The sequence below is a fragment of the Beta vulgaris genome, chromosome 5 (assembly GCF_026745355.1).
Source record: "Beta vulgaris subsp. vulgaris cultivar EL10 chromosome 5, EL10.2, whole genome shotgun sequence".
Taxonomy (NCBI): Eukaryota; Viridiplantae; Streptophyta; class Magnoliopsida; order Caryophyllales; family Amaranthaceae; genus Beta; species Beta vulgaris.
This window is the reverse complement of record NC_079206.1, coordinates 15759603-15820550: the sequence shown is the minus strand read 5'-3', so window position 1 is coordinate 15820550 and position 60948 is coordinate 15759603. Positions and strand designations below refer to the sequence as shown.

Genomic DNA, 60948 nt, shown 5'->3' with positions numbered 1-60948 from the left:
TTCCAGGTCACACCATGGATAAATGCTGGAAAATTCATGGATATCCTCCTAGATTCAATAATGGAAGACAAGGACAAGGAAGAGGAAAGAAGATTGCAGCTGTGGTTTATGGAGATGATTGTGATGATCTTGACTATTATGATGATGATACTGCACAACTCACTAAAGAACAGTATCAGCACTTCATGTCCTTAGTCAAGCAAAGCAAGGAGGAAAATCATACTGTTGGCAACACCTCCAGTCCTGCTTCTGTTGCTAATGTGGCAGGTACTTGTCTCATTACTTGTTTAAACTCCAAGTGGATTATAGATAGTGGAGCAACTGACCATATATGCTCAAATTTGGATTTATTTGAATCTTATTTTCCATTTGATAAAGAACCTAACACCATCACTGTTGCTGATGGTAAAAGTGTTGAGGTGAAACATATAGGCACTGTGAAATTGGAGAATGGTGTGTTCTTGAACAAAGTATTACATGTTCCAGGTTTACAATTCAATTTAATATCTACACATAGGCTGTGTGCAGATATGAATTGTGACATTATCTTCTCACATGATAAGTGTATACTTCAGGGACATTTACAGAAAGATTCTCTGGTTCTTGGTAAGTTGGATGCTGGCTTGTATGCAGTTGAAGCTAGTGCAAGTTCCAGTCAACCTTCTGTCAACTTAGCTATCCAAGAAGAAGCCAAGCTTTGGCATCTAAGACTTGGTCATTTGCCATTTAACAAGCTACATCATGTGAATTCTAAATTCTCTGTTAATAACTGTTGTCAAGACAGCATATGTGTAGTATGTCCTAAAGCTAAGCAACCAAGGAAATCATTTCCTACTAGTACTAGTACTAGTTCTGTGTGCTTTGAGTTGCTTCATATGGATGTATGGGGACCTTATAAGGTTAGAACCTATGATGATTGTACATACTTTCTCACTGTTGTTGATGACATGTCCAGGCATACTTGGACTTTTCTTATGAAGAATAAAACTGATACAGTTGAGATCTTGGAGTACTTGATAGCTATGATTCATACACAGTTCAATGCTATTGTAAAATGTGTAAGAACAGACAATGCCAAAGAGCTGTGTGAGGGCAGAATTCTTTCTCTGTATCACACTCATGGGATATTACATCAAAGGAGCTGCACTGATACACCACAGCAGAATGGTGTAGTTGAAAGGAAACATAGGCATCTCCTTGAGACTGCCAGGGCTCTTTTCATTCAATCTCAGGTTCCATCTAAGTACTGGGGAGAATGTCTACTTACTGCTACTCACTTGATCAACAGGATGCCATTGAGTTGCATTGCTTTCTTGTCTCCTTATGAAAAGTTGTATGGTAAGAAACCTAATTTAACACACTTAAGAGTGTTTGGATGTCTTGGGTTTGCTTCTACTATCAAGGCACATAGGAGTAAATTTGAGTCTAGAGCTGTTCCATGTGTCTTTATTGGTTATCCAGTAGGACAAAAGGCTTACAAGTTACTTAATCTAGAAACTAACAAAGTGTTCATTTCTAGAGATGTAACTTTTCATGAAAAACACATCCCATTCCATTTGTCTAAATCTTCCCACAGTTCATCTTCTCCTATCTTTCTTCCCTCAAACACATCTCTAAACCTACCTGAACCTATTGATTTGCCAGATATCTTTGACTCTCTAATTGACACACATTCTGAACCTTCTTCTCCTCCTCACTCTTACATCTCTGAACCCTTATCTGAAGTATCTTCTCCTTCTCTCCCTGAAACACAAACACCTTCCACACCTTCCACACCTTCTTCTTTTATCCCTACAATTCCTTCATATCCTGTTGACAGAAGGTCCACCAGAATTCATCATCAACCAACATGGATGAATGATTATGTTTGTACTGTTACTAACATACCTTCACACTGGTGCAACATAGTAAGATATGAAGACTTCCCATCCTCTTCCAAAGCTTTCATCTCTCACATTTCTACCATTTCAGAACCAGTCAGCTACCTTGAAGCATCCCAACATCCAGAATGGGTGAGTGCAATGCAGAAGGAATTGGAGGCTTTGGCTTCTAATCACACTTGGTTAGTGACTGAGTTACCTAAAGGGAAGAAGGCCATTGGCTGTAAGTGGGTCTTTAAAGTCAAGCTGAAGAAGGATGGAAGTTTGGAAAGGTATAAAGCTCGACTTGTGGCTAAAGGATTCACTCAAAGGTATGGTCTAGATTATGCTGAGACCTTCTCACCTGTTGTGAAAATGGCAACCATAAGATGCATTCTGGCACTTTCAGCAAGTTATCAGTGGGAGATACATCAGCTTGATATCAATAATGCATTCTTACATGGCACTTTGGAAGAGGAAGTGTACATGAGAATGCCTGAGGGTGTTCCTAACCCTGACAACAAGGTGTGTAAGCTGGTAAAGTCACTGTATGGCCTAAAACAAGCCAGTAGATAGTGGTTTGCTAGACTCAATTCAGAGCTGGAGAAACAAGGTTTTGTACAGAGTAAAAATGATTACTCTCTCTTCATAAACAGATCCCTTGATGGGATGTGTATTGCAGCTGTGTATGTGGATGATATCATCCTCACAGGGCCTAATGTTACTCTCATTGTTTCACTCAAGCAACATTTACATCAGGTCTTCAGCATCAAGGATCTAGGTGCTTTAAGTTTCTTCCTTGGGATTGAAGTTTCAAGATTGTCTTCTGGAATTATTCTAAGTCAGAAGAAATTCACCAAAGAGTTGTTATCAGATTGCTCTTTAGACCTCTCCAAGACAGCCAAAACACCATTACCACTGAACTTGAAGTTATTAGCAGAAGATGGTGATTTTTATTCAGATCCTTCTCAGTACAGGTGTTTAGTGGGCAAGCTCAATTTCTTGACTCACACTAGACCTGACTTATCCTTTGCAGTACAAACCCTGAGCCAGTTTCTTAATGCACCTAAAACTCATCACTTTCAGGCTTTGCATCATCTTTTAAGATATGTTGCAAGTACTGCTGGTCAGGGCATTATGCTTCAAGCTTCTTCTCAGCTCACTCTACAAGGATATTCAGATTCAGATTGGGCTGCCTGCCCTAATACCAGAAAATCAGTTACTGGGTATGTGGTGCTTTTAGGCAATAGTCCTATTTCCTGGAAATCTAAAAAGCAATCCACAGTATCTAAATCCTCCTCAGAGGCAGAGTACAGAGCTATGGCTGCAGCAGCTTCAGAGCTCACTTGGCTGGTCAGGTTACTCACTGAATTGGGTATTACCAATCTAACTCCAGTGAAGCTGAGTTGTGACAATAAATCAGCTATTCACTTGGGCAAAAATCCTGTTCAGCATGAAAGGACCAAGCATATTGAAATTGACATCCATTTCACTCGAGACAAAGTCTTGGAAGGTCTGCTTGAACTTGCTTATATTCCTACTGGTGATCAGTTAGCAGATTTGCTTACTAAGACTCTGCCTTCTCCTCAACTGTCTAAACTCATGAGCAAGCTAGGAATGGTTTCTCCACCCACTCCTACCTTGAGGGGGGGTATTGAAGTTACTAAGAAAGAAAACTAGATCAGCTTCTAGAAGCTACAGCTGTTGGCATGTGTAACTGATTTCCCTGGATTTCAGGAAGTTAGTTATTAGCTCAGATATTTTGTGATGTAATGATTAGTGGGTCTTTCCTACGTGCAAACTTTATTACTTTGTATATATTGATTTCTGCTGTAGCTCAGTCATTAAGACATTCATTACACAATAATGAGAAGCTGAAATTCTTCCTCTTTCTATTCATTTCTCTCTAAGAAATTTAATCTGTTCATATGAGAATTGTAACAGGTAGTCCACCAGCAATCAGTCAATTACCCCCCAAAAACCCCAAATAAGATGGAAAAAAAAAGCACGTGGGCGTATCAGGTGGGTAGGGCAGATACATCAAACTTCCCCCCAACACCTTAGGAGCCGTTCAACTCCCTTCCTTTTTGTCCTTCTTCTCCCTCTCGCAAAAATAAAAATTTCCCACTCCTCGTAAATCGTGTAATTAATTAACCCAAACATTTACACCACAACAAAACCAAAAATATCAGCATAATAAAACCCCTCTTTTCTCATTAGTCTCACACACTGCCTCAAGAGTTCCGCCCCTCTCTCTCTCTCTCTCTCTCCTCGCATCCTTGCATTCAACTGTCTCTTCAGAAAAACCAATTTCAATGGCGACTATGAATCTATCGGCGCAAATGTCGATGTTGAAATCCGACGGTATTAAGGTCATTTCTGATCGCCGGTTATCGTCGGCCAGAAGTTTCAATGAGGTTTTCTTTAATGGAGGTAGTTTTAACAGTAATGCTAGGATTTGGAGTAGTAAGAGTAACAAACGATGCTTTTTCAAGGACGTTTTCGTTGTAAGATCTGTTAAGATCACTGAGCCTGTTTCTACCGTTGATTCTACTAATGGCTCTTTATCCCCTGTTAGCATCTATCTCTCTTTCTTCTCTGCTTTTCGAATTTTTTGATGTTTTTAATTTGTTTGTATTCATGAATGTTGAATTATAATATGTTCAATAGGGTCCTTTTGAGCTGCAGTCAAGTGATTACCTTATGAATCGATCAAAAACCATTTCGAATGCTTGGAGAAAAACTAAAATAGTTTGTACAATTGGTCCTTCTACAAGCACTCGTGAAATGATATGGAAACTAGCAGAAGAAGGAATGAATGTGGCACGCTTAAATATGTCGCATGGTGATCATGCATCACATCAGAAAACCATTGATTTGGTTAAAGAATACAATGCTCAGTTTGATGACAAGGTTATCTCTATAATGTTGGATACTAAGGTATTTCTATCTTCATCAGACTCTTTTTCCAGAATTTCCTTGTAGTTCTGTTGCTCTTGTTTTTTCTTCCATGATTGCTGCTCTTGTGAACTTCTTATAGGCTCGAAATTTTGTCATTGGATATGTTTATGGATTTGCTAAACTCTTATTTGGCCATGCAAGAATCTTTCTTGAAATCTACTACCATAAATTACCTTGCATATGAAGCAATATGTCCCTGTATCAAAATCATTGGTAACAAAAGAATATATTGGCTATCACATTCCTGAAAGGTTCATAGTGAAGGTTCAATTTTTGGGTTGTCCTTTCATTGCGTAGAGACACCATGTGTTATTCTTGCCTTGCCTTCGTCATTTCTTGGGATGGGATAATTTCTGAAGAGATCCATAGTGGATGTTTAGCCCTGATGTTCATAAATTGAGATTTAGTCTTTCCACATGGACTTTTAGCTAGAGTTCTTTTGTTTTTCTCCTCGAATTTCTTTTTGTGTAAACATGCTTAAAGTCTCAAAAGGTACGGGACTTTCTTTTGTCAATCTTAGCCTCAAATTCAATGGTTGCTAGTCTGGACGAACAAAGTCATGTTGCAATGCTGTGAAACCTGGTTGATAATCTGAACAATAAGGGAAGTACAGATGTGCTTTAGTATTGTGTTTTTCCTGATGATTTAAAAAATGAGGGAACTAGTAGTACAGAGAAAATCTGGTATCGTGTTCTTTTTGCAACAAAGCTCATATTTTCATAATATTATATTAACTTGAAAGCTTGAGGAAAACCAACCTCTGCGGCTTGCCTACAAACGTTGCCTTGCTATATGAGTATGATCACATTTTGTAATTCATCACAACCTCTCTGTCATTTTTTCTCTTGCTATGATTTGTATTATGTGTGACTTAAGAGTGTAATTGGCGCTGTTACATTTGTTTTCATGTAGGGCCCTGAGGTCAGAAGTGGAGATGTACCTCGACCTATCTTACTAGAAGAGGGTCAAGAGTTTAGTTTTACGATCCAAAGAGGAGTAAGCACACAGGATACTGTCAGTGTCAATTATGATGACTTTGTAAATGATGTAGAGATTGGAGATATACTTCTGGTTGATGGTTAGTCTACTAATTTTAATCTATTTTCTCTTAATTTTTGGTCGATGATGAATTCATGATACTCTGTTTTTGGGTGCTCAAGAAAAGCTACAAACAATCTACTATGGACTGGGTAAATACGTACTTGTTCCTGATGTTTGTTGGTATGGATTGACATAGCACGGTAGATTTGATTCATGATGATTAAGATAGATGAACTGGAACTACAAAAATAAAAGGATAGATCAAGCATTCGAGTGGCTTGAATACTCACAAGAGCTTACTGAAACGAAAGGAAACACTCAATAATTTTGATAGTGCTCCCTTTCTCTCTAGTCTCTATCCCCTTTTTTTATAGAGTCTGATTCTCTTTTTTTCTCTCACCTCCAACTAACTCTCTTGTCTTCCTTCTCAAGCTTCCAATAACTGAATTACAATGCAACTTCCTATAATGCCCCTCCCCTTAGGCTAGTTCATTTAATTCATTTCTATCATCTACTCCCTCCGTTTCTTTTTAATGTACACACTTTCCTTTTTAGTCCGTTTCTTGTTAAACACATTGTTGCTTTTTCTATTTTTGGTAACATATCTCATCTACTTTCTCCTCTTTTTCCACCCATATCATTTACTTTTTAATATTTTAACCCATTCTTTTGTTTATCTCTCTCACTTTTCAGCTTCCCTCTCATACTTTTGTATTTCCTCCTTGGTTCTCCCCAAAAGTGAAGTGAGTAAATTAAAAAGAAATGGAGGGAGTATGTTGTAGATTCATATGCACTCAAGAAGGTAGGTGCAACTTTTAGATGGATAGAGTCCTTTTAAACTTGTAGTAAAAAATCAATAATGATAATAAATTCCGGGGAGCTTATGGTGACTCAAGAATGGACCTAGGTAACATGACAGATTCATATCAACAATTCTAGATTTCAAAGCATGTGGCATATTTGGCGTGTCAACAGAGGCATGTTATAATTTTCTAGATGGGTCTAATAGTTAATGATGTTGTTGTGGAATTTTTGGGTTGAGTTCCATGTCTAGACTAGGTAGACGCTGTATTTTCAGTCTGGAATCAGATTTCGAAATACTGACTTGCAAAATATTAGTATCAGATATCTCTTGTATAGACAAGCTTTAATAATTGTGTTACATATTTGAGTCAGTACGTTAGCTCAAGGAAGTCGCATGTGTCTCAGATCTTCACAACCTAACTTGACCCTTGAACTTGAGAGCATGGTCTTTAAAACTTGGATGCGGTCAGGATCAAAGTAATGTTGGGGAACCACTTTTATGCATAATGCGGATGGTTATATCTTGGTCGTGGTAAGCTCAAAAACCTTAACAATGTGGTTGGTGGCTGATGCTTTGATGCGGCCGAGATTTTACTTGTACTTGAGAGTTTAGATTAATTCTGCAGTGTAAGAAATGGTCAGAGAATGAATGGCACCTTGTGTGCAACTTGTTAAACTAAGTAGTGAGTTTCCTAAAATTTCTAGTCTAGTATATATTTCTTCAGTACTGTAATGAGTTAGTTTAATTCTTTAAAGGCCTGAATCAGGTGCTCATTAAAACTTCTTCTATTATGTTAAGGTGGAATGATGTCATTTGCTGTGAAATCCAAGACGAAAGACACCGTGAAATGTGAGGTAATAGATGGTGGGGAGCTTAAATCTAGGAGACATTTGAATGTGCGTGGCAAAAGCGCAAATCTCCCATCAATAACGGGTTGGTTCTTTGTTCTCATATTATTCTTTTCGAAGTTTCTTTGGCTGCTTTGTCTTTGCATCAACTCCTTTTTTTTTTTTTTTTTTTTGATAAGAAGACTTCACATCATCAAGTTTATGTCTAACATCCTTTGCTTGCTGTGTACTTTTTGCAGACAAAGACTGGGAGGACATCAAGTTTGGGGTTGACAACCAAGTTGATTTTTATGCTGTTTCTTTTGTGAAAGATGCTAAAGTGGTCCACGAGTTGAAAAATTATCTCAAAAGTAAAAACGACGTTGTATCTGTCTCTTTTTAATGTGAACTCTGCTACCCTCAACTCGGTTGTTGTTGACACTTTATCTGTTATATAGGTTGCGATGCAGATATTCATGTTATAGTGAAAATTGAAAGTGCAGATTCCATACCAAACCTTCAGTCTATAATTTCGGCATCAGATGGGGTAGGTCATTTTCCAGTTATCATGCTATGCTGAACCTTGCTTCTCTAATCATACAATCGTCCTTGTTAGTTGTTACTGGTTATATGGTAACTAATTAATTATTAGGCGTGTCCTCAACTTGCTGAAGAAAGAAATACTCTTTGGGATATTGTTGAATAGAATTCTGATTTCTGGTGTTACCATAGCTACCGCCTAGCAAATGTGGGATCAAGACTAGTATTTCACTAAAGATTGGTCTTTTATGCTCTGCTGCTATATCTCAGTGATGATTGTTTGACAAGTCTAATTATCATGTTGCTAAAACCAATGCTGTGGAAGAAAATGGGATCTTGGTGATTAAAAAGTTGTATTTCATAAAGATAGCTCTTTGTGATGTTTTCTGGTGCTATACTGCTTGTTTCAGTGACTGTTATTTGGCTGTTGCAACTTCTGTATTGCTAAAACTAATGCTGTATAAGAAAACTTTCTCTACTAGATAGATGTTAGGTTAGCAATTTACTCACTTGAGCAGTTGAGCCCCACTGTATCGGGGGGGAGGGTAAGGAGGTGCTAGAGTTTTGAACTTAGGTCATTAGTTTTTGAACACACTGGCTAATTGTTTTAGTTAAAGCATTAGTTATAGACGGCAATCATAACTGTGCATGGTACGTTAATGCCACTACTTTACTAGCCAGTTGCCCTGGGTTTCAAGCCTTTAACCCTATCTTAGTTGAAACCTTTTGAGTTTCTTCTGTGACTTTGTGTGGCTTGTAATGGTTTTGATGTTTTAATAATTTATGATGATCGACAGGCAATGGTTGCTCGTGGGGATCTTGGCGCTGAGCTTCCTATCGAGGATGTGCCTATATTGCAGGTATATGTGTTTGTGTAATGTAAAAATGACTCAGCAAGTAATGGGACACATGTCATTTTCAGGCAACAGTCTATTAGAAGTACAATTGTCAGAGTCTATACAACACTGAATGTTTAACTGAGTGGTTCTATATTTTTGTTTACAAATTCTTGTTAGTTTGAATACCTTTAATGTTCTTTTTCATGACTGTGTGAGGGTGTGTGCGCTTTTTTGTGTGTGTGTGTGGGGGGGGGGGGGGGGGGTACCTCACTGGGTGGGTTAAGCGAGCCAGCTGGGAAAGTGAAATTTGTGACTTTTTAGGAGTTTTTCTCAATGCTGCAAATGTGTGTGGCATTCGCTGGCATTGGGATCTTGAAATTTTGGAATTGCAGCTGCTCAACCGGGAAGGCCTTGAGTGAGCAGGGGTAGACTGAAAGATGGACACTTAATTAAGCAGGATATGTTCCACAGCTTAACCTATCAGGAGGCTCTGAACTTCTGAAGGATTTTCTTGTCAGTCTCTGACTCTTTTTTGGGTCTCTCAGCCAGTGCGCGAGTTCATCTAGCTTCGCGTTCTAGTTTATTAAATCTATGTCCAGTTGGACGAGCAGCAGTTGTGCACTATTCTTTGCCCTCATTAGGTTTTGGAGTGAAAACGTTCTACTGGACTTTAACAAATTATAAATAACGAATGGCAGCAATGTTAACGAAGTTAAAAAAATGCCAGCAACATTACCACTGAACTTCGTTATGGAACAGTACAATTCAACTATAGGAGAGAAGCATATCAATTTGAATGTGATCCTTGTCAATGACGAAGTGTTAAATGATTTTTTTGTCATTTCCCTCTATGGGGATTTACTGATTATTACATTTTCTTTCTTAGACTTTTATTTACCTTTAGTTTGTTCCATTTGCTTCTTGTTTTAGTTTCAATATTATTTTTTCCAGCTAGATATCTAAGCAACACTGCTTCACATTTTCTTCCCTTACTAGTTTTTGGAATGCAAAAGTGTTGCTTAATTTGAAGATAAAAATATAAATTTTAGCAACCTCATCTTTGATAATAGTTTTCAACTACAAAAGAGAAGCATTGGGAGTTGGAATTCTCACATATCCTTAACAAAGTGCTAAATAATTTTTTTTATACTTCATCCATTCCTCATCGATGTTCCTAGTTTGAGTTTGCACATTTGCCAATGCACATCTCTAACTATGAATATATGTAAGGAAAAAGTGATAGGTTTCAGTTCCAACTAAGGATTAACACTCAGCAGTTCCAACTTTGGGGTATATTTTATGAAAATGGTCTCACTTGAATGATTATCTGTCCAACAAGCTCAATTTTTTTAAACGGTTCTCCTTCTTCCTCATTTTCTCTCCTCCCTCCCCTGCCACCCCTCCATCTCCCATGCCATCATTCTTCCTCCCCTAATCCTGCCACCCACTCCTCCTCCTCTTCCCTCTTCCTTGCCACCCCGTCTTGACCCTAACCACCACCCAACTGTCAATGAGACCAAAATCAATCTAATTTTCACATTTTGTCATCGTTCTCAAACCACACCAATAAAAGACAACACGAAAAAAGAAAAAGAAAAAAACAAACGTTGCAAAACATGTAGATGCAGTCTAAACTTTCATCAAACTAATAAAAAACAAAAAACTAACATTCATTACATGAGATAATTAACAACAAAATCCAGGCGGATGAGTAGCTAATAAGTCTAGCATCTTCACCGTGAACAATGTCAATTCTGATTAAAAATCTCCAGCAAGAAGATTGGACACATAACCCTCTTTGTACTATTATCAAACAAACATACCTGTAATAGACTGATACAAGGGGGATGGGCATCTTAGGTATGCTAGTTAATGGTAGCTTGAGGAACAAACTAGAAGGTCAGTAGGAAAGAAACTCTATATATAGAATAGTTTGGAGAGAGTGAGATTATGGAAAAATATTGTTAAGAGTTTTAGTTTGTTCTTCGGAGAGATTTAAACCTCTCGAATGCTTGAAATTATCTTTTATTTCACTGTCCAACTTCAATTATCAATCCAAAGTCTATGTTAATTTCCAACCATCTCTCTTAACCGGCCATGGCTATGTCAGTTCATTACAATACCATCACTAGCCTAAACATTTCCTCTTTACCTTTTTTCATCACGGTGGAGAGGGTGTTTACCAACTAGTTATCTTAGCCAATTTTGACAAAATTCACTCTAAAATCTGAGCTCCCCATCAAATAATTTCTTCTTTTAGTTGAAACGCACTTCATATATATAAGGAAATTTTCACAAAAAAATGTCATCAAAATCATGAAAACCAGCCCTAACACAGAAATTCAGGGGAGGGGGGCAGAGGAAGGGTTGCAGGGGAGGAAGGAAAGAGAAAGAAGAGGCAGCTCGCCTAAAGAAGGAATGAGAAGATATGAGGGAGTTTGTTGGGGACTTGGGGTGGTGGGAGTTTTGCGTTTGGTGGTGCGTTTAGTGGAAGAAAATGAGAGGATAGAGAAAATGAGAGGTGGGAAAAAAAAGAATTCGTTATACCTGTTATTTATAGGTCAATGACGTGCTGGGACCAAAATTGTAAAAACTGATACATAGTTGGGACTACTCATAAATATTCCTTAGTTGAGACTCAAAATGGCGGAATGCCCATAATTGAGGCTGTTCGTATCATTTTTTCCTATATGTAATTATGTGTTTGTAAAAATTGTAAAATATGATATTATCAAAGTACTAATTGAGACAAAGTAAACAAGACCCTACTATGTTTTTTCTTATATATTGATAAAATTTTGGAAGATTCAATGTCATTCCAAATAGTGCAAAGATTCCAACTAGGAACATCAATAAGGAATGGAGGGAGTATTGATTAGTGGGAGTTACTTTTCCATTTTCTTTGTAGAATGTTTACCTTTTTAAGAATTTTATACTACTCTATTGGTCCACCCTCAGGAGCACTTTCGTTATGTCTGTATGATTGCTTATTAAATTATACACTTCTTACTTGCAGGAGGAAATTATCAAGAGGTGTCACAGCATGCAGAAACCTGTTATAGTGGCAACTAATATGCTTGAGAGCATGATTGATCATCCAACACCTACAAGGGCAGAGGTTTCTGATATTGCGATTGCTGTTAGAGAAGGTTCTGATGCAATTATGCTTTCAGGAGAAACTGCTCATGGAAAGTAAGTCAATTTGGTAAAGATGCCCAGTCCAACTCTGATCTTTATATAATGACAGTTCCCTTCAGTTTCTCTCTTTTTATCCCATCACTTTTGCCGTTTAGTCTTATCAGTCGTATGTTTATTATTTGTTTGAGAGTATATCACTCATGTGTTCTAATTTTGCTCAAATTTCCCTTTGACTCAAGATACCCATTAAAAGCTGTTAAGGTAATGCATTCTGTGGCGCTGAGGATGGAATCAAGTCTGAAACCAGCAAATGATAGTCCTCCTGTACCATCTAGCGTATACAAGGTATGTGGTGGTTGTCTTTCTTGGGTGTCTATTCAGCTATCTAGGCTGTCCATGAAGAGTTCTTGCAAGTGATTACACTTCCTTTTGATGCACTGTTTATGGCTATTATATGATTGTTTGAATTATTGATGCACTATTTTTGTTGTTAGAAATAAGTAGTGCACTTTTATTTAAATACCAAAGCATTGCATAACCTTGAAAGTTAGTCAATAGGGAACTGAGGGAGTATTGTACAAAACTCTGCGATACCTGAAGGAGCCAATTTTGTTATTTTACGATGGCATGATTCAGACTATGAATTTTCTATATGCTTGGAATTGTGAACTCTTCAGTTTCCTTGTAGTTACTCTCTTAGGGTCTGTTTGATTCAACTTATCTTGTCTGATCTTATATTATCTGATTTTTTTTCTGAAATGAGTGAAGATAAGTTAAACAGAACATCTTATTTTATCTTATCTAATCTAATCTTATCTGATCTTATCTTATAAGATCTCAAATAAGATAAACTTAATTGAACAAAACAGGGCCTTAGTCTTCTCTTCTTTAATTGCTGGAGTGCTTCTGCTGTATTTGACCTGGCCAGGTTGTAGATACTGATGTTCATTCACTTTTGTGCAGAGCCACATGGGTGTGATGTTTGCTTTCCATGCAACTACTATGGCCAACACTCTTGGCACTCCAGTCATTGTATTCACAAAAACTGGATCAATGGCTGTTCTCTTAAGCCATTTTCGTCCGTCTTCAACAATTTTTGCCTTCACAAATGAGTAAGTGTTTAAGGTTCAGAAATCCAGCTAGACCATGCATATTGAATGATATCCTAAAACATATATTCAAATTGGATATACAATTGTCTAGAACTCTAGGTTACATGAAAGGTACTCAGGATATTTAATTTTGGATGTGCTAGAAGATAGATACGCCTGTGAGAATCTGTATTCAGAGAAATTAGATAGACCTCCGCTATGCTGATTTTATTTGGTACATACAGGCAATTACCCTTACTCAGGAAAAAGGGAAAATTAAATTACAGGGAGTTTCAACCTCACTCCCCGGATAACTGCTATATCTATAGGGATATGTTTTTATCCAAGCTATAAGCTTGACTTCTTGAAGGTTGGGATACGTAAATGTTGTCTTGCAGACCTCGTGTTTTGAAGGTTGTTGATGAAAAGAAACTCAATGATGGTTCCACTTTCAAGTTTGTATGGGGAGAGGTGCTACTAAAATCATGGGCTGTCACAAATTTGAATTGTGGTTATTATTTGATCCAAGTAATAATACACGTGCTAAAGCAAATAGAAACCATGTCCAGCAATGGAGTAGTCTGAGAAGTAAAATCGATGCAGTAGTATTCCAGAAAATTGTACAAGATGTAATGTAACGCTCCCATCCAGTGTAATCCATTCAACAGTTGGCTGGGTTCTTTCAGGTGATGATAGCATATATGATCACTTCCAAAGTTTAGTGTTATGGGGTTTGAAGCTATTTGTCTCACTGGGAAGTATTGAAACCTCTGTGTATCAAAAATCTAGTCACGGAATAAACTAAATTTAGAAATGTACAAGTCATTCATACAGAAAGTCATGGGCTTAGCATGACTTTTTTCAACAGGAAAAATTTTCTAGGTTTTCCTTGTTACAAAGACATCTGTTCTAAAACCTTTTGTAGATAGGATTGAGTGGCAGAGGGAGGCTTCAATTCCAGAATTTGTGCTCTTCACACCATTATTTAGATCATTGTGTTCCCCTCAAAAAAAAAAAATTTAGATCATTGTGCCAATACTCACATACATAAGCACACATGCAAAGAGTTTGTCCCTTCTCTACTTTGAGTTTTGTCCCTTTCGACAACCACTCTCCTATTCACTTACTTATGCGAGGTTATCATTTATTGCACCAATCATGTTTTGATACTGTAATAGACACGCATGCACACGTACACACACCGATGCTCACACACACACGCATGCACACCCATAGACTAACACACGCTCCTTCCATCTGGATATTATAGTTTCATTAGCCCATCCAACCATAATCGATGATTCTATAAGATTCACCAAAATGGCTCCATAGTACTTGTGTCATTAGTTTTCTCTTTGTCACTCAAATTAAGTGGGCGTGCTCAATAGTTGTTTCATTTATATCCCCTTATCACTTAGTTTAAGTCCGGGTGCTTAAGTAATCCTATCATAATCGACTACAGTTAAGGAAAGTGACTAGTTTCCAGACATCATAAAATAGCAAATGTGACTGCTATCTCCAGGTGGAAGGAGTATATACTTAACTATTTAATATTCTCATGAGAAGGATTTGACCAAATCTATGACTTGATTAGTGTGCTGCATTCGGATGATCTGATGTCCTCTTTTTCATATCATTCTCCATTACAACATAATTTGGCAGGTTTAAAGTACTATATCTATTGACCTGCCATAACGAATTACTGTTGTTACTTGCCAGGCAAAGGTTAAAGCAGAGGTTGAGTATATATCATGGGGTGATGCCCATATATATGGACTTTTCCGATGATTCGGAGGAAACATTCTCTCGAGCTTTACAGACATTAATGGTGAGTTCTTTCTTTCTATAGCTCACATGTTCTTTATTTCTGATGATAATATTTATTTCTGATGATAATATTTATTTCTGATGATAATATTTATTTCATGTGCTGTAGAGCAAGAAACTATTAAAAGAAGGGCAACATGTTACTCTGGTCCAAAGTGGAGCACAATCGATCTGGCGTGACGAATCCAGTCATCACATACAAGTCCGTAAAGTCCAAGCCTAATTGTTCAAAAGACATTTTTCCTTACCTGTTGCTGTAATTTTGGAGGTACTGGATTCTAAGCAGAGTGAAGTCCTATATCTAATGATAGCAATGTAGTTGTTTTAGCTACTGTAGTTTATGTATCCTGCAATTCTTTTTTTTTCTATTTTTTTCTTCATACTTAGGTATCAAAGGAACTTGTACATTGCTAAATTTTTTTAGCTTTAATTAATTGCTTAGTTTTGAATGTCAAGGTATCACTCTATTACACGAGCCTAATTTGGTACTATAAGTTTCTTTTTAGCTTTCCCATGATCATAAATCTTTTTTTGTCTTTAACAATGATGCTTGGCAATTTAAGAAAGTCCCTTCAACTCAGTGATGGTTGAAGCAGGATCCAGTCGATGTTGACTTTGTTATCCTTGTAACTAGTTGTGCATTAATATTGTTGATGATCTCAATTCTGAAATTTACAATGCATATCTTATGGATAGGTTGGTAGCACAATTGATTAGGTTTGTCCAGTATATATGCATTTTGATATACCTTGTTGTCTGTTTGTACTTGCTTTGGCTGATACCTTGCTGTCTTGCTTTGCTAGTTTTACTGAATTGTAATGAGTATTTTCTAATGCAACTTGGTATACTATCTTAATTGCTTTATTTGAATTCCTTTGTATATATGTATTATTGATTACTTGTTTTCTCTTTTATCACATCACTTGCTGATGCAGTTCTCTCCCCTCTCATTCTTGGGGTAACATGGAGTTTTATGTCCCCCAACCTTTTCCGTCTTCTAGTGATCGGATGGGTGATGGGGTGGAGTGTGTAATAGATAGTAGATATGTTTGCATATGAAGTGGACCAACTATTAAAGAAAAAGTCCAATAGGAAATGGACCAACTATTAGCATAATTAAAGTACACAGCTTATTCCTTAAAATTGGAGCCAACACATGAGCATTTAGTTAGAAGGGCAAAAAAGCAGCAATTCCCTTGAACTTGTTGCTCAAGCCCGGCTCTTTAGGGAATACAGTGGATATCAATGTTATCTTTCAATCATTCTATGATAAGAGTGACAAGTTCTAACAGTTCTTGTTACTCCCTTCGAATAATCTTCCTCTCCCCCACCCCTTCAAAAAGGTCTTCATGGCGAATGTACTCTACCCCTTTACCTTTTTATTCAAGTGAAGCATGAAGGCCTTGAAAATGGAGACATTATCACTGACGTCAGACATCATATTCGACTTGGCTGTTGTCTTCGTCAGATTTTCCTTCCAGCTTGATGCATTTGTACGATCTTGCGCATAATAGATAAACAACAAAATCTATTGTTGTGAGAGCTGCTAAGAGGAAGAAAAACCTGTCTAAATGACCCTTGTTGAGATTTCCTGGTATCCACCCTGGCATATGATCCTCTGTTGAGATTTTCATAACTATGGAGACAATTAAGCTGCTCACATAGTTTCCTAGTGAGATAGATGTCATACAAAGTGCACTTCCGAAACTCTTAAGTCCATCGGGTGCTTGGGCGTTGAAAAACTCTAACTGACCGACATACATGAAAACTTCAGATGCACCAATGAAAACGTACTGAGGAATTTGCCAGAAAATGCTTAGTGTGCTTGGGTTTGGCGCCCTGCAATGAGGGCAATCTTTTATGGCATATTTGAGTCTATAGCACTCCACAATCCCAGCTGAGACCATGGCCAATACTGCTATAATCAGACCAATACCCATTCTATGCAGCTCAGTTAACCCTCCTGACTCTGTCTTCCTCACTCTGCTCATTATAGGATCAAGAACCTTTCTGTAGATGAAAACAAAAGCTACAACGCTGAGAATGTCAAAGCTGGACATGCTTGCAGCTGGAATTCTGAAGTTTGAGATAGTAGTTTTCATAGCAGCACCCTGCTCAACGAAGAGTGACGCCATTTGAGTAAACACTACCGAGTAGATTATGGTGCACAGCCATATAGGTAGTAGCCTTAAAATGCACTTCACTTCCTCGACCTGTCTTATGGGGCAAAGACGCCATGGGTTATGTAGACTTTGCTCCTGGTTGTAGAAATCCCCAGATTTAATATATGCTGCTTTGTCCAAGAATCTGCATAAAATTATGAACTCAGGTTAGCCTTCATGGGTTTTCTGTAGATCTAATTATTGAATTTTAGCTGTCGAAAGACCAACTATAGAGCTGCGACAGTTTTAGGGGGTGAGGTTTAACTGGTGTAACTTCAAAAAAACTATGTGATGATACTTGAAGTTAATCTACCTTCTTGTTTTCACTTTTGGAGAGCAATTCGGGATATTTTTGGTTTTATTCTCGTAAGAAAATTGTAAGATCTGTACTGCAGTACTGGTATAGCTGTTATACTTACTTGAATCCTTCAGTATGGAGTAACTTTCTGTTTCCATCAGTGGAACACTCCTTTTGATCTGCTTCGTATAGTCTCTCTCCATCTGGCATTTCAGTTTTCCATTTCCTGATTGCAGCAACAAGAACTTGGCATAACCTTGAGAGGGGGTTGCCTGTTGCCTTGAAATGGCGATATTTTGGTGTTCTTACAAGAAATAGAACGAGTGCCAGAAACGCAGAGGCAGCTGATGCCCAGAATCCCAGAGCCCACATCCCCTCATCTTCAAAGTACCCTAGTAAAGTGTTGGAGAAGAGTGAGCCTAGATTCATCGCTAGATAGAAGTAGCTAAAAAAAGCCACTTTTGAGTGTGACTCGCTCTCGTACTCTTCATCAAACTGGTCAGCACCAAATGTTGCTATGTTAGGTTGATACCCTCCATATCCCAAGGCGACAAGGTAGATAGAGAAATAAAACATTCCGATCTCCGTGCTTGAATGTCTTCCACATTGAGTTGTCCTGTCTCCACAGCCTTTTGGTCTGAGCAAGAAGAGATATGTTGATAGAGATACTGAGGCCAAACCCTGTCATCCAAAGTCATCATCATGGTAAGTTCACACGGAAGTTGGATAAAGCCTTAATCAAATGATAATTGAAGTACTTTTAGCTTGTGCGGACATTTTATGCATGTAAACCAGTAGCAAAAGTCAAGAACAATTCGGTTCTAGCCTATGTTACTTGGACTTGTCCACTCGAGAAACTCATATCGGGTACTACTCCAAGTGTTTGACTCATGATTTTGGCCCTAGGCAAACCATCCAAGTATCTATACTCATGTTGGAGTGTCGAGGATCCGATATGAGTACTTGAGGTAAGAATCCGAGTAATATAATATTATTAGTTGAGCAGATTATGGTTTCATATGACATAGGAACTTAAGATGTTCTTTAGTGATAAAATCATGGAGTACTTATCGTGATGAGTATACTTACTATGACAAATGTTATCTGAAAAATGGCACATGTTTTGAACCTTCCCCAGTATGCATCACTGAGGAAGGCACCAACAAGGGAGAATATGTAGACGGTTCCAGTCCATTTGCTGACAGTGTTTGCGGCATCAGCATTGTTCTCTCCCAGCACTCTTGTCAAGAATAGTACCAAGTTAACTCCAACTCCGAAAAACGCCAAGGTAGCCAACCCTTGATTTACTGTTTTGATTGATCACAAGAAAATGAAACATATTAGAAGACATGATTCATCATTACTTAAAAATTCCTAGGAGGATTACTGGTTCATCATACAAGACAGTTTCAGATTCGCTGAAAGTCATTATTATTCGCTTGCTTAGAAGAAAAGACTTGTTGAGTTCTAGTCCATATTTGATTTGTATTTGGTTACTTAGTCTCAATAGTCGCCATCGGTTAGTTATTACTTATTACTACCTTTGTTGTGTTAAAAGGAGGCCACTGTTATTGGCACTACTAGTTGAAGAGGCTGTCAAACCACATATGATATGCTTGATTGACATCGTCACCTAATCAATTCATTTACTGGATGAGATTAATTTATACAGTGATATGTCTGCTTTTATGTTATTCATGAAAAAGATTTAATGACGAAAGTCGAGTCAGACACTTGGATATAGCTGTGTCCTACACAAGTATTTGATGTTAAACAAAGCATTATAACTTGGATGTGCTTTTATGTCATTTAATCGAGGTTTATTGGGGTTGAAGTTTGGTCAATTTATCCGGCCAGACTTTTAGTTGGACAGACTGTGCATCTCTCTTTCATATCAATCCATATATCTTAATCAACACGCACAAAAGGTCCCTTTTGCTTACGTGCATTGGTCTATTTGTTATTTGTATATAATTCTATGTCATGTTGCTATATGCTCATTTATCATTGAGTTATAGCATTTATTTATGAATACAGGTTCCTGTCACTGATGTGCATATTCCATCTAGCCATTTTTATGTGGTTGATGAGACACAATTTGTACGACTAATGCCAGAGGAAAGCTTATCTTCCCTTTTCATCACTATAGCCACCCAGTACCTCAAAACTTATTCCCCCCTTATCCTTCTAATTCCATTCTTTCTATTTCTCTAGCTGTATAAAGCCTGTAGTTTGATGTCTGCTAAATGCCAATGTTACTTTTGTTCTTATGGATCGTTTGATTCAAGATATGGAATGGAAAGGGAATGAACACAAATAGACGAGGGGAGTGGTAACAATATTTGTTACCTTTATAGAGTGTTTGCTTCAAGCCAATGAGTGGAAATGGAAAGTAACCATTATTGCCACAAAGTAATGGATTTTGTTACTTGAATGGGAAGGGGAAGGTAACATAAGTACTGGTAAGGAATTGATGAGGGGTTAAACCAAACAAGAAGAAAGGAAATTGATAATTGAATCCGTTTCTTGGAGCACAAAAATAGTGAACCAAACGACCCCTTAGATTATTTAGATATTTGTGTCCCTTAAAGGAAATCTTGTGCACTCTAAATCACATAGAACACCCTATTAACTTGTAAATGTTTTACGTATTAATGTTGCTTTTGGTATTATTTAGACAATAATCTATTTCTTTTTACTCTATGGTGTACAAATCGCATCGAAAAAGTTGACAGGGTTTCATTAACAGCAGTTGCAGACACTAATTCCAATCAATCTACTACTAAAAATGGCCAAGTATCAGTTTGTTTTGATAATGATGTTTGTGATTATGGTTCAGGAAAGAATGTGATTTGTGAGATGATGATTAAGAAATATGAACTTACTCAGTAATGAGGTAGTTAATATATTGTTCTCTACACCCATGTTTTGTCAGTCTTAGCATGTGTACGAAAATATAACTTGGCAAACTCTAAGCCCAGAAAGGCTCCTACCTAATAGTATTAGTATTATGATGTGACAAATGCAGAATTGAATATTCTGGAAGGATTTTGATACCACCTCAAGCATCAATTGATGAAGATAGCTCAATAATTATTGGCTTTTTTTTTATGCATATAACTTCTTGTTAAGTAGGTAAATATTTTGGGATGCAACCCAAAAATGACAAATGGAACGAAATTGCACAGGACAAGAAACCACTTAGTATGTTTTGAGGGCAACCTGTTTGTTATCAATCAAAACAATTTACTAAAGAAAAACAGTCGTTTTAACAAGTACTATATAGTATATGGAAATTGAATGTAGACGTAACAATTATTTTTGTTTTCTTGGATACAGAGCTGAAGGATAAAATGTAAATAGATATGGTCTTAAGTTTTGAGTTTATTGCTTATTTGCTTTTAATGAAAAAAAAAAACGGGAATAAGGAGGAGCAAAATCACAATATATAGGAGATCAAGTTGGTCAAAATTGATTGAGGAAGATGATTGTTGAAATATCGTTGTTAATATATAGTATGATGATTATGGACTTATTGGTCATGAAAAGATATCAGAAATTTAATAGCAGATTCGTGCGGTGGCTTTCATATAAGAGATTATGTTGTTTGGGAGCAATTATTCAATAGATCAAAAAGGGTATAGGTCACGATTTATTATACACTTAGTGTAATTTAAAGAAACATTCCATCCACATGTTACAGATTTATAATTTATATTTATTAGTATAAATTTATCATTTTCGTGTATTTTTAAAGATTGCGTAAAAAATTTCTTATGGGACGGAAAAGTAGTATAATTTCCATTCGAAAAAGATTTTACAAGGAAAATGTTATCATTAAACTAATGATCATACAAATAAAGATACTTTCTCTTTTCTACTTTCAATACTACAGTTGTTTTAGAAAAGAAATTTAGAAAAAGGCATAACATCTTTACATCTTAATCCATTTACAATAAAATCATATGTGTCTTGCAATATTACTTGGATTATCAACTTATATAAACTCAGCTGTATCTCAAACCCACCCCACTGAAAAGAGTCACATTAACTATCCCATTTGATTCTAACATTTAGATGAAGAGAAATATGAAATCGAAGTATATCATAATTATAGCTCTTCAAGTTTCACGTTTGATACCTTGGAGAAAAAGGGAGAAAAAAGTTTTTGTAAAACTGATGATTATTTTGTAAATTGTACAGAGGAAGGAATTAAAAATCAAACAGATGGAGAAAAGAAAATCATAAGCCAACGCTCATATCAACAAGTATAGTTACAAGACGAGTGATCTTTATGGCATAATTGTACGTTATTATGTCATTTATATATATATGTATACGTATAAGTTAAAGGTTGATGATAATATGTGGCAGATGCAGAGCTGATCATGGGACAAAAGCCCCTCCAAAAACAGTATTTTCGTGCGTTATACGTCTTTGCTTACATCTGCATGCGTTTTCACTCACATCCACAATTCCACATTATCACATCTCGTCTGTAAACCACTGGGTTCTCAGTTTGTCATCTATCCATGGATGTTAACTACATAGGACGTATGCGATCTCACCTTGTCTTGCCTGACCCTTTTTTATAGGACGTATGAATATCACTAAAGAAATTTAGTGGTTCCAAATTTCGAGTGATAAACTTTTTTTCCTATATTTTCAATTTTGAAATCATTCGCAACCATTTATTTATTCATGATCATATTTGATGACACCATCAATTCACTACGATATTTTATATTGTACCATTACATCTTATCCCTCCACCTCCAAAATATTCACAGGACTATATATTACATAATATAATAATTTTAATATGAATCTTTCATTTTTCTCAAAAATTTTGGTCGCTATTCTAGTCTAAAATACATGATAGTTAATATTATGTTGCGGAATTTTACTAAATACTAAATGATGTATTTTGAAAAAATATACTTTTTAAACTTTTTTGTATTAGTGGTTAAACATGAGTATTGAAAACCTTGAAAAAGAAATTAGTAGAATAAAATAATATAAGAGGGAGTACTTGTTTTTGGGCAAGAGCTTTGAGCTTATGTGAGACGAATTTGCTATAACATGCATATATATATTTTTTTCCATTCATATTCAGGCCAAAATATGAGTATAGGAAATGTACTCAAATAAGTGTGAGAGGATATCACCCAATACTTGATGTCAACTTTGCGTCATGTTACAAGAAACCAGATTTTCCGAGTATAGTAGATTTCTTTTTTGATGCTGCCAAATATTTTAAAGGTTTCATTTAATGAATTATGAAAAGTACTTGGAACTTCTTTATATTCCTGCATATGAACTGGCAAATAAACTGAATTCAGACGCTTATACTTCTTGCTTTTTCCTACCATCTTTGTCGTTGTTTGGCCATGATTGGTTCTTTATTTCCTTGGATTGTATATATGCCATAAATTTTATTCCATTTTCAACAAAAAAAAAAACCGCAAGCAAAATGCTTTTTTTTTAGAGCAACGGAAATGCTGCTTGCTTGACAATAGAGATAAAGTTTATCACATCTTATCAATTTCCTAAACTTCACTAACGGCGGAATTTTAGTAAAGGAAATCATTATTTCACGAGTTCCATATGCCCTTCACATGTTTTATGATTAAACTAGTTTTGAGACCTGGGTTACACCCCCAGATAATTATATCTTTAATGATGATATCAAGTTAGGCTTTGAATATGTGCTTGTGATCACGAGGTCGAATCTTATACGCACGTGATGCATGTGAAAACAAACAAAAGGTTAATTGCATGATAATATATACGAAAAATTGTTCATGAAGTTCATTGTATATTTTTCTTTTGTTTTTTGAAAACCGATAGATCAAGGATAATGTAAATATTTTGTTAATTGAGGGTATAATGGTAAAAGATGATGATTTTATATTTTATTACTTAAGAATATAAAAAGATTTATCATTTTTGGTATCCCCTTCTCTTCTCTTATAATAACAGAGATAGTATAGATTTTAGGGTATATAAATTAAATTGAAATAACGGCAAAATGGATTCGACGGAAGGTGTATAAAGCATATGAAAGCTCCCTCAATCCCAAGGTTATAAAACCAAACAAAGTCACCATTACCCAAAAAAATTGCTGTATTATTTGTTGTCATTAAGTGGTGGGAGTAAGTATCTGTTAGATATGTTTCGTGACATATAAAAGGTAAAGCTACGACAAGATTCAAGTCACTATTTAAGCCCAAATTAATTTGTATTATAAGGACAATTTTATACAAAATGGTGTACTTTTATTGAGATGATTGAATGTAGTGAAGTAGAAACATAAAGGAGTGGAATTTGATGTAAAAAGATACTCCACTTGTATGATATTTTTGTTGTGAGAAATAGTACACGTATACAAATTCTAGACTCCTACTGGAAGATTTGGACCCCAATTATTTAGGGGGAGAAAGTGATGACCACCTTTTATGACATAGTAATGTACTACCTGATACTGATCTTTATAGATCTTAGTACGTCATAGACTAAGACAAAAACCTTGGAGAATCGAAATAGAAAGGAGGACAGTAATTACTAATTAATTATCTAATTTCATGTATTAGAAGGCTAGATCCTCACAAGCCCTATAAACTCACTATATATATATTTTTAATCACAACGCGAGCTAATAAGCGATTTATACTATTGAGTTTTGTCTCCTCTTATCTAGAGTAAATTGAATTCTTTTTTGTTTGATGAATAGGAGTATAAAATTTCACTATGTACTTTTAAGGAGAAATAGTCGTGGTCCTCGTGAATACAACCTATTAATAATTGTATGTTATTGTATAATTGATAACGAGAATTTTTAATTAATAATTTTAGATGACAAAATTGTGACATTATTATTATTATTATTATTATTATTATTATTATTAGTATTATTATTATTATTATTATTATTATTATTATTATAATTATTATTATTATTATTATTATTATTATTATTATAATTATAATTATATTCCAAAATCCGAATAAAATAAGGGTTTATAAGAGTATGTGGAAGCCTAGCCATCACGTGACTAAATATTAAATCTTTGTCTGAATTCTTATGTTAGACTGTTTGATGGTCGTATGATTATATTTTTGAATTTGTCTTAATATATATTTTTGAGACATTTGTAATTTTTCTAACAAATAGATAAAATATTTATAGTCAAAGTTATGTATTGATCTAATTCGTTAAGTTTGATAGTCTAACACAAGACTTGCGAGTAGCATTTTCTTTACTCTCTACTACCCAGCAGAAAAGAAAAAGGAAAAAACGCCAGACGTTGTTACGAAGCATTAGCAATAAAAACTGCAAACTGTAAGAGAAGTAATATTTGATGAATACTTATGTAAGTACTTTATATAATTAAAGTACTTAATTGTGTGAATAAACAAAGACATAATACTATTAAAGCTTACCAAGGATAATGTTACTCGCGAACCATTTCCCAGTATCTTGGCGACTGGCAGGGTGGCCACGGTTGTCCACTGTTCCATCCATTGTGTAATCATCATCTTGTTTTTTCGTCATATCTCTCTGATTAACACAAAAAAAAAAATAAAAAAAATCAAACACTAAATAAACTATTACCATGAAATCAATGATTAAAAATATAATAACTGAAAGCAAAATCTTCGACACTTTTTGAGTCATGTTACGCACCATCAATCCGTTATGGACTGCTACCATATTTTTATGTAGTCACACTAAAGAGTCTCATGCACAACTCTCTTTGCATGATCACCAAAATGATCTCCCAAAAATATGAAGGGGAAATATCATAGGTTTCATGAATGACTGAAAAAAACATGCTTTGATCAATGAACCTTAACTAATCTAAGAAGCACAAAGATCTTTTAAATTAAATCAAAGATTTCCTCGTTTCTAATATATTTTTGATTCCAAAACTCTAAGACATTTTTGTACTGATAAAGCCAAAAATGGCTGAAACATTTAGTTTGCCTGTGTCCAAAATGTTTTTTTTTTGTTTGCAAAAGCATTTCTTTTTGTGGTACATGAAATATAATGACAAAGCTGAAGTTTAAAACTAATTTAATTTTTTATCAAAGTATATATTTTCCTAGTAACACATACAATATTCTAGTTCTTTTTTTATAAATTTAACCGTTACACCATAATTTATAGTGTAACAATCCACAAACCACCACTTTTTTTTTAAAAAAACTCAAATGACATGAAATAAATGACAAAATGACGTGACATTCATGTCATTATTTGTATAATCCATGTCATTCTTCTTGAAGTCTATATATTATGCATGTTAGACAATAAGTTATGGCGTAACATGTTACACCCATCACCTAAGTGTCTTTTTATCTTTCATGCATGTTCACCCTCAACTCTCAAGTTTAACGGGCTGTATCTTGTAGAGGTTTCCATTGTAGGAAAGTGGTGCATGTATGAATAATTCAAAGAGAGAAAAGTTAAGAGAGAAAGAGAGAGCTAGTTAACAACGACAAGAACTAAACTGACCTTCTTGATCACTCCACCTATAGCCATTGATGAAAGAAAGAAGGGGGAGATTTCAAAAATTCGGAGAAAAAATGAGACAATTAGGTAAATTGATGAAAGAGGAAGATGATAGTTGAGGAGACAAGAAGAGGTTGGGGGGAAAGAGCCATATATATAGAGGAATTCAACGGTAGAGATTTTAGCTTTAAGGAAAGTAAGAATGGAAGACCCACATGTCCAAAATCACCCCCCATCTTACATTCCATTATGTAATTATAAATTCACAAAATCAAAATTTAATAACTTTGTCTTTAACTTCCCTCAAACAAAGAAGGCTAGCTACCTAGAAGAGGTAGAAAAGACAATTCTTTACTATTTTTAACAAGATTATTATTTTTTTTATTATCATTATTGTTTTCCATGCCAATTTATTTATATTATTTGGAGCAAAGAGCCAAAAACTAGTGGTCTTCTTATATCCACATGCATTTGCTTCTCAATGAGTAAAAAGAATTCTTTCAGCAAATGAGAGAAAAGGAGAAGAAAAATGACATATTAATAGATTTATTAGTTCATGATATGGATTGATTTGAGACATATCCTTACATGGGTTCTGTAAGATTGTTATAAATTTTTTGGTCCACCAGTACTAAAAATAGACTGCACTGAGAATGACAATTATGTAATATGTTCCAGGTCACCTGCTGCCACAAGTTTTAGTTCATGTCTTGAGTCCATGGGAATTTTGGAGTGGACTACTACTAGTAGTGTAGTCATTTCATAGCAATAGTTACAGGTTTTGTTAGTCATTGAACCATTTTTTTTTTTCTTACTTCTTTCTTTTACATACTTCTATTTTTCAAAATGTAAGAATAAATGAGTTTTACACCTTAGACATCGAAGTTGTAATATTATCAAAGGTAAAGTTGGTTACATCATCATATGACAACAAAAACGGTGACCTAATTTGCCACACGCTTGACTGTATGATACATGCATATGATCCAAGGTCGGAAAGAAGTAAAATGTGAATAATAAGCATCTTGATTATTCAAGCAATATCTCATGCTTTCAACAAGATGTATATTCATTTGAGAGGTTAAAGGATGCGGCTCTTTTATGGAGAATGGAAGAATTCCTATATCTTAATCTAACTAAGAACGAAATCACAGAAGATAATTTCATCTATAACATCTATGTTAGCTTTTTACATGAATGCATTCAACTAAAAAAAAACTTACTTTCTAGATGATCAAATTGGTGCTTCTTGTTGCACTGGGAGTCGTTGCACTAGGCGCTAAAGCATGGGTGTAGGATTAATTAGTAATCTTAAGAAGATCGGGCCAATTCGTTTAGAGGATAGATTTTATTTGAGGGGATAAGGATGAGAAATTACCAAAAAAATCATGGGAGGCACATATAAGGGCGGAGGGATAAGGGTTTGGGACGAAAAGACGTATATGCCCTTAATAAAGAGAGAGGAGGGGAGAGAGGTGGGGGTTTGTAAGGCATTTTTTTGCATCCAACATACGTCAAACATAATCATATCTTCATTAATCAATTCTCTATCCTTATCCCACTACTTAGGCTCCATTTTTTTGGAATAGGAGGAACTGAACAGAGTTGAAATGGGAGAAAGCTGAACACGAGAGTGTCTGAGCCGAACTGAATTCAACTATACTGAACTAGGAGAAAGTTGAACATGAGAAAATATCTTAACTGAACTAAAAACAAGTCCAAAAGAATAGGGGTTCTGGAAACCAAAAGTCAAAATACACGGTGTCTGGACGGAGAACAATTCTAAACACTATGCAGTTTAGAACTGATCTATATACGCCAGTCTCTGGAAAACCAAGTTTGTATGTTGAGCAATAACTACAAGCAATCTGATTACCTGTGAGAAGCAGATGCTATCATATAGGTGCAAACAACTCAGATAAGGCATATAATGATGAAATATGAAAACTTAAACTCTCTAAGGATACATGAGACGTTATACAAGGATTAAGGTTATGCAAATCTAAGGAAGATGACACGTCATGCAAGGTCAAGGTCATGCAAGACTAGGATATATGAAAAGCAATGCAAGGTCAGGATTTCGCAAGGCTAGGGGATTTGGATAGGCGGAATGATAGAATGATCATTAATAGATATAATGATTTTTGAAAACTGTTTTCAGTAAGTAATCGAGGTCTGCAGATTACAACTTTTCGAGAGTTTGATTCAATCTGGAGGAACCACCACATATATAGGATGCCCCCACTTTGGGCGGACTTGTTTTGAACTAGGCATATGCAACCTTGATTAAAATGTAGTTGATTCGTCTTGAACGTTCTCTTTGGGAATTGATACAAGCAAAGTTAAATATCACCAGAGACCCATGGAATTGTCGGAGATTCTTCAAGGAAAAGGAGAGCTTGGAGTGGAAATTAAAAAGTTTGAATTTGTGACTTAAATAAATGTAGGTAGGAAAAGGCTTTGATGAAACTAGGTTCATACTCGAGTCTATGTCGGGATCTAGAAAGAATATGCTCCTAAATTCTAAAAGTTAAATCATTAGACCTTGACTAATTTTATTTTGTTGAAGCGGTTAGACCTCGAGATGAGGATACCTATGTATCCTTGCGAAACCATACTATTCCTAATTTCGGGTTTGATTGCTATTTTTGTGCCCTAACTTTTGCCTAGGCTGCCCTTTCGGATTTTCAACCTAACGGCTTGGACATACCTTGAAAAAGGAGTTAGGGTTGATGAAAGGGTTGAAAGGTTTAAGGCTTAAGGCTTAGATGGTTTGGTAAATATAGGATCATGGATGTGGATTATATAGGCTAAGGTTTTGATGGATTGAAAGATTTGAATGAGGGGTAGAAGTTGTGTGCAAGCTCCCTAGCTCGATTTCTCTTTTCTTTGCCTTTGGCTTTTATTTTTCATTTATTTTTTGCACTTTACTCTTTTTTGTCTTGTGCGTTTTCTTTTTCTTTTGCTTTTTTCATTTTTTCCACATTGAATTTCTTTCACTTTTTTTTTTAAATTTTGCCTGACATCGATTTATTATTTTTTATGTAGTAAGGCTTGCCACAAGTTATTGTTTAGCGTATTAGAAGGCTTTGAAGGTTATTTGTGGAGCTGTGATTTGAAAGATTATCTGGCTAAAGGAGATCATGGTTTAATAATTTTTATTTTTGATTGTTTTGGTTGCATGGAGATGGCTTATGGAATGATGATGGAGAAGTGAGAGAAATAACTCTTAATCCAGAGTATGTCCATTTCTCATTTTTTATTTTCAGATTTTTTCTATTAATCAAAGTCATTTAAGGCCTGTTTGGGAACCATTAATTCATTTGAAATGATGAAATTGTCCCAATTCACTTGTTCGGGTACTCAATGGAATTGGATCTGGAATTGAGTCAATTTCAATACTATTCCAAACCAAGTTAAAAACACATAGTATAAATTCCACCCCTCCCTTTGTCATTTCAATTTCTCTCTCATTTAAGTTCCCCATTATTCCCTCCCCTCCCTCCGCCAACAACCCACCCTACGCCTAAATTGAAATTAAAATCCCATGTTTCCTAAATGAGCTTGAGGAATTGGATTTGGAATTCAATTCCCATGTTTTCCAAACGAGTTTGAGGAATTGGAATTCAAATGCATGATTTCAATTTCTAGAATTGAAATACTAAAATTAAAATAAAATACGGGTTTCCAAATGCTATCTTAGGTGATTTAGTTTCATCGCCGAATTAGAAGCATAAATAATCTGATGGAAGGCCAATGAAAATGAATCTGCAATTTGTTTATTAACTCGGAATAAAATAAAACACGGTTTATTAAAAACAAAGTCCTAAATGACATAATAGACTCGACATGAAAGAGCTAGTGGAGAGACTCTCCGACTCAACCTAGAAAACTAGCGCTATATGACTAAGCCCCCTGTACTGTTGAGACGATGCCCAAGGGGTTGCTGTTATTGTTGATTTTTGCTCCAGGCGGAATCGAAAGTCTACCACTGTCAACCATATTCTATACAACATTATTTAAGGTCCAACACTATGATGTCATATGCCCCTTTCCTTGATGGTACTTAGCTTGCAGTAGTCATTAAGATTCAACTCCCTTGATCTATTCTCAGGAGCAGGGTCTGGAGTAGAGCCGATTGGCTGAAGTGCTCCTTTTGCATGAAGTCTAGCGAAGGATTCTTCTTAAGACATGCCTAAAGGAGTGAATGTTCTATGAGGCTTTTGATAACCTCTCTTTTTAGTAGCTAGGGCATTGACCTCATTGCTTTTGGAGTTGGAAGGATTGTTGTTACAATTCTCGAAAGAGTTGTTGCAATAACCCTTATTCTTTGGGGCTTGTACCTGTTCTTCAATCAGCATGCCTACCTTATAGAGTTTCATGAAAGACTCTATAGGTTGGAATTTGATGTGTTCTTCGTACTTAGGCTGCAGGTTACGTATCACCAATCGGACTTGGTTCTCTTCACTTGGTCTGTTAGTCATTTCTGCGACCTTTTCCCTCCATCTTTTAAGGAAGGTGATAAAGTCTTCGTTGGAGTTTTGTTTAGTTAACTCCTGAGTATTATATATGTATTATTTGTGGAACACTTTTTTTGGTATAGTCCCAATCATTCAACTTGGTTTTGTTCAATGATCTGAACCACTTATATGAGTGTGCATCCAAGATCAAGGAAAAAATAGCAAACAGGTCCTTGCTCATGCCCTTGAGACCCATACAGATGGACAAAGCTCTCATATGATTACCTGGGTCTTCGACCCCCTTGAATTTTGGGGGGTCACCTAATGCTATCTTTTTAGGGAGCTTCTTCCTCAGTTCAGGTTTAATGGTGTTATAACCATGAGCCTAACTCTCGAGTGCATGAATTGACTGGATCAATTGCTCAAGCTTTTCGAACCTTAAATTATTCTTGGACTTGATTGGAGGGGGTGGTAGTGGAGTATCACCCTGTTCATTTTCTTCAATTACTATGTTCTCTCTTAGTGTCTTGATCTTTTTGTTTTGTTCCTTGAGATGAGAGTTCCTCAGTTGAAGCTGAGCCATGATGGCATTGAGCTGTTCATTAGTGTCTCCCATTTCAGATGATGATTCAGAAGTTTTAGAGGATTTGTCTAAAAAACTGCGGAAGCATTTGACGAGTCTGGGAGTAGGTCGACCTTGTTGCCTCTCTTTTGGACGTTCCCAAGTTATAATCTCACGGCCAGTCCTAAACAGAAATCGAATGGACCTCGTAAATTTTACGATATGATGTTTTCGAATTGAGAAAAAGAAATGGGAATGGGAAATGGAAGAATGGGCAATGAAAGTGGAAATGGGAAATGATTAGAAGTGGGTATGGGTATGGTTTTCAATATAAGTGGTATTATGATGATGATTAATAAACGTATTAGAAAAAGGTAGAATAGAAGAGGGTGCAGGATTGATTTTGAAAGATATTTTTTTGAAATTAATTAAATATGACAGGGAGTTAGAATATGGTAGAGTAGATATGATAGGGAAGATTAGTTGGGTAGCAGAAAGAAGTAGACATGCATGATAATTCTAACTCTACCATGACCACTTTTCTAGGTGCACTTTTTTAGGATAGACTCGACCTTACATGAAAAGGCTGATTTCTGAATTAGGTGAGACCCATACAATGACCATGCTCTTACGCGAATGCAGAAGGACATAACATAAGATCGACACCACGACGACTAAATCGATAAAAAGCATGTGATGCACAAATTGCATGCCACACAACACTACTGCGCGCGACACACCGAAGTGCGTTTGGCGGGGGAGTGGTGCGCCAGACGTAACTTAATGCACTTAGCGTAACATAATGCACTTTGCATGTTCTCGAATTAACTATTATAAGTGACACTGTTTCGACTTCTCTACTTTATTCATTCATCTAGTTCTAGGAAATTTTACCAATTGTAAATCACATAGCTAATTAATAATCACTACATTACACGGGCTAAAATACTAATTTTTCTTTAATTATACTAATTGATTGCAAAAACTACTAAATACTCCCCTAAAAATAACCACTAAATACTCCCCTAAAAATAACGACTAAATACACTGAAGTAAAAACTACAACGACAATGAACGACCCTTTCGATTTTGTATAGTTATGGTACAATCTACACAATAACGCAACTACGTACTCCAATGGCTCATCTAGCCGCATGCATCAATAAAACAACAATTATTTTTTCCATTCTTATTTCCTCAATGCAATAGAACTGTGAGTCTACATACAATGGACAAGATTAATGAATTAATTAAGGTTAGGGGTGAATATGGAGTACACGCACTAATAAAGTAGTACTATATGGATGAGAATGATGAAATGATGAGAGTAGTGAAAATGAGGGGTTTCTTTTACCTTCTGATAATTGTGAAAATGAGATGAAACAATTAAGTCAAGTTTTTTTTTTTAATATTATTGTAATTTAGTTTGGTTGCATTCAAGGTAGTTAATGATCTTGTAAATAATTCTACAAATACTTTTTTTTTAATCAATATGAGCCACGAAGGTTGTACAAAGTACAAATGTCCTGTTTGGCAATAGCATTTTGGGTAGCGGGTAGCGGTTGAACAAGGTCAAAAATGCTGCTTAAGAAAATTATGAGCGTTTGGTGAGGTAATAATTGTATTAAATGTTAATACAATAACGTTTGAGATTGATAGGTAGCGGTTAGCGAATGAACACTACATAATAAATGTCATTTATTATATTTTACGATATCGTCAACAACTACTTTTGCCAAACACTCCTAATTAAACAATTACTTTAAACGCTAATCTGATCTAACAACTACTAGTAGACAGCTAACAGCTACCCCAACAACTACAACTCTTGCAATAGTTAAAAGCTTCTAGTTTTGCCAAACAGGCCCAAAAAAGGGGAGTGAGAATCCGAAGCTGTGATCTATTATTCACAATACCTCAATCTTAACCACTATATCAAGACATCCTTATATAAATGTACAAATAGTTATGCAAAGTGACTATGCACCTACCGTACATCTCTATTTGTCCTCTTCGGGTCATTCAAAGTTTAATTTTCAAATTGACTTTAGTTATGTTATTTTTCTCACACCATATATTCAGATGAAAAATTATTGAAAAACTGCAACTCACTGTAAGTTATACCAAAGATTGGATGGTGTGTGAATTAAATTTAAATAGAAATATGTTGCTAAAAAAAAGTCAAATTAATTCTAGGAGAAATTCACAAGAGTGGGTCCAATTATCTTATTATTTTTTTTAATATTATTGTAAGTCCTCAAGTTTACCATCTTGTGATCTTTATAAGTCCTGAATTACTTATAAACGGTTTAAAAGATAAGATTTTTAAACATTGGCCTCATTTTATAGGTCTATGTCACTTGCTGAAATTGTTCGAAGATGGTAAATATTTAAAAATCCTACCTTCTAAACCGGTTATAAATAACTCATGACATATGAAAATCACAAGATAGTAAACTTGGGACCTGCAGGGAATAATCCATAGTTGGGACTTATAAAAAAAAAGAGTAATAATTGAGCTCTCTCTTGTGAATTTTTCCTTAATTTTAAGGAATAGCCTCAAGTTGGTAATGTATAGTTCTTTAAAATTTATAGGTATTTAATATCTGTAAACTGCCTAAACTAGTAAACTTCATATATATTTGAGAAAATAGGTCTCTAAATTAACTACGATTTAAGTCATATCAAGTATGCATAATTTACTAATTATATGTCAAATTTCATCAAATATTAATGAATGATTTTTCATGTTTTGATTGAAATGATGTCAGTTCAATTAAGTCAAACTCCAGTGATTTCCTTTGGAGTACAACTCGATCGTCTCACTCTGATTGATTTACTGGAGTAAAGGATAGCATTTGACAAAAGAATCTCCATTTCTTTCCCCTTTTTTGTTTATGTGACAAGGCACCTATCGATTTCTTTTCTCAAATGAGTACTTTTCATATACATAATTACACATCAAAGTTCAAAGGATTTTGAAAGGAAACCAGACTATTTGGCATGTCTGAATTTCACAGTACGCGAATAGTGACATCTGTTCAGCTGTTCTTCCCACTATACTGTTCTCAACCATGATCGATCATCATTCATCAATAAAAACCCTATTCCACGGTCAACCATAAGTTAATACATTTTTTAAGGAAATCGTTGTATACCTCATATAACACAGTTTTGTTATCATTTTCTCTATTAGAGATAATTACTAACTTGTCCGATTTTACAAAACCCCTCTATTATACTGTTCACACGAAATCATCATGACCTAACAATAAGCCTATTTCATATATAGCATGTTGTCTCAACATTTTTTAACCTTTTGTCTATCTAGATTCCATACTTCATATTAGACCTGGGCATGTGCCGGGCCGAGCCTGCTCACGGACTCGGCCCACAAGCTTTGGGAAATGGCGGCCTGGTCAGGCCACGAGCAGGCTCGGGTCGGGCTCGGAGTGTGTCGGACCGGCACGACCCGCATATTGGCACGACCCATGTCCACCTCTTCATATAATATATAATCTTGATTTGCAAATTGACACCAATAAACCAATATATACACCGTCTTTCATGCATGGGACGAGATTGATGGATAAGGGATCGGAGTATGTTACTTTAATTTTGGCTTGGGCTAGCTACTCGCTTTTAATAGGAATCGCCTTACCAAAATCCTTATATCTGGAAAAGATTAATTATATATCTCTATTCTATATGTCAAGAGGGGTAAAACACTAAAAAGTAAAAATAAAATAAAATAAGGGGTAACCGCTTACTTTAGTTTTAAAAAATAGAAAAAGGCAGAAGAATAAAAAACAGAACTAATTAATAAAAAAAATAAGAAGATAAAAAAGGCACTACAAAAAAATAAGTGAATATTTACAACACAATCAAAAATCACTTCTCTTTCAACAATTTTTTTTAAAATTTTTAAAGAACCCTGATAAAGTAACTAAAGATTCAAAAATCAGTAATTTATTAGATGTAATTTTTTTTGACAAGATTTATTAGATGTAATTAGTAAGAATTTAATTTTGTATAGCTAGTATACATACATACATACATACATACATACATACATACATACATACATACATACATACATACATACATACATACATACATACATACATACATACATACATATATATATATATAGGGTCGGGATTCAGTGAGAAAACTCCCTTATGTGAGAACACATACTTATATGACAAGACTTTAAAATTTAGAACACAAACATTTTTTTAACATAATAATATAATCAATACATATACATATATACATGTTCTGAAATATCAAGATTATGTTCTAAATATTTAAAGTGTGTCCTGAATTATTTCAAACATGTTCCAAATTATTTTAATTATGTTCAAAAATATTTCAAGTGTGTTCTAAATCTTTTTAAACATGTTCTGAATTACTTCAATGATATTCTGAAATATTTCAAGTGTGTTCTAAAGTTTTTCAAACATCTTCTGAATTATTTCAAACATATTTCAAATTATTTTAATTATATTTTAAATATTTCAATTGTGCTCTAAAACTTTTCAAACAATATTTTGAATTATTTCAAACATGTTACAAATTATTGTAATTATGTTCTGAAATATTAATGCAATTTTTCTTCGCGCCTAAATTCTTTCTTGGCGTAGGATAAGGAAACCCATTTCTTATCCTAAACCATCGCCATGGCAGGAAAATCAAAGGCAAATTCGAAGAAATCTAATGGAAAGAACATTAATCAAGGAAGGAAGACGGGCCTGTGAGTCCGGTAACTGGTAAAAAACACAAATCACTAGTGGAGCTTCATGGAATTGCATCAATGGAGATTCAACCCCCTGAAATTGAAGAACCATTAACACCTCGAAGTTCTTTGATTGAATTGCAGAATCAATCTAAAGAAAAGGCGACACTCTCTGAATGGTTATCAATAGTGAAAAAATTGCAAGATAGAATCAATAATGAAGGTAATACTCGTCAATTATTACCTGAATTTGATGATGTTATCAAAGTGATAAATAATGTGATATCTGCCATTAAAATTGAACTTGATGATGTAAAAGATGAAATTGAATATTGGAATTCTTATGTGGTTTGTTATATTCTGGGGGCTAATCCTCCATTTCCTGTGATGGATGAGTTTTTACGAAGAATTTGGGAGAAAAAAGGGATTGAGAAAGTCGTGGCAGTTAATAAGGGTGTATTCATTATTAGATTCTTTAATGTTGATCAACGTAATTCAGTATTGAATGATGGATTTCAATTCTTTGATAAGAAACCACTTATTGTGAAGAAGTGGGATTCTGAGATGAACATACAAAAGGAGGATTTAAAAACAGTTCCAATATGGATACAACTACCTGCACTTGATTTGAAATATTAGGGAGAAAAATGTCTATTCAAATTAGTTGCTGGAACTGGTAGATCATTGAAGCTTGATCAGGCTACAATTAACAGAAGCTACAATAATGAATCAGGATTTCCCTAATAGTATTACTTTTGAGAATGAAAAAGGAGTAGTTATGAATCAAGCTATTAAGTATGAATGGAAGCCTATCTCATGTGAAGGATGCAAAGGAATAGGTCATACTCAGGTGAATTGTAAGCAGAGGCCAAAGGTTCAGGTGCAACGGAAATGGATGCCTAAACAGACAGAAGAGCAAGGTGATGCAAATGGTTTTCAAAAGGCACAGAAACATATTCAGGGGCTCAAGAAGATACCAGAGCCTGTCATAACAGGCAACTCTTTCGCTGTGTTGGTAGAAGAAGAGAAGGAACAAGAAGATGTTGAAGAAAATGGGGAAAGTATAGACACGGTCCATTATGGTGAGGGGGAGGGAGAGCCCCCTACCATGAATGGATAACATTCTCAGCTGGAAAGTTAGGGGGGCTAAACAACAGGAAGAAGCAAGTGGAAGTGAGAAATTTTTTGTTTTCTCACAATATCAGATTGTTTAGCCTCCTAGAAACAAAGATAAAAGCTCCATCATTAGGAGACTTTTATCTAAATGTATGTCCAGGGTGGTGCATAACTACTAATAGTCAATGTAATGGTAGAATAATACTAGGGTGGTAACTAGTGCTTTTAATGTGAATATCCTCAGATCTACTAGTCAGATGATACACACTGAGGTTGAAGTGATTAATGGGGGAAAAAGGTTTCAATGTACCTTTGTATATGGCTTGAATGATAGACAAGGCAGAAGGGATCTATGGAGTGATCTAGTCAGCTGTGCTAAAAATGATTCTCCCTGGATCATTTTAGGAGATTTCAATGCTCTTATGAACATTGAAGACTAAATAGGTCAGCCTGTCAGAGAAAGAGAAATTGTACATATGAAGAGGTGTATGGAAAGTTGCAACATGACTGAAGTGAAAGCAAGTGGGGAGTTCTATACTTGGAATAATAATCAAGAAGGGATTGATAGAGTTTTCTGTAAATTAGACAGAGTGCTAGGAAATGATGGGTGGATGAATGAATGGTGTTATACTGAGGTAATTATTCATCCTAAGGGTGAATATGATCACTGCCCTTTGATCCTCAAATTGTTAGCAAATTAAAGCTCTTGAAGAAAGAGTTTAAAAAGCTTAACAATAGCCAGTTTTGTGATGTTTCCTAGCAACATTCTCTCAAGTATAATAATATGCTTATAGCTCAGCAGAATATGTACAGAAGTCCTGAAGATCTTGCTCTCAGATATGCTGAAAAGAAGGCTAGAGAGGAATACCATATTGCGCATAGGAACTATACTCAATTTCTAGGGCAGAAAGCTAAAATCAGGTGGATTCAGGAGGGGGACGACAACACTAAAACATTCCACCAGAGTATCCGAGCTAGAAGGTTGCAGAACAGAATAAATACCATATAAAAAGCAGATGGGTCCTAGGCTCATAACTCTCAAGAGGTTACCGCAGCTTGTTTAAACTTCTATCATGAGTTGCTTGGAAGTGATGGCAAGGTCAGGCAAGTTGAAAGTGCCATTATTGATAAAGGGTGCACTTTATCTGATGCTCAACAAGCAAGACTCAATTTGGTGTTTAGTGATGATGAAATAAAAAAGGCCCTATTTTCTATCCCTGATGACAAGTCACTAGATCAAAGAGTTCTTTGTGAGTGGTAAATTACTAAAGGAGATCAATGTAACTGCCATTACATTGATTCCTAAAGTAAAATGTCCTGCATCTGTAGGTGACTTCAGACCTATAGCATGCTGTTCAGTAGTCTATAAGATCATCACAAAATTGATCTGCTCAAGGCTTAGTCAGGTGCTCCCATAAGTGGTGGCTCAGAATCAGGGTGCATTATTCATTGCTGGTAGGAATATTATAAGTAATATTCTGTTATGTCAAGATCTTGTGAAGAGATTTGGGAAGCCTAGAAATCAAGTAAAGGGTCTTCTCATGAAGGTAGATCTAAAGAAAGCCTATGATTCTATAGAATGGAGTTTTGTGAGAGATTTATTACAAGCCTTGAAATTTCCTACACAATACATCAAGTGTGTGATGGAATGTATTACCACTCCAAAATCCATTCTGCTTATCAATGGCTCAACTGAAGGCTTTTTTGCAGCAAAGAGAGGGCTTAGACAGGGGGACCCTATGTCTCCTCTGATCTTTGTGCTATGTATGGATTACTTAACAAGAATCCTAAGCTATATTGGTGATTTGCATGAATTCAAGTTCTTCACAGGCTGCAAAAGTATGAGAATCAACCATCTGTGCTTTGCAGATGATCTGCTTCTCTTTTGTAAAGGAGAGGCTATTTATGCATACTTGTTATTACAAGGGCTGAGGCTATTTACACATACATCCGGACTTCCGGCTAATAGCAACAAATCGGCAATTTACAGCACCGCCATGGACAATGATGAAGTTGCAAGGATTGAACAATTCTCAGACTTCAAACATGAACATCTGTCATTTAGATATCTTGGATTTCCTATAAACTCTAAGAGATTGAAAGCCAGTGAGTGTGACACTTTAGTGGAGAAGATGACTAGTAGGATCAGATGCTGGAGTACTAGGAACCTCTCATTTGCTGGTAGAGCTCTGTTGATCAATTTTGTATTATTAAGCATCCATAGCTACTGGGCTCAAATCTTCATTCTCCCTAGTTCAGTCTTGGATGTTGTCAACTCAATTTGTAGACACTTCCTATGGAGTGGGAAAGCAGTAGGGGAGAAAGCAGGACACATTAAATGGGTTGATGTGTGTGATCATAAGAAGGTAGGAGGCTTATGCTTTAAAAGTATCAAGGAGTGGAATAAGGCTGCTGTTGGAAAATTGGTGTGGCATATAGGAAGTAAAAAAGATGAACTCTGGGTGAAATGGGTTCATACAGTGTATATGAAGAACAATAATTGGTGGGAGTGGCAAGCACCACCAGGAGCAAGCTGGATAATGAAGCATTTATGTAAGATGAAAAATGAGTTGGTTCAGATAGGGATGTCACAGTGGAACAACTAGCACAGTTACTCTATCAAGAATGTTTACTCGATGCTCATGGAGGGGAAGCCTAATGTTCAGTGGGGAAAAGCAATTTTGAACAGAATGAGTCTGCCAAAACATAAATTCATTGCTTGGATTGGCATTCAAGCAAGATTGAAAACAAAAGATAAGTTGTATAAGTTCAATATAAGCCCTGATGATAGGTGTTGCTTATGTGGAGTTGAAACAGGAAGTCATGCACATTTGTTTTTCAACTGTGTTTATAGCAAGGAATTGCTCAAGAAGCTTCTTACCCGGGTGGGTGTTAACTATGCAACGAGGTCAATTCAGCAGTGGTTTATATGGATTAGAAGCAATTATAGTGGGTCCAAAATGAGAAAGAGCATCTTGTGCATTGTGATTGCTGCTGCAATCTATCAGATATGGAAGAATAGGAATACTGCTTATTGGTATTCCAAAGTGTACAACATAGATTACATACTTACAGATACAAAATATATAGTGAAGCACAGAATCAATATGTGTAAATCTGCAAAATGGAGTAGTGTAGATATTAGATGGATGGATGCTTTGTAAAATCTGGGTTTTTAAGGCCTTTTGTGGCCTGTTAGTGTTGTCCTTTCTCTAGGGACCTAGCTTGTACACTAGTTTTTTTTGTAAAATACAATTACTTACTTACCAAAAAAAAAAATATTCTGAAATATTTCAACTGAGAACATATATCATATGTGAGAACATATGTAGGTCTGAACATGATGTATATTGTTTTATAACATGATATACATCGTCGTAGAACATGATGTACATCGTTTTAGAACATGTCGCTATATATTTTAGAATATGATATACATTGTTTTAGAACATGATATACATTAATTTAGATCATGATATGCATTTTGCATACATTGATCATGTATGTTGATAATATGAATATAATCGAAACGATAATGTGGAATACCAAAATTTCAATCAATACCACAAGAATTCCATACCAAACAATAATCAATTCTAATATATTTCAATCAATACCACAATCGAAAAACTTTAGAAAACTCCATTAGAATCAAACAACAAAATCGAACTAAAACTTTGAAGAAACCTCCATTAAAATCAAATACTTATGTGAGATTGCTTCTAATTTTCGGCGATGTTTCCGGCCCTTATAAAATCGCCGGCAAAATCAAATTGGTCACCGTGACCCAAACTAGAATAACCTGACATTGTCGCGAGACAATTGGATTTCTTATTAGAGGAAGGATGAGAGATAATTGTCGCGGTAGTGGTGGTCACCGGATGTTGAGGTGTTAATTCCACCATTGATGCTAAGAGAGAGAGATGTACAAGTGTGAGAATAATTGTGTTAACCTGTTGTAGCTTAACCTGACATTCAATGTTTATAATGTTTACAATACAAACCTATGACTAGTAAAGTATCATTCTACCCTTTTACAATATAATATTATCCCTTTACATATAATATTATCCAATACACGTACCCCCTCAATCTTTACGAAGTGAAACGACGGATAGATTGGTATGATGTTTAGTAAACAAGTCAGTAGATAGGCCCTTAGTAAAAATGTCTGCAACCTGAGACTGAGTAGGAGCATGTTGAACAATAAGACCCTTGGCGACCATTTCGCGAACAAAATGGTAATCGACGTCAATATGTTTGCTACGATCATGATGGACTGGGTTAGCAGTGAGATAAGTAGTAGAGACATTGTCACAATAAACAATGACAGGACGACGTAGAAAATGGCCAATGTCAGCAAGAAGTTGCTTGAGCCAAATAGTTTCTGCAGCTATGTAGGCAACTGCCCTGTATTCAGCTTCAGTGGAGGATTTGGAGATAGTAGAACGCCATGTGTCAGGACATCTTGCCCAATCTGCATCAGAATAGGCAATAACAACAGTAGGAGAGCTGCTGCTGTATAAATAAATTCCATAATCTAAATTGCCTGCAGATATCTGAAAGTTCTTTTCACAACATGAAGGTGAGTAGTACGAGGAGCATGCATAAATTGAGACACCATATTAACAGCATAAGCAATATTAGGACGAGTCATAGTTTGCAATGAACCGACCATACTACGATAATCTGTGGGATCAACAAGAAGTTCTCCATCAAGTAGAAACAATGTTACTCTAGAGACAATAGGAGTGATAACTGGTTTGACAGTATAAAGATGGAATTTACGAAGTAAATCAGAGACATACTTATGTTGAGACAAAAATAAACCAGAGGGAGTACGCACAACCTGCACACCTAAGAAGTAATGAAGATCCCCAAAATGCTTCATAGCAAACTGAGAAGAAAGGACAGATATGAATTTGGCAACAAGAGAAGGACTACTACCACTAAGGACAATGTCATCAACATATAATAGCAGAATAATGAGATGACCACGATGTTTTAGAGTGAACATAGAAGTGTCAAAACTGCTGCACTTGAAACCAATAGAGAGGAGAAAATTGCTAAACCTAAAGAACCAAGCTCGAGGAGCTTGTTTCAAACCATAAATGGACTTACGGAGACGAAAATTATGAGTAGGTTTAGATGGATGAATAAACCCAGGGGGATGACGCATATAAACCTCTTCATTAAGAAAACCATGAAGAAACACATTTTTGACATCTAACTGACGAATAGACCATTTAAGAGAAACAACAATAGTAAGAACCAAGCGAACAGTAGTAGGTTTAACTACGGGTCTAAAGATCTCAAAGTAATCAATACCTGCCTGCTGGTGATTGCCAAAAACAACAAGTCTGGCCGTGAACCGCTCCACAGAACCATCAGCATGATATTTAATCCTGTAAACCCACTTATAACCAAGTAAATTCTTATCATAGTTGCGAGGTACCAACTCCCAAGTGTCATTTTGAATCAAAGCATTATATTCATCTAACATAGCTTGAAGCCAACGTGAGTCTTTAGAAGCTTGTTTAAAATTAGGAGGTTCCGACTTAGTTATATCAGTTTTTAAGTTCATTAGGATCTTAGGCTTAGACACACCAACTTTTAGTCTGGTAATCATGGGGTGGTTGTTGGCAACAGGAGAAGACATAGGAGTAGAGGACGATGGAGAGGAAAAGGACACAGGAGACGAGGGAACAAGGAGCGTAGGCGAGCTAGAGGCCTCGCTAGGCAGGCCAGCGTGCGTTGGTCGCCCAACGGGCGGGACAGACGATGCGATGGGCAAGGGAGGGTCTGCTGGGGCGCCAGCGAGGGAAGCTGCTGGAGCAGCGAGTGATGCTGCTGGGGCAGTGGGCGTCACTGCTGGGCCTGCAGGTGCGGGTGAGGCAGCAGGGGGACGGTAAGTGGCTGGGACGTCGGGGGACCGAGACGAGGCAGCTCGATCCCGAGCGTCCGAGACCGAGAGAGGGGACTCTATGGGTGTGGGCATGCAGCGAGGGAGACTCGATTGTCCCAAGTGGGACACAGGGATGCTAGACACACTCGACGACACAACATCGTGGGAATCCAATCTAACTCTAAGACCTGAGGCGATGTATAAGGCGTAGGGGGTTTAGCACCCACAAAAGTACGATAAGGAAACTTATGTTCATGGAAAAGAACATGACGACTAGTGTAGACTTTCTTGGTAGTAGGATCAAAACATCGATACCCTTTATATTCCAATGCATATCCAATAAAAACAATTGTAGATTTAGATTGCAGTTTGTGATTTTTAGAGTTCAGAAACAAAGGAAAGCATTCACATCCAAATGTTTTCAAAAATTGATAGGAAGGGGGACGATGAAATAATTTTTCAAAAGGAGAAACACCCCCTAAAACCGAGCTAGGTAATCGATTAATAGTGTAAGTGGCAGTATATGATGCATCAACCCAAAATTCCGCAGGGAATTCAGAATGAATAATCATAGTACGAGCCATTTTAATGATATGACGATGTTTGCATTCGACAACATCGTTTTGAGCTGGAGTATGGGGACAAGATTTTTGAAAAATTATACCATTGTTAGAAAAATGTTGAAGAAGAGGAGAATTGTTAAATTATCTTCCTCCATCACTTTGAAATATTTTAATTTTGCAATTAAAAAGATTTTCAATCATCTTTTGAAACATAAGGAATGTAGAATAAACTTCCGATTTTCGACGTAAAGGATAAATCCATGAATAGCGCGAAAAATCATCAACAAACACAACATAATAGCGAAATAATTGATTGGACAAAATAGGAGATTGCCAAAGATCACTATGAATTTTATATAATGGATATGTAGAAATATGTTCAACTGAATCAAAAGGTAAACGATGTATTTTTCCTAGCTTACATCCAACACAGCCATCATGAAACTTAGAGGTACATATGATATATTTATTTGAACATTAATTTCCTATAATACTAGAAGGTGTATGACCCAGACGAGCATGCCACACGTCACCCGACTCCTTAATGGCTAGGAAAGCAGGAACTGAAGGCTCATGAGGGACAATGCTGGGCTGAAGAGGGTAGACACCTTGCTTACTGGTTCCCTGAAGCAGAACTTCCCCCGTTATCTGGTCTTTAACATAAACAGAATTTTTATCAAAACTCACAACACAATCATTTTCATGACACAACTTGTTAACTAATAATAAATTATGTTTTAAATTAGGAACATGACAGACAGATAATAAACGGAGGGGACGACTTGCAGTTTTTAAGGTTAAATTTCCAGTACTTTTAATAGGGAGTAAGGTACCATTACCAACTACAACAGAACTAGACCCAGTATAAGGAGTTTTAATAGAAAACGTACCATCCTGAGGAGTCATGTGAGATGCATCTTCTGAATCCGGGTACCAGACTGAGTCATTAGCTTCACCACCAACATATAGTGCAGCTAAGGCTCGAGTGATACTTTCAGAGGAGGAGGGAACAAAGCTGAAAATGAAGCGTTGAGGACAATAGGCAGCTTGGTGACCAGGAAACCAACATAAACCACATGTATCGGAAGTAGGGGTAGAGGTAACATTGTTACTACTTGATGAATTACTCCCTGCAGACGACAAATTATTAGTAATATAATCTAGGCAAGGCATACTATAGGATGACAAGTTAGAATATTTACTCATACCATTTGAGCGTCCCCGATTACTATTATTATTTCCAGAGCCATGAGAATTATTATTCCCCCCATTTCCACCATTATTGCCACGACCATTCTGATTGTTGGCACCCCCACGATTATTATTACCACCTCTGTTTCTGTTATTCCTTCCCCTATTTTGCCCTCTAGAACTAGACTGGGAGGAGGAACTTGATCCATTACCAGTAGATTTAACAGCAAGTAAGGCATGATGAGATGAGGGATCAGATGCATCCTTAGAATTTAATAAACGTTTTTCATGAAGGAGCAACTTAGGACGCAAATCATCAAAACTGATAGGGAACATATAATGCAGCAAGGTGGTGACAATGTGATCTTACTCAGAATCACAATCCAGACCAAAAAGAGTATACTGCACTAAATCCTGGTTCGACACAGGACACAGAATAGCAGCAAGGGAATCCGCAATCAACTTTCACGTAAATATCCATCCATGGTCTGGGAAGCAGTCTTTTTAATACGAGTTAACCGGCCCTCTAATTCCATTGATCTGGCCATACTAGCATGCATAAATCTAGATTGTAATCTAGTCCAAATATCCACAGAGGTATGCAAATCATGAACATCTACAAATACATCACGAGATAAAGTAGCAAAAATCCATGATTTTACTTGTTGATCAAGAAGCAGATATTCATAAAAGTGAACATTGGGAACAGGATGACCAGATTAATCAATAACAGTAGCAGGAGGAATAATAGCAGTACCATCAACAATGCCAAGTAATTGATGTGAAAGTAATAGGCAAGTTATTTGCGTTTTTCATAATAAATAATCTTTGGGAGAAGATAAAGTAATGGTTACCAGATTCGTCAGATTAGGGGCCGATAAATGCGGAAGGGTGAAGGAAATCTGTTGAAAATATCGGCAAATTTTGATGAAAAGATGAGATATTGAAGGAACTTATTTTATTTTATATTTTTTTGTGGAGAAAAAACCCAACCCTTGGATGTGAAGCATCCAACGATTCATATTTATTCTCATATAAGTTGGTATCATCATATAAGGGGAGTGTTCTCACAAGCTTCTGTATATATATATATATACATTAAGTTGGTAAGATAAAAAGATCCTACTGAACTGGCACCTTACACAGGTACAACCAGCTAGGTTTGCAAGTCAGACTTATTGGAGGGAGGGGGGATGGTAAAAACTGAACCCCTAGGAGCCTCTAGTGGGATCTATTCCCATGACATTGAAGTCATGAGGCTAAATCTTTACCACTAGGCCCTATATATCTTGTTGTCTTTACCACTAGGCCAAATCACCCCTTAGGCCAAATCTTTACCTTGATGTCCCATTATATCGAAATGCATGTTAAATGTACCTATAATGGTGTTGAATTATCCGAAACCGAATTTCCTAAAAACTGGTTAACAGAGGGTATTCAGATAAAGATATTTTTTCCTTTCCGTCTAATTCAAGACCATCATTCTAGCATATTTGCTAATACATGTACTTGTATGTACGAGAAAATCCATGATATAAAGCAATGACAATAATGGATATCATCTTAGTTAAGATGGGAAAATATAGATCGTTTTTAAGTACTTAGGATTTCGTTTGTGTCGTCTTCAACACTAACTAACTTTTGATTATCTTGCTCAAAAATATTTTTTGCGTTTGTGTCGTCTTCAACACTAATTAACTTTTCATTATCTTGCTCAAAAATATTTTTTGTCATTCAAAAAGAAGGATTAGGATTCCACTAACCCCCTCCCCCTCCATATCTAAGTATTTAAATTGATGTTTACGGCAATAGTACATGCCCCTTATGAACTAGTAAAGCTACTTAATTAGAGAATAGCCGTTCGTGAGCCTTAAACTCACAGTTTATTTTGTGGAGAATTTTGTACTGTATGATTTATAGCTGTGCAAGCCTAATTTGTAAGATATTAACCCCAAATGACGGAATGAGTAGGAAAATCATGAAACCCTTATTGTCACGTTGCTTAACTGAACGTACTACTTGAGGTATCTTCTAATATAAAGCAAAGCTTTATGATTCTATTGGGAGGTAATTAATATGAGCCTGACTCAAAAAATGAGTGGGTTTTGAACATGATTTTTTTGCCTCGCAGTTCGATCCAGGCCGACCTATTTTTGACAAAAAATCGGGCCACAAACAACCTAAATATGGAAAATTAGGTTTAATTTTGACCCCGACAGAAAATCCTGCTTAGCCAGACTCGTAATAGTGTGTCTTGGTGCGGAATTTTGGCTTAAGGCTTGGCCCGACCCAACCCGAGGCAATACGGCCCAAAACGGACTAACTCAAATGAGAAGAGTGAAACTAAGACAATAAATATATACTTCCTTTGTTTATTTTTGCTTGCAACAATTTGACTTTCACGTTTGCCAATGCATAACTTAAACCATTAATATCTTTAATTACCAATAATTAAAAATTATAAAAAGTAGATATTTGAAAAAAATACACTAAGACTAATCTAACAAGACCCCATGTAAACAATGTTTTTACTTAACTATAAAAATCACCAAAGATAAACTAAGTAGAGTTGGTAAATAGTGTAAAAGTCAAACTATTGCAAGTAAAAAGAAACCGAGGAAATATATGATCATATGGTGCATCTGATCGGGAGCTATATATAGGTGTATAGTGTGGCGGGGAATAATACTCCTGCAGTCTCAATCTTTCACTCATCAGGGCATCACTTGTCAATTGTTAATTTTTTTTTTGCCAGTAAGAAAACAACAGAAACCATACAAGACACCTAGATGAACATGCCCTTCATTGCTTTAACACCCAAGTCATTAGCATGTTTGACCTCATCTCTACCTACTTTCCTAACATTACCATTTTCAACTAGTTTTGAACCTCAGCGTGAGCTGGAGCAATGGTGAAGGGTTCGATGAAGGGGAATGGTGGTGCTGAGAATGCTAAGGCTAGTAAGCCGAATGTTAATAAACCTCAGTCAGGTGATGCGAGGAAAGAGAAGAACATTAATGAGATTGTGGATGATGTAGCATTGAGTTGGTCGTCGAATGAGGAGCTCTCAGAGTCTTCTATTGATCATACGGTGTCTGTTCAGGATCAGAATGCGTTTCTAGCTAATAGGAATCAAGTTGCAAGTTGGATTGATTCAGTTAGAACTTCAGTTCGAATAACTTCAGCGGTGAATCCGTCTCCTCACCCTATACAGCTTCTAGCTAGCAACATAGGTAATTCGTCAATTCCTGTTAATTGGAGAAATTCGCTATTTCATAATATTGTTAAGGAAGGTTTAAACCTGGAAAAACCTGTTGAACAATCTATTGCAAATCTGTTTGGTGATGTTGTTACAATAACAATGAAGGATGTTCAGTCAGAATTATATTAATGGAAAACTACTGTTGTGTGCTATATTTGGGGGGTTAAACCTCCATTTCGGATTATAAATGGATTTATTAGGAGGATTTGGAGGAATTCTAGGATTGTAAAAGTTGCAATGTTGGAGAATGATATGTTTGTGGTAAGATTTAGAACTGTAGATAGTAAGAATCTTGCAATCAATGCTGGTCCTATTTTGTATGATGATAAACCTGTGATAGTTAAGGAATGATCTCTTGGCCTTGATTTAACTAAGGGTGATGTAAAGTTCCTTCTAACTTGGATTAAACTTCCTAGTTTACCTCTAAAATATTGCGGTCAAGCTACTCTATTCAAGATAGCAGTGTTGGTTGGTAGACCAATTCGAACTAATCGTGCAATAGATAAGAAATATATCCTTGAATTTGCTCGGATAGAAGGTGTCTATTGATCAAAGTTTTTTCAGCTGAGATAGTGCTTTGCAATGAAAAGGGACAAATGCAATCCAGGTTGAGATTTATGAGTGTAAACCTGTGGCATACTCTGATTATGAAGGTGTTCGCCATGAGAAGGAATAATGTAGGTTTTAAAAAGATATTTGAGTTAGCGAAGGATAAAATCAAACCTCAAAAAGTTTGGATGCCCAAAATATCTTAGGCTACCAAGCAAATGCCAGTTCAGTAACAAAGTAAGACCCAAGTTATGCCTTAGATTGGGGTGGTTATGGAGAAGATGCCTTAGTCTGGTCATAACAAGGGACAGAATGGCAGGTTAGCTACTATTCAAGAACATGCTCAGGAAGAAGGATGGGAGGAGGAACTTCAGATTTCATTGAATGTTTAACAAGCTGGTGAGCCAACTAATGAGATTGTAGCGGAGACACAAGAAAGCAGTAAAGGTGTAATTGAAAAGAGTTTGGGTGGAGGTGGATTTGTGGTGCCGGGGGGGGGGGGGTGGTAACATTGTTCTCACATGGATAAAGTTGGATTCTGGAATGTAAGGGGGCTGAATAGTCCTCAAAAGCATGGGGATGTGAGAAATCTACTCAATTCTCATAATTGTGGATTATTTGGCCTTCTTGAAAGTTGGGTCAAATCTTGTAACTTTTATAAGGTTTATCCTAGGGTGTGTGCTAACTGGAGTCTAGTTGCAAACTATAATGTTCATAAGGGTGGTAGAATCTGGTTGATTTGGATCCCTAATAAGTTTTAGGTTGTCATATTGATGAGTAATGCTAAGTTTATTCATAGTAAAGTGAAACATTGCTTCTGGTAGGATCTTTTTTTACCATGATTTATCGATCGAATGATGCTGATGACATGAAGATGGTGTGGAGGGAGTTGGTGCAGGTTAAGAGCTCTATTGATGATGCTTGGATTATTTGTGAGGATTTTAACAATATAGTCAACTTGAATGATAGAATAGGTTCTGCTATCACTTTATCCGAGGTTGAGGGTATAAGAGATTCCCTTAGAGATTATGGTCTTCACGAGTTAGAGTATGTTGGGCCTTTCTTTATCTGGTCAAACAAGCTGGAGGTGGTTGAAAGAGTTTTCTCTAAGATTGATAGGGTGTTTGTGAATGATCTTTATAGTGAAATATTTCATGATTCTCTTGCTAACTTTGTTCATGGGAGTGTTTCAGACCATAGTCCATGTATCATTCAACTTGAAGTGCTTAGGAACTCTAAACCTAAACCATTTAGCTTTTTAATATGTGGACTTAAGCTTCTCAGTACAATGAGATCATTGAGCAGGGGTGGCAGAAAATTAATCATGGGTGCGAGATATTTAAGGTGGTTAAGAATTGAAGATGTTGAAGAATGATCTAAGAATGCTAAATAAAACTAAATTTCAAATGTTGAGTTTGAAATTGATATACCATATAAAAGAATGATTGATGCTTAGAAACATGTTCAGTTGAACCCTAGGGACAGGGATCTTCACTAGGTTAAAGTTGATGCAAGAAAGTTGTATAATGATCAGAAGAAGGCAAGAATGAGCTATCTTCAGCAAAACGTTAAAGAGGATTGGCTGAATGGTGGTGATAGTAACTCTGCTTATTATCATGCCTACTTAAAAAATAGAAGAGCTCCAAACCATGTCTACAAAATTAAAGATATGAGGGGTGTTTGGGATGAGTCTCAAGATGAGATTGAGAAAGCTTTCATTGAATACTATGAGATGTTGTTAGGTACTGCTTAGGAAAATAGGAAGCATGTTAGTAGAAGTGTGATCAGATAAGGTAGAAGAGTGGATGATGTTCAACATCAGTTGATAAGCAGAAACTTTAATGCAACTGATGTACAAGAAGCCTCGTTTGATATTGATTAGGGTAGGGCTCTTGGGCCTGATGGTTATACAAGCAGATTCTACAAGTATTCCCGAGACAACATTGGTGACGACATCCGTGCTCTTGTGCTTGATTTTTTTTCAACTTAAGAAGAATTCTCAAGCAGATCAATGCTACTACTCTCAGTTTGATTCCTAAATGTAATCAACCTGAGGATGTTACTCAATACAGACCCATTGCTTGTTGCAATGTGCTGTATAAAATTATCTCTAAAATGTTATACAAGAGATTGAAGGAGGTCCTCCCTTGATTAATCAACCCTGTTCAGAGTGCTTTTATGAAAAATAGAGTGATTTTTCACAACATTCATATTTTCTAGGATATTTTAAGGCATTATAAAAGAAAGAGTGAGCCACCTAAATGCACAATAAAAGTGGATCTTAGGATAGCATATGATTCACTTAGTTGGGATTTTGTGAGAGACTTATTGATAGGTCTTGGATTCTATGAAAATTTTATCAATTGGGTAATGATTTGTGTTTCTTATCGATCTTACTCCCTTAGCATAAAGTGTAGCTTATGTGGTTTTTTTGCTAACAAGAGCGAGTTAAGACAGGGAGATCCTACTTCTCCCCTTTTGTTTGTCTTAGCCATGGAGTATTGTTCAAGGTTGATGTCCAAGATGAGTAAGAAGCAAGTTTGCTTTTCACTATAGATGTGCTCCCTTAAAACTCACTTAAATAATCTTTGCAGATGACTTAACGTTGTTCTGCAAAGGTGAAGTTCAATCTGCTATTCGGATGAAAAGAGTTTTGAAGACATTCCCAGACACTTCTGGTTTGTTTGCTAGTTAGGAGAAGACTGCTCTTTATTTTGGTAATGTTAAGGAGGATGCGCAAGAAAGAATTTTGCAGGTTACAGGATTTCAGAGAGGGGAGTTCCCTTTCAAGTATCTTGGAGTGTGCGTCACTTCCAAGAGACTTGCAAAATCTGATTGTGATGCTTTGGTTGATAAAATTGTGAAAAGAATAGTGTGCTGGAGTTCTCGTCATCTGTCTTATGCTAGTAGATGTGTTTTGATCAATGTTGTGTTAATGAGCTTGCACACCTACTGGGCTCAAGTGTTCCTGCCCAAGGGTGTCCTAGACAAAATTATTCTGGTTTGTCGAGCTTTCCTACGGGAAGGCAAGATTGTTTTATCCAAAGTCTCATCATGTTGCATGGTTAGACCTCTGTTGGCCTAAAAACAGGGGAGGGCTTAGTATTATAGACTGTCAGTTGTGGAATAAGGATGCCTTGAGAAAATATGTTTGACAGATTACTAACAAGGCTGATCTCCTATGGATTAAATGGGCCCATTCAGTTTATATTATCGAGTGCATGTAAATGCAAGCTGGGGATGGAAAAACATTTGTAAGGTGAAAGAAGTAATGAGGGCCGGTAGAAATGGAAATCAATGGATGACTAATGCTAAGCCTTACAGTATTAGAGATGTGTATAATTGGTTAAAAGGTTATAGAGAAAATCCTCGATGGAGTCACTGGGTCTAGAATTCATATAATATTCCTAAGCACTCCTTCATAGCTTGGCTGGTGGCAAATGACAAGTTAAGAATTAGAGAAAAACTGGTAGCAACTGGTATTTGCACTGAGAATGAGTGCACTATTTGTACTCAAGCTCTTGAATAATGTCACCACCTGTATCATGGATTGGCTTGGCATCTCTATGGCAGTAGATGAGTGTATTTACACTTGTTCGAGAAAATGGGGTAGAAAGTACAAGAGGAAGAGACGACAATAGAAGATTTATTATGCCTCTGTTGATGCTACTGTGTACCATATATGGAAGGATAAAAACAAAGCACTTTAGGACTCTTTTGTGCCTTGCCCTATGATAGTTATTAAATGTATCAAGCAGGAAGTTTAAAAACTATTGATAGAGATTGGTTAGAGCAACTTATTTTGACTTGTTATTAGCTTCGGGGTGTTTGGGTTGTTTTTTTGTGGCTGTTTGGGTGGGAGTTTTTTTTTAGGGGAGTTTTGTCTTGGTAGTTTCGTGTTCTGGTGTCTGGTTGGAGTTGTGTTTGTTTTAGATGGTTGGTTGTTTTAGGGTGTAATTTCAGCATGGTGATTTTTCATGTGTTTTGGTAATATATTTACAATTTAACAAAATATAAACATTACATATTACAAATTTGGAAATCTGAACATTGATATCTAACACTATTGAATAAACATCCAAAGTTTATATGCATTCCCTTATTGCATGCTGGAGCAACATCGAATCGGTCAGTAGTAGAACCTTGCTAAGTTGTCTTTGCAAGGCTTCACTCATACCACAACATGAGCCTCTGCCTAGAGAGCACTCGATGATCAGAACCCTGACATTACCTTGAAACACGATCTCCTTATTCCTAGTGGCTCGCCATCCAATGCCCGCTAGATGATTGTTTTCGATCCCCAAGCCTTATCCATGCCCCCATCAACTTCTATATATCCTGCTGAGATCAGATGTATATTCAATATCACCGTGCTGGCCTTAGGACACAAATTTTCCCTTTTCGGCCTTTGCCTATTCTCCATCAAATGTCGAGTATTTAATTCTCTTATATTGTCCTAATTCATTATTGCTTCAACGTTGTCAAGAATTGCAGCTGGACTAACTGACATTTTGCAAAGACGGCCTCATTTCTATGCAACTAGATAACCTAGGCTATGGCAACAAAACTCTTAGTTTTAGAATCATCAATGTCATCCCTAATCCACATATATTTGAGGCGATTTTCTGCTGAAGACAACATCACATTCAACATTTAGCCACAAGTTATAGCTCTTCGAAACTCGTTAAATAATCTCACAATCCCTGAAGAGGTGCTACACATCTCTGCCACTGGAACTTGCCTTTTTCACAGATTGACATTTATTAGTTGCTAAAGCATGATTTATCTTCACAAGAAGAGCTTCCATATAGGGCCAACCTTCATGGCCAAGAATTTCTTCCAAAATGTTGGTGAAGCTCTCGGCGAGCTCCGCTTATTGTTCGCAATCTGCATCAATAGTAGGTGTATGCCTCCTTTGTTGTTAATGATGTTTTATTTTTCCATCCCCATATATAGCTCTCTTCCATGGATGGCTGAGGTATGTGGGTTTCCAAAATACTACTGGCTGATTGGATGGTAAACTGTGAGCAAATCAATGAAGCATTCAAAATCTTCTAACCTGGCAACATAAGATGATGAACCATGGAGATCCATTCTTCATCCAAATTAACTCCTAGTCTTACCTGCAAGGATGTCCCCTTGATCCATCTATCCTAAGATATGCTTGTATTTTTTCCACTTTTAATTACTCGAATGGACCCTTCCCTGCAATCCCTGACAACCCTGTATAACCCCCTGAAACCCCAAGATGACGCCCCAAGCATTCGGCCCCTAACACCTAAATTGACTAGGGACTCTTTGCACCTTACTTTCAATAATTGTGAAACAAGTAGATGTGGATTAATATGGATTTGGAAAGCTTGCTTAGCCAGGAGTGCTATATTAAGCTGATGAATATTTCTAATTCCTAACCCGCCAACAGACTTCGGAGTTCTCAAAATGTACCGGCTTCTGCAATATATTATTGGTTTAAGACCCTTGGATTTTCTCCAGAAGAAAATTCGGAAGATAACATTCATTTTATCAGCTATCAATTTAGGAAGGAGGAAAACGGACAATACGTGATGACAAAGAGAAGCAAGCACTTCATCAATTAGCATGACACGCCCTGTATGTGACAATGTCATAAACTTCCAGTCACCGACTTTTTTCCTAACCTTTTTCAATAGAAGAGAAAATTTGTTGGTGCTCCTTCCATCAACTTCAACATTGCATCCCAAATATTTACCTAGATTGTTGCCAAATGAACTTCCAATAATGGTTCGTAGGAACCTTTTGAAACGCAGGGGAATACTAGGGATGGACATCATCATTGATTTATTGTAGTTGATGACCTTCCTTGTGATAGCACTTAATCTCTACAATATGTCCTTGGTTATTCCACATGCTTGGGGAGTTACTTTGAAAACCAAGAGAGAGTCGTCATCAAAGAATAAGTGGGATATCATTGGGCTACCTCGGAAAATACATACGCAACCCTTGAAGAACATTATCCATCACGGTATTTGATACCATCCGGGAATGAACTTCCATCATTAAAATGAATAAAATGGTGATAAAGGATCTCCCTATCGCAGTCTAAAATTTGGCTTGAACCTCTCTGATGGCTCACCATTTATGAGTATAAAGTATGAGACTTTAGTAACACATAACATTATACACTGTACACACCAGGCTGGGAATCCCATCGCAACTAATAACCATGCATTGCAAAAAACTCTAGTTGACCTTACCATACGCCTTGAACATGTCTAGTTGTAAAGCAGCAAGATATTCCTTCTCACGCACATTACGAATCAACTTTATAAAATTTTCATGAGCTATCATGCAATTATCAACTAAGATTCTATCAAGAACGAAAGCATTATGAGTTAAGGAAACAAGGGTGCGAATTATGGGCTTCCGCCTGTTGGTGATGATTTTTGATACAATTTTGTATATGACACTGCACAAGATAATAGGGCGCCGCTGCCTTGGTTCCTGCAGTATCTCGACCTTTGGGATCAAACAAATGTGCGTACAATTCCATTCCCGCAACATGTGTCTTTTGTTGAAAAAATATTGAACATCCCTCATAACATCTTCTCCCGGTACATCCCAATTTTTCTGATAAAAAACCACAAGAACGACATGCGGTCCTGGTGCCTTGAGGCCACCTATCTGAATTATTGCTTCCTGGATCTCAACCTTTGTGACCTCTTGCTCTAGTATTGGCATTCGATTTACACTGGAAATTGTCCTTTAATTGGTCAAGAATGGTGTCATGTATAGCCGATTTTTGAGAAAGACATTGTCCATCCTTACGTCTCAGAATAAGTGTAAGTGTGATTTTATTCACCTATGCGGGAAGAGCGCTATTTGATTTGACTACCCATTGTGAAGGTTTTATCGTAAAATTATCAACAAGTCTTTCGAGGAAGACTCATAAACCTGATTGAATTTTAGGAAATCACATGGACACCTAGGAACTTATTCAATGTAGATTTCCCCAACCCGACTCCATAGATGGTCAATGAGTCATAGTTTGAGTTCTGGAGTGAGGGCACGAACACGATGAGGAACCATGTCGCCCATTGCTGACTTCTACTTAATATCAATTCATATCAATTTTTATGCAAAAAATATAACCATAAAATATATTCATGCACCCTAAAAAATAATATAGTCTAGGTTGGTTTAGGAAAGACATAAAAAGACTATTTAGGGGGCGTTTGGTTCGTTGAGAGGAAAAGGAAAGGGTATGAGAAAGGGTTACAAGAGGAATGGAAAGGGTTTCCCTTTGATTAAAAATATTGTTTGGTTAGGAACATCAAAGAAAATGGAAAATTATTATTATTATTAAAATAATATTAATAACAAAACATAATAATAGATAATAATAAATAATAATAATTAATAATAATAAAAATAATAATATTCATAATAATAGTTTTTAAATAATAATAAATAAATAAATAATAATATTTATAATAATAGTTTTAAAAAAATAATTAATTATAAATAAATAATAATAATAATAAATAATAATACAATAATAATAAATAATTATAACAATTAATTATAATAATAATATATGATAATAATAATAAATAATAACAAATAATAATAAATAATAATAATAATTACTATTATTAAATAATAATCATAAATATAAAAATAAATAAATAATAATAATAAATAAATAATAAATAGTAATATTAATAATAATAAATAATAATAATAATAATAAATAATAAATAATAAATAATAATAATAAAAATTAATAATAATAATAATAATAAATAATAAATAATAATAAATAATAATAATAATAATAATAATAATAATAATTTTATGGTAGAGGGATATGGGGTAATCCCAAACCTTGGGGGGTGGTGGGGAATCAATCTAAGGGGAAGGAGGGTAATCCTAATAAGTAAAAGGGGTAAAGGGTTTGAAAAAACACCTTAACCAAACACTCACAAAGAGAAACAAGGAACTCAATTCCCTTTCCCTTTCTTGAAACCCTCCCACCAAACGCCCCCTTATATATGTTCGTAATATGTTATTATGCAATGAAATAAAAGGGAACCTAACAGGTTGTTCGAATTATCTAATTAATGTTTGAACAATTTTTTAGGTCTTGATTAGCAAAAATAACATGTAGGTGATGAAAGTATTAAATACACAAACATTCATATATATATGAATAATGAATAAAAAGGAAGAAAAGGGATTAGGATGTACAATAGAACAAATTTATATCAAAGATTTATTAAGGATTTATTCAAGGACCTTTGGGATTACACCGTGGCTCGGGTATGAGAGCTTGACAATCTTCAAGACGAGCAATCGTGAACGTGTATTTATGTGTATTGTGTGTTTGTTTATGAGTACGAATTTTGTAGAGAGTTTTTGTAGAGAGATTTCGTAAAGTGTATATTCGGAGTATATAAAAGTTGAGCGTTAAAGTATGGAAACATCGTGTGAAAAATCGTGGAAATCAAGACATATATATAAGGAAACGAAGTTGCACATCATGCACTGGGTACACCAAGCGCAACACCATCTGTGACGCACAATTACACGTGTCAGGCGAAGATTGGTGCTCCTGAAGCAACACGCCCAATTACCTACATACACGTGGTACACGTTTTGAACAAGATAAAAAGAACACTACGCGTCACGCACATGAGTGCTCTTAGCGGACTCTTCTGCCTGACGCATAATGCCACGTGTGATGCACATATTGGGTATGCCTGACACAATTGAACAATTATGCCCTTACGCACGATAATGCGCCAGGCGCGCCGCCTTGCTTTTTAACATGCTTTGACAGCTCTTTTATTAAAAGCGTTTTGACAATTTTCTTTGATCTTTTGACTCCGAAAATCCGATTAAAATAAAAATAATTAATTATCATGAATAGTTAATTATTTGACTTTTTCAAAGGATTGAGCTCAAAAGTTTATATATTGGCTCAAATATGCGACTAATTATCAGGAATAATTAATTGGACTTTAAAACATGACTTTAGCACTTTAAAATTTGGATTTTTGGACTGCTCTGTCCTTGGGTCGAACCAATTAAGAATGCGTATTTCATCATCGAATCCTTTAATGGTGTGAGACATGATATGTGTGTACAATAAGTATTTCATCTTTTTATGCATGGCCCTGACTTTCCTAAAAAACCAACAATGTTAGAATCTTCTTAGCTAATAAACTTATATTTTCCTCGTTGTTGCTAGTACTCGACTTGCAGTTTTGCTCATTGAATCTGATCCCTCCAAATGCTACCCTTTATCATTTGATGTTCATCCCACGTATGCCCATGACTCTCTAATCCTACTTGGGTTTGATCATAACAACTCAACATATCTTTCCAACTAATGTTGTGCTTTATTTGGAAGGATTCGCACCAGTTAAACAACCCGTATCGGATATTGCTGCACTTCCTTGATATTTTGAACATAGGAGATCCAAGGATATGCTTGTCCCATTCCCTATGTATAATTTCTTTGGCATCCAAGGTACTCCAAACACCAAGCATCGACTCGAATAGGCCGCCTGCATTTTTTCCTATCGGGATCTGAACGGTTAAATAACATGATTAACAAATTCAACGTAGTTGCATTTGGATGCAATTCCTTCCACATATCGGAACCTTATGATCTATCCAATCTTTCATAAATTCGCGCACTCCCCTCTCTATTGTACACCATGTATATGTATGTGGGCCCTTGGTAAGGAATTTTAGGTAGCGAACCATTCATCCGCCAGTTAGTAAACTTTTCTTCTCCTTGTGCATAGGATAATCACTTAACTTTTGCTTTGTATGCTCTATTTGGTTAAAGTCTGCCCATAACTACATAGTTGTTCGAATTTGATCCAATAGTTATTGCAACTTCCTCCCAAACTTGCTCCCTATTTTGTAAATACGGAGAACCATACAATAACACTGCTATCCATTCCTATACATGTAAAACTATTTTTTACATTAACTATGCATAGTACATGCAAAAAAAGTTATGAGTACATTATACACTGATAGACTAACACTAGAAAGCCTAAAAAAGAGCTAGTCCTCCTGCACTACCATCCCCATCAACTGCTGCAGTATTATTAAAACCTTAAACATAAGCCAATTTATCTATAAAATCATAGTTCACATTAGTTTCCATGAGAAACAACACTTGAAGTGAAAATTCACTAGTGGAAAAAACCCCATCCAATCTAGTAAAAACCGGACTTACTAATATTGTTTTGGTATGGATCGAATGGGCTTGCAGTGGTTATGGGGGACAAACTGATCCGGTCCAAAATAATATCAGTTTGTCACTAACTGATTCGATTTTGCAAGAAAATCGGATCAGCTAAGTTGATTAACAGATATCGCTTTCTTGCGAAATTGCATCAGTGGAGTTGGGTTAGGAAAAAAGAAAAAGTGCAAGTGTCCGGGCCATGCACGAATTGGGATAAGAAACAAACAAAAAGGTGCAGGTAGGCCAAGAATTATACACGAAAATTATTAACAATCTATCCAAAACTAAAACCCAAAATTCGCAACTTATCAAAAACTAAAACCAAAGCTTCACAACAATCTACCCAAACCGAAAATCAAACACAAAAAGAAACATTATACACGAAGATGAACAGGGAAATATTATTACAAAACATATAAATTTAACTTAAAAAACGAAAATCAAATACACATTACATAAATCACAAAACATAAACCCTAAAATCTAAAAATTAAATCGAAAATAATTACAACCTAGATCTAAACGAAAATCAACCAAAAAATAAATTGAGCGAGAAAAAAGGTAACTTATATATGGAATTATGACGAGTTAAAAAATGAAAAAAATCAATAATAATGTGTTAAATGCAAAATTCATAATGACGAGTTATTTAGACACTATACTACGTATTGTAATAAACACAACAAGACTTCAACGTCATTAAGCATCCGCTCCATTGAAATGAAGTAAGTATATGTGTTTCATAGTTGTTTGATTGTTATTCTAATCGCATCTCAGTGCGAACGACAACGGGAGGTTTCCAAACACCTAAACATCTTATGATGTCAGAATAACGACATGACATAAATTCAAAGACATCACTTGCATATAATAAAATTAAAAATGCATGCCATTCCCACGAATGGACAAAAAACAAAGAACATGAGTTATGGTCACTCCCACGAGTGACCCAAAAGTTAAACTACATCAGTATTATTACTTACATGAGTAATCCAAAGAGTTCATTGTTTCTAAGCAAAGATAAGTTCAAAACATGAAGTGTAAAAGGCTGAACGTCAGGAACGTCTTTCGACTCCTCTTCAGTTGGTTTCACAGACGTCGAAATCTCAGACACGACTCCCTTCTCTGAGTCAACGTGTGGAGGAACATCGGCTGCTATGAATGTAACGCAGGAGGTGGAACCCTCACCCTCTGGTTGACAAATGTTCGAAGAAGGATATGCAGTCGCTTTGAGGAGGTCCTCGAGATCCATTAGGTCCTTCATGTTTCCCAAGCATTCAAGATATTAGTCAATCTCCTTCCGAGGTTCCCATGATGCTGTCTGTTTCATCATGAATTGGTACATCAGCTTCGCCCTCACTCGTGTGGTCACCTCAGCCTGCATCAAGTCCAACTCGTTGTTTTGAGCTGCGACTTGTGCTTGGAGAGTGTCAATCTCCAGACGAGACGCTTCCTCAATGCCAGCCGCTCTTTTCTTCAGTTTTTCTAACTCCTCGACGTTCTTCATCAGCGTCTCCCCCATCTTGACCATCTCTAGCTATACTTTCTTCAGTTCTATTTCCTTACCCTCCAAAGCCGACTCGCTTTTGTCGGCCCTGGTCTTCATCATTTGATGGCCCTTGAACAACGACGACATTTCTTTCTTCGTCATAAGGAAAGGATGCGATGCCTGCAAGACGAAAGTCAAAGGTTAGTAATTAATGTTGGTATGACTAAGAATATTTTAGGTTGCATCGATATACCTATAAGACGATTTCCAAGCCAACTGACATCATCCCAGGCAAAGTGCGCTCCCGTTGACACTCCTCAACATAAGGAAAAAGAAATATTTCTGCTTCCGGCCACATTGATTTATCTAACGACATGAAGTCGATAGGGACCGTCACATTGTAAGAAGGACCCCTCCCCCCCTTCTTAAGAGGGGCAATAAACTCGGTTAAGTGGGCTTTGTGGGCAATGTCATTATCATCATTCTCAACCTGGACTACGTCCAGTGGCCCTTTCTTGTCAGACATAGCGGGCGACGGTGCAGTCGAGGGTTCTTGTTCCATTTTTCTCTTTACGAAGAGCCTCAATAATGAATCGGCTATCCATGGACCACCTAGATCGTAATTGGAAAGATTCTACCACAAAGGATTCATTATGTCAAAAGCAAATCATAGCGACAACAATGTGAGAAACGACGAAGGAGAACATTTACCTGATGCCATTGAAGAACAACCACCTTGGTCAGCGACTGTGACTTTCTTGAAAAGCCTCTCTTCTTGCCTTACCTCTAAAAACTTCTTGCACCTTTGCTTAGATTCTCCGCAATGCTCCACCAGCTTTGGATCTAGATCTGCAGAAGGAGCGACGTAAGAATAACGTTAACATCACGATATAAGAACAACTTATAAGAAATTTTACGAACCTTCTATGTTCCAGCCTCTGATTAAAAATTTCCCTAAATCTCTCAG

General features: G+C 36.2%; 3 protein-coding genes across 3 annotated transcripts; 2 read left to right on the top strand and 1 right to left on the bottom strand.

Moving 5' to 3' along the window:
- Positions 1-4046: 4046 nt before the first annotated feature.
- Positions 4047-15440, top strand: LOC104892942 (pyruvate kinase isozyme G, chloroplastic). The gene is made up of 12 exons (XM_010678970.4): positions 4047-4432; positions 4530-4799; positions 5733-5898; positions 7465-7599; positions 7754-7864; positions 7952-8040; positions 8831-8893; positions 11889-12064; positions 12250-12355; positions 12974-13122; positions 14821-14929; positions 15038-15440. The coding sequence occupies exons 1-12, from the start codon at positions 4175-4177 to the stop codon at positions 15149-15151; spliced, it is 1746 nt and encodes a 581-aa protein (XP_010677272.1). The 5' UTR covers positions 4047-4174; the 3' UTR covers positions 15152-15440.
- Positions 15441-16000: 560 nt separating this feature from the next.
- Positions 16001-26062, bottom strand: LOC104892943 (protein NRT1/ PTR FAMILY 7.3). The gene is made up of 5 exons (XM_010678971.4): positions 25907-26062; positions 24832-24949; positions 18478-18695; positions 17510-18069; positions 16001-17235 (listed from the first exon to the last, which is right to left on the bottom strand). Exons 1-5 carry the CDS (start codon positions 25931-25933, stop codon positions 16359-16361), a joined length of 1800 nt encoding a protein of 599 aa, XP_010677273.1. The 5' UTR covers positions 25934-26062; the 3' UTR covers positions 16001-16358.
- A 13359-nt stretch (positions 26063-39421) lies between these two features.
- On the top strand, positions 39422-39943 carry LOC104892988 (uncharacterized). The gene has a single exon (XM_010679015.1). It carries the CDS (start codon positions 39422-39424, stop codon positions 39941-39943), a length of 522 nt encoding a protein of 173 aa, XP_010677317.1.
- Positions 39944-60948: the final 21005 nt, after the last annotated feature.

Coding starts and splice junctions, on each gene's coding strand:
- LOC104892942 (XM_010678970.4), top strand. CDS start 4,175: ATGGCGACTATGAATCTATCGGCGCAAATGTCGATGTTGAAATCCGAC. Junction 4,433..4,529: donor CTAATGGCTCTTTATCCCCT/GTTAGCATCTAT, acceptor TATGTTCAATAG/GGTCCTTTTGAGCTGCAGTC. Junction 7,865..7,951: donor GTTGAAAAATTATCTCAAAA/GTAAAAACGACG, acceptor TCTGTTATATAG/GTTGCGATGCAGATATTCAT.
- LOC104892988 (XM_010679015.1), top strand. CDS start 39,422: ATGGAGGGGAAGCCTAATGTTCAGTGGGGAAAAGCAATTTTGAACAGA.
- LOC104892943 (XM_010678971.4), bottom strand. CDS start 25,933: ATGGCTATAGGTGGAGTGATCAAGAAG. Junction 18,070..18,477: donor TTCAGATAACATTTGTCATA/GTAAGTATACTC, acceptor TTTGGATGACAG/GGTTTGGCCTCAGTATCTCT. Junction 17,236..17,509: donor CTCCATACTGAAGGATTCAA/GTAAGTATAACA, acceptor AATTTTATGCAG/ATTCTTGGACAAAGCAGCAT.